Genomic DNA, 72089 nt, shown 5'->3' with positions numbered 1-72089 from the left:
CAGATCGGAAAACAAAAGCTTATTTTCAAACGCGCTTACAAACTTTGCAACGGTTCTTAGGTGAATTTGAGCAAAATCATCAACGTTTACTAATACTTCGATGTCCAAGTACGCATAGTTATGTGTCCAGCGAAGTGGCCTTTCGCTTTCATGAAGACTATACAACGGCATTCAGCATCATATCAGAGGCCTACGAAAATGTATGTCCAAGAGCACCACCGGTACAGCAGAATCCGGAGCCAGCAAATCCATCCGTATCATCAGTGCAATTGCCCAAGCTACCTGTACCGACATTTACAGGCAAGTTTGTGGATTGGCCGGCATTTCACGATGCATTTGTTCAACTCATCCATAACAACCAGAAACTGTCCGACGTCCAAAGGTTTCATTTCCTGAAGCAAGCTCTTCCCTCGGATCGCGACGAGGATATTCAGCAGATGGCGCTTGCGGGAAATAACTATGCAACAGCTTGGAGTCTCGTCCTCAAGCGATACGACAACAAACGGCTGCAGTTTATGTACCATATGAACGGTTTGTATGACTTGCCACAGTTGACAAAGGAGCAGTCTGCTGATATAAAAAATATGCTTAATGTTGCGACGGTTTGTCTTAATGCTTTCAAGAATCTAGATGTTCAGCATTGGATGGCTCATCATCTCACTTCCAGACTGCCAAGCACGACACTGCAAGCTTGGGAGCTCCATCTCGGTAGCTCTGCCGAACTTGCCACCTTTTCTCAGCTACAATCATTTCTCAACGACCGTCTCGTCAGCATCGATGTGTTCGAAAACCGAGGCCACTCCACGACGCGGACACCTGTGCCGCAGCCTGTCAATCAAAGGCACCCGAAGAAGTCAGTTGGCAACGTAACATACAAGGGCAACAGTTTCCACGCCAAGACTGCGGTTGCCGAACACACTCGCTGCCCTCACTGTAGCGACAGTCACAATCTTCGGCATTGCCCGGACCTTTTGTCCAAGGACTGCTTTGCAAGGAAAGCCATCGTCGATCATGCAAAGGCATGCCTCAACTGTCTGAGCCGTTCCCATGCACTTTCAAAATGTACCAGTAAAAGGAACTGCACGCAGTGTGGTCAAAGACACCATACACTGCTGCACTTCCCAACTCCTGCTCAGGTGGCAACACAGCCTCACGCAGCCTCCCATAGCGCTCGTTCCGGTAACTCCTGGCAGTATACAACGAGCGACTCATCTGGCAGGGCTACACCTACGCAACTCTACGCTAGGACCCCACTTCCTACTCAGAGCACTGCACAGCCTCTCCCAGTTGTTCCCAACTCTAGTTCCGGTGGTCATCCACAGTCTGCAGCGACCGACTCGTCTGTGAGAACACACTCTGCGCAACTAGTCTCCGCTACGGCAACGCATCACGGACCCAGCACTGTCCTTCTGGCCACTGCCCTGGTCACAATCCACAACCCCCACACTGGTCAATCAGCGGTGGTACGTGCGTTAGTGGATTCAGGCTCGGAAGGAACCCTCATTACAGAGCACACAGTGCAGGCTCTCAACCTCAAGCGGCATCCAATTTCGGCAGAAATTGCTGGAGTTGGGACCACCTCCAAGAACAGGTGTACCTACACTACAGAATTGGCATTAAGTTCTTGTACTTCGCAGTTTTGTACTACCATTGATACTGCGTTTATACTTAAAACGCTTACATCGCAATTACTTTCAAAATCCATCAAATTGCAGCAATGTCCTCATTTGAACGGAATAGAACTCGCCGATCCCAGGTTCTACAAATCACAACGGATTTATCTTCTGCTGGGAGCGGACGTAATCCCACAGATCCTGCTTTCAGATATCCGCAGAGGAAAGGAGAACCAACCAATTGCACAGCACACCCAGCTGGGCTGGATAGTCTTTGGTCGAGCCACTTCCACACGCTCACACGCTGTCACCATTAGATGTCACCACAACAGGCTAGAGAATCTCGTCCAGAAATTCTTCGAAATGGAGCATCTCGGTTCTGCAAAACAGCTCACACCAGAAGAGCGATGGTGCGAGGAGCATTTTAAACGAACTCACATCCGTCAACGAAACGGCAAGTATTTGGTACGGTTACCACTTAAGCGTTTGTTTGACCCTTCGCAGGTGCTAGGCAAATCACGTCAAATCGCGATTAATCGATTCCAAATGCTTCAACGAAAATTCCAAAGGCAGCCGGAGCTGCAAGCCAAATATTCGGAAGTCATGAAGGAGTACTTTCAACTAGGCCAGGTGACCAAAGTAACAACCAAGGAGCAGCAGCATTGCATCATTAGCAAGGAGAATGGAATCGAGTCCACATGTTGCACCTTGCCTCATCACGCAGTATTTAAAGAGGAAAGTGTCACTACTAAGGTTAGAGTAGTATATGACGCCTCCTGTAAAACTCCTTCCACTCGCGAAGGAGCATTAGAAATTCAAAATCAATTGATCGGAACCTTACGATCAGCAGGAATGGAGCTTCGAAAGTGGTCTGCGAATGACGCTTCTCTGCTACAAGAAATACCTCCAGACCATTTATCTCATAAGACATTATTAGAGTTTGAGTACCAAGATCCCGTTAAAACCTTAGGCCTCTATTGGCATCCACATCAAGACTATTTTGGGTTCAAGATAAATTTTGAAATCAGTCACGCACATACTAAACGTTCTTTACTTTCCACAGTCGCCCGACTGTACGACCCATTAGGTTTCATCACGCCCTGTGTCATGACCGCGAAGGCGATACTCAAGGACTCATGGATGGCCCGCATCAAACGCAACGATGGCAGCCTAGCACAACTGGACTGGGATGAACCGCTGCCAACCGAACTGCTTGATAGATGGCAGGGATTCATACAGAACTTGCCATATGTCGAGCAAATTCAAGTACCACGATGGCTGCGCTTCAACATCCACGAGCTTGCGTCATTACAGCTACATGTTTTCTGCGATGGATCATCACTGGCGTATGCAGCATGTGCATATATTCGTGCAGAGCTACCAAACGGAATGATTCAAACTCATTTGCTAGCTGCACGCAGTCGAGTCACACCCACGAAACCGATCACAATTCCACGAGTCGAACTTTCGGGTGCGCTGCTGGCAGTTAAACTGGCAAAATGGATCCGGGACCAACTTCGCACTGCAGGACCACCTATGGCAACCTTCTATTGGTCAGATGCTACTATCGTTTTGTTTTGGATAAATGGAGATCCCCACCGATGGCAAACCTTTGTGTCAAATCGCGTTGGACAGATTTTGGAGCATAGTACATCAACTCAGTGGAGACATGTACCTACTGCGGTAAACCCAGCGGACTGCGCAACTCGTGGCTTAACACCACAAGAGTTAGCAGTACATCCATTATGGTGGTCTGGACCATCATGGCTACAGCAGCCGGAATGCCAATGGCCGGCAAACGGAGTTCCCAGTCAGGACATCGACAGGACTATAATCGAGGAGAAACCGTCAGCTTTGTTCCAAAATGCTGTGCAAGTCTCGGAGGCTCCAGAAGCCTTCATCCAAAACTCGTCCTCATACGACAGGTTAATATCAGTCATGGCATATGTTCTACGGTTTATACATAACATTCAAGCCAAAGGGGACAAACTGTCTGGACCACTGAGTGTGCAGGAGCTCGACAACGCTTTAATTCATCTCGTTCGCAGCATTCAACAGGAGGTCTACGCGACAGAGATATTGAGGTTGAAGGGAAACAAGGCACTATCGGGCACACACAAGCTGTGTCAATTATCCCCATTTCTAGATGACCAACAAATTCTACGAGTCAGAGGTCGACTGCGAAATGCAATGCACCTTCCGATAAGCCAGCGACAACCAATGATCATTCCCAATCATCATCATTTTACCGATCTCGTCGTGCGTAATGCCCACCGTCTCGCACTCCACGGCGGCACCGAATTAACGCTGGCCACTATTCGACACAAATTCTGGATAGTCAACGGAAAACAAACTGTCAAACGCATTCTTCGACAATGCGTCCGATGTTTTCGTCACCGACCGAAACCAGCAGCACAATTGATGGCCGATCTTCCCCTACATAGAGTCAATCCGCCAACTCGTGCATTCATCGCCACCGGAGTGGACTATACAGGCGCGTTCGAAATTCAAGCATCCAGATTCCGTGGACACACAAACTACAAGGCGTATATCGCAGTTTTCATCTGTTTGGCTACAAAGGCAATTCATCTTGAAGCGGTCACGGGCTTAACCACCGAACACTTTCTCATGGCCCTACAACGTTTCATCGCGCGTCGGGGCTACTGTCAACACATGTATAGCGACTGCGGCACGAACTTCATTGGTGCCGACCGGGCTCTCCAAACCTGGCAAATATATTTGAAACGAGAGCTACCCACAACTGTAATACCTGCTTTAGCGGCCCGAAACGTCCAATGGCATTTTAATCCACCGCATAGTCCTAATTTCGGAGGCCTTTGGGAGGCAAATGTAAAGTCTGTCAAAACACATCTCTATCGAGCCTTTTCAGGATATAAAATGACCTACGAACAACTTGCTACCGTGCTAACACAAATTGAAGCCTGTTTAAATTCCAGGCCATTATGTCCACTAAGCGCGGAGCCGGAGGACCTAGCTGTCCTCACCCCGGCACATTTTCTTATTGGAGATTCATTATTAGCACCGCCGGATGTAACGACAAGGGATGTTCCACTCACAGTCCAATTTCTGGAAGGACAGAAAATGATCCGGCAATTTTGGAAACGTTGGAGTTCGGATTGGCTATCACATCTTCAAGCCCGTCCAAAGTGGCGACCTGAAACCGACAATCTACAAGTCAGCGATCTAGTAATTGTCAAGGATGACCGACTGCCACCCAACGAGTGGAAACTGGGAAGGATAATAGAAGTTCACCCTGGAGCTGACAGTTTAGTCAGAGTCGCAACTGTTAAAACAGCATCAGGCGTATACAAACGATCGGTCTCTAAACTATGTCGGCTACCGTTGCCACAGACCTCAGAATAATCCTACCATCGTTGCTAGCTCTATTCGACCATACATGTACCATAACGAACACTTTATTTATTCACAGAGCATTCACATGTGACATCCTTTGGTTTCTAATACTGGTCCCAGTATTGGGGGCGGCATGGACGGTTTTCTAAGGGTTAAACTACAAAGAGAGTGAGAGCGCTCTAACTGCGATTGCCCACTCGGAGAACGGCGTCGTTTCATGCTAGGGCGGCGTAACCTCGTTTCCGATCACCATGAAGAGTTTTCGTTTGCGTTTCGACGAAATCACAACGACAATTAGCAGTTGCAGCCGGCCGCGCTTAAACCCGTATTACCCATTACATACATACATACTCTATACGCGATTAAGATTAAAGTTTAAGTTGATTGAAGTCCAAATGAATAAATCTCGAATTGTCTATATCGTGTTGTACATTATTAAACGCAAAGATTCCCCAGAGCATTTCTGCTCAACATTGAAATCTCGTATCGAGGATTTCACAACAACTACAGTTACTAATTAATAGAAAGGTGTGTAAGGATTAATAATTTAATAAGAGGAAGAGAATTAGTGGTGGATATAATATGGTAGAGGGAATTATAATCCGAGCATAAGACCCTAAACGGTTCATGCAAGGAATAATTCGATCTACAAAGTGGAAGGAACAACGGTATAAAATTTCTAGTCAGTCTAATAGGAATCGTGAAGTTTATGCGGCTGAACAGATCAGGGCTGTCTATGTCACCCCTGATCAAGTTGTGCATAAATATCACACCAAGCATTTTTCTACGGTTAACTAAGGATGGGAGGTTTACTAATAGTAGTCTACTAGAGTAAGATGGGAGTCTTACACCCGCATCCCAGTTAAGGCCCCGCAGAGCAAAGAGTAAAAAGTTTTTCTGTACTGATTCTATACGGTCCTGGTGTACTTTGTACTGAGGGCACCATACACAGGAGCCGTATTCTAAGATCGGACGAACAAGCGAGGTATAGAGAGTCTTTGTTATATAGGGGTCGTCAAATTCCTTTGACCACCTCTTTATAAACCCAAGCACGCCCATGGCCTTATTTACCATGGTAGAAATGTGTTCGGAAAACTTTAACTTGGGGTCTAACATAACACCCAGATCATCCACCAGGGTAATTCTCTCAAGAGAACCACCAAATAGGGTGTAGGGAGCAAACAAAGGGCTAGAGCGATGAAATGTCATAACTTTGCATTTCGAGGCATTAAGGTGTAACAAGTTTGCACAACACCATGACTGAAAGTTATTGAGATCGGATTGCAAGCGAGAATGAAATGAAATATCCTTGTACTGGACACAGAGTTTAACATCATCCGCATACATAAGTACTCGAGAGCATGTTAATACTGAAGGTAAGTCATTAATAAAGAGTGTGAAGAGTAAGGGGCCTAGATGGCTGCCTTGTGGTACTCCCGAAGAAACCTTTACTGGTAAAGAGAGGGAGTTTTTGAAGAGGACTCTTTGAGACCTGGAAAAAAGACAGCTAGAAATCCATCTCAGGAGATTGGGCGGAAACCCAAAAGGTCAAGTTTATGTGCTAGAAGGGAATGGTTCACAGAGTCGAATGCTTTACTGAAGTCGGTGCAAATAAAATCCGTCTGTAAGTTACCTTGAAAGCCTTTAATAATGAAAGAGGTAAACTCTAACAAGTTCGTGGTGGTTGATCGCCGCCTTATAAATCCATGCTGAGTTGGAGATATAAGTGACTTGCAGAGATGTTGCAAGTGCGGAGTTAAAACCTTCTCAAACATTTTAGGAACAGCGGATAACTTTGCTATACCTCTATAATTTTTTGCATCAGACTTGCTACCTTTTTTTATGGAGAGGAATTATAAACGATTCCTTCCAGATCGGGGGGAAGCAAGAAGAATCAATGGACAGGTTGAATAGTTTAAGCAAAGGTCCACACAGAGCCTCGGCGCAGTACCTGAGTACACAACCTGGAACCCCGTCTGGACCCGGTGAAAACACCGGCTTAACTAGTCGAAGATCATGAAGTAGGGAACATTCATTTAACAAGGGACTGAAAATGCCGTTCGACCTCGGTAAACCGTATGGGTACGGATGACCAGAGTAGCTTTCCTCAGAATAGGTGGTTTGGAAGAATTGGGCAAAAAGATCGGCAATTGCCTGATCATTATTTGCCGACGTATTACAAAATGATAGCGAGGATGGGTGTGCGGACGTTCTACGCTTACTGTTAACGAAGCTGTAAAACTGTTTAGGGTCCTGAGAAAAACGTATCCTGCATCGATATAGGTAGTTCTTATAGCATTGAGCATTAAGAACTGAAAAGTTTGACCGAGCTAATACATAGCGAGAGTGAGAAGTAGGAGAACCCACTTCTTGAAATTTTGTATAAAGTCTTGATTTTAAGTTTTTTAGACTGGATAACTCTTTGGTAAACCAAGGGGGTTTTCCAGATCTAGTCGGACAAGAAAGCGGGACACAAGAATCGAAAAATGTGCCAAGAGCATTGTAAAAAATGTTTGTGCCTTTTATGACATCAGTGCACAAGTACAAAGCGGACCAATCAAAATCCCTAATGAGGTTATTAAGCTTCGCAAACTCGGCTTTACGAAAGAAGCGGACACGTTCGGACAGCCTACTCGTCCAATCCAATACACTTGGTCCTATATCTAGCGACACCTCGAAAGTAGGGTGGTAGGCGTCTTCAGGTATAGTGAGCGGAAGGGCTCGGGTTAACAACACTATGGTCGGATCCGATACAAAGCACAGATCAAGCAATCGACCCAAGGAATTTTTCACATGGTTGACTTGAGACAGGGATAGGTCAAGCAAGCCGTCAACAAAGTCATGTCGTGACATGGGCACTAGGATACTAGACTCGTTTACCGAAGACCAAACAGTTCCTGGCAAGTTGAAGTCACCAAGAACTATCATACGATCTTTATCAGATAGCGAGGAAGAAACAGCGGCTAAAGCGGACAAGTGCTGCTCATAAATTGAAATATCCGAAGAAGGTGGGATATACGAGCAAGAAATGTCTAGACTTTTCTTTTAAGGTCTTAACAGTTGGTTTTGCCAATTGCAAAATATGAGTTTGAGGATCTCAGAACCTATAAGAGCCAGAGCAACCAAATTTGGTATCCACACTCCTGTGATATCGGACCTTGACCGTTTTGTGTCAAAATTTCGCCACACCCCCTTTCGCCCCCGCAAAGGACGAAAATCTGGGGCATCCACAAATCTCAGAGTCTATTAAAGTTAGAGCAACCAAATTTGGTATCCGCACTCCTGTTAGATCTCACTATAAAACGTAAATCTCCAAATTTCGAACCACCCCTTTCCGCGCCCACAAAGAACGAAAATCTGTTGCATCCACAATATTGCAGATTCGGGAAAACTAAAAACGCAGAATCATAGATAATGACTATATCTATCAGATTGCTGAATCTGGATCAGATCGGATCATTTTTAAAGCCAAAAGCAAGAAATCAATTTGCAGTGGCTACGCAGCGCCCGACGTCACGCTCAGACTGATTTTCTGTCTCTCTCGCACGCACTCTTTGTCGTGTCGTTCAATATTAGCGTCGTCTGCCGGAGGAGAGCCATACTGACTAAGTATCGGGTATAAATGTAGAGTTGCGGTGTACGCAGCAACTCACAACGTTCCCCCTCGTTTTTATATTATATTTTATTATATTATATTTGGACGTTGACAAGCAATGGTTGCATCTTACAAGAGGCGATGCAATTACTGCACTGTCAAGTGGCCCGTGTGATATCAGCAGAAGGTTGTTACGCGCGGATCCCAGGCTAAATGCAGCCCTCCTACCGGCAAACCAACCGAGGGGCGCTGCCCCATGACGCGCGACGCATTACCCGAAGCGAACTCGAACATGCAGTAAAGATAGCTGCTAGACTAATATACGAGGAAAATTAGCACTAAACTTACTAAGAGATATAAGCATGCATTCAAAATACAAATATTAATTCCACTACAATTACTAATTACTAGAAAGGTGTGTGAGGATTAATAATTTAATGAGAGGAAGAGAATTAGTTGTGGATATAACATGGTAGGGGGAATTATAATCCGAGCATAAGACCCTAAACGGTTCATGCAAGGAATAATTCGATCTACAAAGTGGAAGGAACAACGGTATAAAATTTCTAGTAAGTCTAATAGGAATCGTGAAGTTTATGCGGCTCAACAGATCAGGGCTGTCTATGTCACCCCTGATCAAGTTGTGCACAACCATCGCGGGGGTGTTTATGTGGTTTTAAAGTCCCCGAGAATCGAGGTGTTTTAAGCATAGGCCAGCAGATCCTGTGGCGTCCTCTTGGAGGCGTCTTCCAGTGAAGCCGGCACTGGGGCGCCCAGGTATTTCCTCCTTGCTCTTGAGAGAGCCGGACAGTTGCAGATGAGATGTTCCAGGGTTTCGATTGCCACAGGATCATCACATTTCCTACAACTGTCTCTGTTGGTGATGCCTAGCTTTGTTGCATGTGCAGCAGCCAGACAGTGACCTGTTAGTATTACCACTAACAATCTGCCGTCCATTCGTGGTAGGTGCAGTAGATAGTGGGTTTCTCATTGCGTTCCTTGCACATGATTTTGGAGGCTCTGCACGTGGTGGTGCTGCTCCACCTACTTTCGGTTTGTGATCTAGCCTGCTTCTCTAGATCGCTTTGCAGCGTTCTAGGGGAGACAGGCACACGCGGACGCCTGCATGAATCTAATTGCCGCTTGGCTGTCAACGAATAGATTGACCGCATCGTGTGCTCGCTGTAGAAGCTTAGCTACCTCTGCTGCTTTCCTGATGGCGAAAACTTCCGCCTGGAATATGCTGCATCGGTCCGGTAGCTTATACGATAGCCCTATCTCTGGGTCTGTGCAGTATAAGCCCGCTCCGTCCATCTTGGAGCCGTCCGTATATATGTTGAGTTGGTCGCACCACCGAGATGTAGATCCAGTGCATTACAGAAGGTAACAGGCCCCATGTGCTGCTGAGCATCTTCTTGGATACATAAAGCGCAATGGTGGCCTTCTTCACCCTTTCCACTACATTGGGCCTCCATGCCAGCTTGCTGTCCAGTACTGTGCCTAGGTATTTCACCTGCGCTTTTGTGGTCAGCCTAGTGTGGTCAATTTTCGGGGGGTCCATATTGGTACCTTTTACCTCTTGGTAAAGAGGATGAGGTCCGTCTTGTCCGCGTTGATACTGAGTCCTACCTCTTCCGCCCACTCACGTATCTCCCTGAGTGTACGTTCCATTAAGGAGCTGAGGGTGTATGGACATACACCAGTAATAAGAATGCTAATGTCATCTGCATAATCAGATCTATTTTTGTTATCTTTGGGGCCCTCCATTCAAATCTCTTGATGAGGTCGTCGACCACCAGATTCCACAGTAGTGGCGACAGGACTCCACACTGAGGTGTTCCTCTGTGCGCACCTTTTAGGCATGCTGAGTATATTGCAGGGAGCCATGGGGTGATAACCTCTTTGGTCAACTGCATCATGGCTAGGAATATCCCGTCCAGTCCTGGTGCTTTTATGCCCGCAAAGGAATCTGTGGCCCAGTGGATTCCCTTAGTGGTTAACAGACCTGTTGAGGGGTGCTGTTCCTCGGTTGCTGTTCCTGATGCTCTTTGGCGTCAGTGACCTCGGTGCATCCAGGGAAATGCGCCCCCATTAGTGCTGTTAGGGCTTCTGCCCTATGTCAACTGTCCGTTATCTATTTTAAGTTGTGGGCTGCTTTGAAAGCAGCTGCCGGAGCCTAGCGGTTTCGGGCACTTTCTCGATGTTGGAGCAGAAGTTTCTCCACGAGTTCCTTTGTGCCTTACGTATTTTCTTTTTGTAGCTCCTAAGTAGGATTTTATATTCCTCATTATATTCCGTTCGCTTGTTTGGCAATCTTGAAGAATTCCTTGAGGTTGTTCCTTTGGAGAGAGAGATCTCGGTTCAACCAGAGTGGCTTGGACTTCTTCTTCGTTCTCGAGGGGTTTGCACGATGCGTTGTAGGCGTTCAGTAACTCGTTGGATAGGGGGTTTAGGGACTTCTCTAAATCCTCCGCGGATTTCACTTAGCCCTGATTCGCGAGCTTCGAAGTAACTGTGTTTTTAAACTTTTCCCAGTTTGTGTTCCGGGGGTTTCTATAGACTGTTATCTTCGAAGAGTATTCGAATTCGCACTTGAACTAATAAGGACTTATTGTCTGAGATGGATGGCCTTTCGAGGACTCTCCAGTCAGATAGGTTAGGTTAGGTTAACCCGGACGGCCCTCAGCGGGGCCACGCATAGGCCAATATGGCCCCTAGTTATCCGGATGGGGGGGTGTATGAACCGTCGCGGGAGCGTTAATGTGGTTTTAAAAGTCCCCGAGAATCGAGGTATTTTTAGCATAGGCCAGCAGTTCCTGTGGCGTCCTTTTGGAGGCATCTTCCAGTGATGCCAACACTGGGGCGCCCAGGTATCTCCTCCTTGCCCTTGAGAGAGCCGGACAGTTGCAGATGAGATGTTCCAGGGTTTCGATAGCCCCAGGTTCCTCACATTTCCTACAACTGTCTCTGTTGGTGATGCCTAGCTTTGCTGCATGTGCAGCAGCCAGACAGTGACCTGTTAGTATTCCCACTAGCAATCTACAGTCCTTTCGTGGTAGGTGCAGTAGGTAGTGGCTAAGTTTCTCGTTGCGCTCCTTGCACATTATCTTCGAGGTTCTGCAGGTGGTGGTACTCCTCCACCTGCTATCAGTCTGTGCTCTAGTCTGCTTCTCTAGATCGCCTTGCAGCGTTCTGAGGGAGACAGGCACGTTCTCGATTCTCCTATTCTCCAGCCCGACGCCTTCCTTAGCTAGTACGTCCGCCGCTTCGTTTCCTTCGATGCCCTGGTGGCTGGGAACCCAATAGATCCGCACTGTCTTTGTCGTGCTTAGGATGTCTAATGCCTCCCTGCTCGCCAAGACACTTCTGGAACTGACCGCGGACGACTGCATGGATCTTATCGCCGCTTGGCTGTCGACGAATAGGTTGACCGCATCGTGTGCTCGTTCTGTGAGGAGAGCGACCTCCGCTGCTTTCCCGGTGGCAAAAACTTCTGCCTGGAATATGCTGCATTGGTCCGGTAGCTTATACGACAGCCTTATCTCAGGGTCTGTACAGTATAGGCCCGCTCCTACTCCTCCGTCCATCTTGGAGCCGTCTGTGTATATATTGAGGTGCTCAGTTTGGTCCCTTCCAATTTTCCAGTCTTCAGGTCCCAAAGATGTAGTTGTTTTGACGTCAAGGCAAGTTTGGGGGGTCATGTAATCAGTTGATCTGGTCATTTCCCTGCCGATTGAACTATGCCCGTATCCTTGTGGCGATAGATTTCCTGATGCTATGACGCGTTGTGCTGCCTTTCCCGCAATCAGGCGACCGTGAATGTCCAGGGGGTCGATTCCGAGTACAGTTTCGAGTGCTTTTGTTGGGGTTGACCTCAGCGCCCCTGTAATACAGATCCGAGCCTGTCGCTGAGTCTTTTCCATAAGCTTATGGTATGTCTTCTTTTTAGTAGCCTGCCACCACACTAAGGCTCCATACAGCAGAGTTGGTCGCACCACCGAGATGTAGATCCAGTGCATTAGAGCAGGTGACAGGCCCCATGTGCTGCTGAGCATCTTCTTGGATGCATAAAGCGCAATGGTAGCCTTCTTCACCCTTTCCACTACATTGGGCCTCCATGCCAGCTTGCTGTCCAGTACTGTGCCTAGGTATTTCACCAGTGACTTTGGAGTCAGCCTAGTTTGGTCAATTTTCGGGGGGGTCCATATCGGTACCTTGTACCTCTTGGTAAAGAGGATGAGGTCCGTCTTGTCCGCGTTGATACTGAGTCCTACCTCTTCCGCCCACTCACGTATCTCCCTGAGTGTACGTTCCATTAGGGAGCTGAGCGTCGATGGACATACACCCGTAATAAGTATGCTTATGTCGTCTGCATAAGCTGTTATCTTTGGGGCCTTCCTTTCAAATCTCTTGATGAGGTCGTCGACCACCAGATTCCACAGTAGTGGCGACAGGACTCCACCCTGAGGTGTGCCTCTGTGTGCCCCCTTTACCATGGAAGCAGTGCCCCACTCCGATTGCACCCGTCTACAACTTAGGAGGTTTTTGATCCAGACGTTGATTGCAGGGTGTACGTTATTCGCTTCTAGGCGACTTGTTATTGCGGTTGTGGCCACGTTGTTGAATGCTCCTGAGATGTCCACAAATGCTCCCAAAGCATACTTTTTGTTGTGAAGGGCGCTCTCGATGGTGGCTACTAGCGAGTGTAGTGCCGTCTCCACTGATTTCCCTTTTAGTGTAGGCGTGTTGGTTTGTTGACATCAGTCCCTCTACCTCATTCCTGATGTGCAAATCCAACAGCTTTTCTAGTGTTTTTAGTATAAAGGAGGTAAGGCTTATCGGTCTGTAATCCTTGGGACTCACATGGCTGCACTTTCCTGCCTTAGGGAGGAAGACAACTCTCGAGGTTCTCCATTGGATGGAGATATAGCCCGTACTTAGGCATGCTGAGTATATTGCGAAGAGCCATGGGGTAATAGCCTCTTTGGTCAACTGCATCATGGCTGGGAATATCCCGTCCAGTCCTGGTGCTTTTATGGCAGCGAAGGAGTCTATGGCCCAGTGGATTCTCTTAGTGGTTAACAGACCTATTGGAGGGTGCTGTTCCTCGGTTTCTAGGTCCTGATGCTCCTTGGCGTCAGTGGCCTCGGTGCATCCAGGGAAGTGCGCCTCCATTAGTGCTGTTAGGGCTTCTTTACTGCAATCTGTCCACTGTCCGTTGTCTAGTTTTAGTTGGCTCTGTACTGTGGGCTGCTTTGAAAGCAGCTTCCGAAGCCTAGCGGTTTCGGGCACTTTCTCGATGTTGGAGCAGAAGTTTCTCCACGAGTTCCTTTGTGCCTTACGTATTTCCTTCTTGTAGCTCCTAAGTTGGATTTTATATTCCTCATTGACAATCTCTTCGTTCGCTTTTTTGGCGATCTTGAAGAATTCCTTGAGGTTGTTCCTTTAGAGAGAGAGAGATCTCGGTTCCACCAGAGTGGCTTGGACCTCCTCTTCGTTCTCGAGGGTTTGCACGATGCATGGTAGGCGTTCAGTAACACGTTGGATAGGGTCTTTAGGGACTTCTCTATATCCTCCGCGGATTTCACTGAGCCCGGATTCGCGAGCTTCGAAGAAACTGTCTTTTTAAACTTTGCCCAGTTTGTGTTCCGGGGGTTTCTATAGACTGTTGTCTTCGAAGGGTGTTTGAATTCGCACTTGAACTGAATGTACTTATGGTCTGAGAAGGATGGTCTTTCGAGGACCCTCCAGCTAGATTCCGTAGTACTGTTTCCCGTTGCAAGTGTTAGGTCTAGCACGTTGGATGAGGTCGGACCTACGAAGGTGTGCTCCTCCCCAACGTTTACTATATATAGATTAGTTGCTAGTATAAAGTCTAAGAGTGGCTCACCTCTGTCATTGATGTCGGTGCTTCCCCACACATTGTGGTGGGCATTGGCGTCCGTTCCGATGACGAGTTGATAGTTTTTGGTGCCGGCTTCTGTCACCAGGCTCCTGAGTTCGTCGGGTGGTGCGGGTCTGTCGTGAGCCATGTAGCAAAAAGCCACCAGAAGGCGCTTTTCCTCACTTTCCAGCATCACAACCGTCAGGTCATCCGTGCTGTAATGAGACATAAGGTAAGCATGGATTCCCTTTCGTACGAATACGACGGTTCTGTTCCTGCTTACCGATGTTGAGTAGAACAGGTTATGATTTGAGGACTTTAGTCCGGCCACTGAATTGCCTGTCGCAATCCAGGGCTCCTGGACTAGAGCTATGTCGGCGAGCCCTTGTTCCATGGCGATGAGGAGCTCCGCCGACGCTACCTTGCTTTAATGCAAGTTGAGCTGCAGCACACTCAGCATGGGTGGCTGGCTCACTTGCACCTGACGGGTTGACTACCAGCGTCAGGTCACCGTCTTCCTCTTCTTCGTCTTCAAGCGCAAGACCCTGGGCGGCCTGCACGATGGACTCGAGACCTAAGTCCTTTTCCACCTCGCCTGCCTGCAGGGTATGCGCGTCCTTGTCCTCAGGGTGGCGCTTTTTGAGGCGCAGGTAGACGCTACCCATGCCCCACGCCATCTTCCCGAACTTGGGGTATAGCAGATCCTCTGCTTCCTTGTTTATTTGGAGGATCACACATTGGCCCCCCTCGTTGGGTAGTGGGCTACCAATGTGTAGGATCCTCCAATCGGCCGTTGGCACGTCCGCGTTTTGCCGCTGAAGGAGCTTCAGCGCTCGGTCCCCCTGGATTGTGATGGGGAAGAGTACCTTCGCCTTAGGCTTGGACGGGATAAGCTCCCGGTCCACAACCTCCAGCTTGGCCCCCTCCCACATCGCCTCCAGTTGGCAGACCGTACGCGTCAGCCACCTTAGGGTTGGATCATCATTGCACTTCAGGATCTTAACCCCATTTAGCCACCCAGCACCATCGAACGTGGGCATTGGGGCCGCGGGGTCTTCCTCCATATGTGCAAACAGTGCGTCGACGAGACGCGCGTGCACCAGCTTCCACTGTGCCCTCATCTGTGGCATCTGAGCATAATGTAGCCGCCCCTCCTCTACTCTCTGCTCGGCCCAGGCTAGCTTGACCTTCTCCTCCTGGGAGATGTCTGCTTTACCTTGCAGCCGGCTTTTGATGTTGAGGGCCGCTTTGTATTGCGCTTTGGCCTTCATCCCCTCCTTGGAACGCTTCGGCCCTTCCCTACGCAGGGAGCTGGTGCCTGGTTCCGGCGAGCGGAGAAGGCTCTCTTCAACCGTCCTGCTTAGAGAGAGCACGCTCTCCAGATCCGTGTCTGTATCGACTACGGCGTCTGAGCGGCTCAACTTGCAGGCTACGGAGTGAGTTGTTTCTGTTGTTGTTGTTGTGGCAGTAGCTTTACAACTGACCTGGCCTGCTCCCGCCAAGTCTGAGGTGTGACCGCTGGCGACACGCAGAGAGGACTGCTCCTCCCCGTGCCCGCCGGTGGTAGCAGTCACGCTACCAAAGTACTCTTTCCCGGGAGGAGAGTTAGGTCTATCACGTTTGACGAGGTGAGACCTAAGAAGGTGTGTTCCTCCCCCATACGTCTGATACATCTAAGTTAGTGGAGCTATCAGCCTGGAGCCGGCTCAGTAACTTGAGGCCGCCTTGTACTGAGCTTTTGCATTCATCCCCTCCCTGGAACGCTTCGGCCCTTTCCTACGCAGGGAGCTGGTACCTGGTTCTGGCGAGTGGGGAAGGCTTTCCTCTTCTGTCTTGCTAATGGATAGCACGCTCTCCGGGTCCGAGTCTGTGTCGACAGCGGCACCCACGCAGCTTATCCTGCATCGCGTGGTTTTTGTGGCAGTTGTATTACAACTGACATGGCCTGCTCCCGCCGTGCCCGAGGTATGACCGCTAGTGACACGCAGAGAGGATTGCTCCTCCCCGTGCCCGCTGGTGGTAGCATTCACGCATTTCCACCGACGTTTGGGTTGACATCCCAACCCGTGTTTGCTCTCTTTCAGCCTCCGGAAGGCCGGAAGGTCCATACCGGTTAATATATTTCGGGGGGACCATCCCTAGCGTTTTATGCCTGGCCCCCGACTTTAGATCGGGAAGACGCTGGACCATTGCCTTAGCTAGACACTGCTGTTTGAACACAGAGCGTTTTCCGCATTAATGTTTATTCACGGATGGGGGTGTTTTAGCTTTTAGTAAACGAATAAAATGAGATATATGCGTTAGCCGTGAAGGAAAAGTCGATGAATGAGTTTTAGCAATAGGAAATAACTATTTATTACAAATCTCAGTGATTGAGCACTGTGCATAAGAGAGACTCTACTGTGGTGAATTTGTTACAATGATTGGGAGAGTAACTATACAATGTGAGCGTAAGCTATCTATTTTACGAGGGTCATTCGGGTAGATTGTTTCGTGAAGAGAGTTTGACCGAACCTCCCGGCCCCGTTGAAAGGACTGCTTTCAAACCACCGGAAGAATTGCCAACTTGTGTATTGGCCTGCAACATGTTCCATTTGCAGTGCGGAGATGCACAACCCGCACAAGCCCTTCCTTCCTAAGCACAGTAGACTGCACTCGGCCTAGTCTCCATCATCCTCATGGATGATGACCAACGTGGCCTCGGTGAGGTTCGTTGAGGGTGCTGTCCACTTCGTGCGTCAATAGTCAGCAGACCAAAACCAAAAACCGTTGCTTGACGGCCGTGATCGCATCATAGCGGTCCATATTTGGCAGCTTGATATTCTCGAGGAACCCCTCAAGTAGTGATCGCAATGATTCGCCAACCAAGAGATGACTAGCCGTGAGAGTGCCATAGTCATTTGGGTCTGACGACAGCGGCGATAACGGGCGCGAGTTGAGAATCGATTCTATTTCGACGACGACGGTGCTCAACTCTTCAAAGGTGTTGGCCAGCGTACGATTTAACAGCCCCTTTGCACTCTTGACTGCCGCTTCCCAAATGCCTCCGAAATGAGGTGCCCTGAGGGGAATAAAATGGAAATGAATAAAATCAGATGCGCAAAATTTATAAATTTCATTTTGGGTCTACTTTAAGAACATAACCTTTTTTAGTTCATGCAGCTGATTCGATGCCCTTACAAAGTTAGTGGCATTATCGCAGAAGATGTCTGCCGGCAGCTTGCGACGACCTCCCATCCGTTTCAATGCATTTAAGAACGCCTTTGTTGACAAGTCAGAGACTACTTCGATGTGAACGGCCTTGGTGAGAAGGCAAACGAACGCGGTTGTGTATGATTTAGTAGGTCCCTTTCCTCTAATACGTAAATACACAGGAGCGGACAATTCGACGTGCCAACTCTCTGGCGTTAACGATCCAATACTCCAAACGAATGAGAGCGACTAAGGCTTTAGGTCCAGCGTGAGAGTTCCGAAGATGCAAATGTCGAATACAGCTCCATACAAATTTGAACTGACTATGCAGCAGCAACGGATGTTTTTGATCGTTTGGCAGGTCTGAGTATTCCAATCGTCCACCAACCTTGATAAGATCAAATCCGTTCACGACTTCTAAAAAGAGGGTAAGAAAATTTAAGGTGTTTTTTAATGATTTTTGCTTCTGAAGTCAATGTCCTCTGCAAAATGAGTTTGTTGAATGTTCCAAACAGGACAATGTGAAGAAAAACAAAGTTCATCTGGAGTCGGTGAGGTTGTGGTAAACGTCCATTGCTTCCGACATCTCCTTATATACCTAACCATCCAAGCAATGAGACGAAGACTGTGAGTGTACGAGCTGATGTTATCGACGATGTTGAGGATATTATTTGTCTCCTATACGGCAGCGAACAAACTCTTCCGTTTCTCCGAGTTAACCACGTCCATGTCAACATGAAGTTTTCCACCAGTGGCTGGCCAGTTTAGTGAATCCTCGACTAGAAACGTAGGTCCCGAAAACCATGGAGACTTAATCAACTCGCTCACGTTACAGCCTCGTGACAGAATATCAGCAGGGTTTTGATGTGCTGGCACATAGCGCCATTTTACATCAGAAGTTAAATCCTGAATATCAGAATGGAGAGATGACCGCAGTCGGTGGTCCGACCGGAGGAAGCAAACGGAAGCAAGAGAATTCTTAATTATATGATCGAAGTTTTATTGTTCTGATATTGTTCCTTGGCCATCGGCCAGCTCACCCGCGGATCCGGCGCCTGTGTTCCTGCAGCTCGTCCATTCTTCTCCTTTTCTTGGGCGCCCGGCCATTCAACACTTTTTTTTCTTTATTCACTGTCCGCGGCGTTCTGTCTTCGCTCGCTTCCGAAAATCGACTCCTGCTCTCGCCACGGTCGCTCGACGCTCTCACCACGCCTGGCGCTCGTTTTCGGGACTTTCTCGAAAGAGATCCGCTCTGTTGCCGGCTGAGCATGGTTCTCTCTCCTCGTTGTTCCCTTTGCGGCTATTCCGTTTGAGCTATCCGTTTGGCGGGATTTCGGCTATGCAAAAATATACTAGCTTATTTACAAACATAGAATATAATCTTGACTGCTACAAATCTCGCTCCATTTTCAGATTAGTTGATTAATAACTAATTCTTGTTACGATGTGAGGCTCCCAGTATGGGTCCTCACAAGTCTATATCGCCGCATCATCACCACTATTTCATAACCATAGCAAATTTGGTCTTTCGAGCCGGATTTCCAGGTTTGAGTTTATTTTGTATATATATTGTATACATAGGCTCAGTCGACAGGAAGAGTAGTCTGTCCAAGTGCCAAAAGTTGCATTATTTGAAATCCTATCTGGATGGTGAAGCGTTGTCTCTGGTAAAACATATTCCCATATCGGATGCTAATTACCAGGACGCATGGGAAAGGATCGGAAATCGCTATAACAAAAAGTCACTGATTGCTCGTTCATTCATTCAAAGCATTCTTTCGTTGCCAACCGCAAAGGGTTCAAACATCGCCGAGGTGCGTAAAATGGTCGACACCGCCGACGAATGTATACGTGGTCTACATGCGCTGAGCTGCGACAGCCGCGATGTGTGGCTAATTCATATCTTGCTCTCAAAGCTAGACCCTGAATGCAAGGAAGCTTGGGCCACCTCCAGTGAATCGTGTAAGGAAAATGTGACCATAAATAACCTGTTCGGCTTTGTCTTCGCCCGTTGCGATGCACTTGAGTCTTGTCAAGATCCAAAGCTAATCCATGATACACACACGGTGCTGAATAAACGTCGTGCAGTTTTTCATCATGTTGACGGGCCAAATACGCCTGTTCGTGATTGAGTATATTGTCACGAGCAACACAGTCACAAGGGATGGTAATTTGTGCTTCAATTGTCTAAGCCGATCTCATCAAGTCCAGGAGTGTAATTCCACAAAGTTGAGGCACCACACTCTTGTTCATCCAGAGGATATACGCTCTGTCACGGCTTCCGCTGATGTCAATACATCCGCTGACTCAACCGCCCGCTCGTCCAGTTTCCCTGCTGATGCTGATCCTGCCGTGGTCAGCCATCATACATTGGAGAGGAAATTCGTGGCCAAGAGTCAAGCCATATTGCTAACGATTTTGGCACCTATAGTCGACTCCTGGGGCAACGAGACAACCTGCAGGATACTGCTGGATACTGGTTCAACTATAACGATGGTCCCCGAATCATTTATTCAACGAATTGGATTGCCGCGCAAGCATGCTCGTATACCAGTGGTTGGTCTAGGCGCAAATCTTGTTGGGGTTACTAGAAGTCGCGCCACATTCACGCTGCTCTCCCGCACAAGCTGAGCCTCAGTGGTGGTAACAGGTCTGATTATGAACACTTTAACCTCATCGATTCCAGCCCAAAGGATCGAGTCTAACACACCGATGTGGAAAGGATTCGTGATCTACCCTTAGCGGACCCTACATTCGGTGAACCAGGCAAAATCGACGTGATTTTAGGAGCTGATCAGCTTTGGAACATTTACACTGGACAACGCAAAGAGTTTGGTTCTGAATATCCTATTGCACTTCTTACTAATTTTGGTTGGATCATTACAGTCAGCTGCCGTCAACCAAGTGACGCTACCATTGATGCTAGTGATCCCGCTGAGCAACACTTCGTTCATACGCACACCCGCAGAAACGATGGCGTGTACATCGTCCAATACCCGTTCAAGGAATCTGTCCCTCCGATGGGATCCACACTGCCACAAGCACTACACCGCTTTTCTCCTCTCGAACGGAAGTTTCGAAAATTTCCTGCGCTCAAACAACAGTATGCCGACTTTATGGAGGATTATATACAACGAGGACACATGGACGTGATTCCTTCTACTACCGTCAAAAACGCTCCCGCCAAATACAATTACTTAGCACACCACGCTGTATTGAAACCAGGTAGCACCACCACGCAATGCCGAGTTGTATTCGATGGTTCTGGGGAGGTCTGCAATGGATCTTCACTTAATTCACGACTTCACATCGGACCACCTATTCAAAGGGATTTACTTGGAGTATGTCTACGTTTCTGTTAGCATCGCTATGTGTTTTGTACGGACATTGAGAAAATGTTTAGAGGCATCCTGGTTTCAGAATATCACACGCATTACCAACGGATTGTCTGGCGAAAGGAGGAGACTGCTACACTCGATCATTATCGACTGCTGACCGTGAAGTATTGTTTAGCGTCTTCACCGTTCTTGGCTGTTCGAGTTCTCAAGCAGATCGCGCAAGATGATGCCGATTTGTATCCGAAGGCTGCTGCTGTGCTTGTACGAGACGCGTACGTGGATGATGTTCGGTCAAACTCCTTTAAGGAACAAGTATTCAAATGACCCTCGTAAAATAGAGAGCCTACGCTCACTTTTTGTATTTACTCTCACCATAATTGTACAAAATTCACCACTGCATTCTCTCTCTTATGCCCAGTACTCAAGCACTAAGATTTGTAATAAATAGTTATTCCCTAATACTCAACTGGATCGATCGACTTTTCTCTTTCTTGTATAGACTTTGATTCGTTTGCAGAAAAAACTAACACACCCCCATCCGTGAATTAACATTAATGCGGAAAACGCTCCGTGTACAAACATTTTGGCGCCCAACGTGGGGCCTGTGTGTTATGTTAATTTTTCTGTGAACAATTAAACTAATCGCAATCTACAAAGGCAACAATTACAACATTCGCTCGTCTCGCAGCTGCAATCGAAAGTTCCGAAAACCGTATCAGAATTGTTCGTCTAGATCGCGGGATCGTTGTCCTCGCCTTGCTCTCGCCGTTCTCGCTTAATTTTATCATTCGCTTGTCACCCACAACGCATTCAACGGCGCTTGCATTCTCGGTTCGTTCGCTTTGCAGCTACCTGCTTTGGTCCATCGATCAACGCATTCTTTCTATTGGAATTCCACCGCTTCACTTTCGTTTTGCTTTCGTTGCCGCTGCTGGAACTTTTGCTTTTGCTTTCACCGTTGGATTTGTGCTCTAGCTGCTGCTGCTTGCTGCGTTTTTTGTTGTTGGTATTTTTGGAAGCTCTAGTTCTGTGTCAGCGTAATTACACTACACAACAAAATGACGACGCTCGAAGACTTAAAACGCCAACGGAGCAATATAAAACGAAATATAACTCGGATCAAATCTGTGGTAGATGCTAAATCGGAAACCCCGATATGCAATGATGAGCTTCGCTATCGGTTGAACATCTTAGAAACGTATTTCAAGAATGTTTTAAATGTCCAAGCTAATATTGAAGACCTTAGTCCGAATGATGAAGGACGGGCAGATTTGGAGGATACATACATAGCAATCAAGCTAGCCATAAAGGAAAAAATGGGAGGAGATCTGAACGCCAGCATTGTTGCGCTGGACTACCACCCACCGCCAGTGAAGTCATCGTTACCAAGGTTGTCGCTACCCACTTTCGACGGAACATATGCAAACTATAAGAATTTCATTCACTCGTTCGAGAAAACTGTTGTGCGTGAGTCTGGATTGTCCAATATAGAAAAGTTTAATTATTTGCTGACCTGCCTCACGGGGCCGGCATTAGATACAATTCAGGCATTCAAGGTTACAAGCGAAAACTATCCGAAGGCCCTAGCAAAACTCAAAAGCCGTTTTGATAATCCTACTCTTATATTTGTAGAAGGTATTGAGGCATTGTTTGCACTACAACCTGTGGAAAGGTCAAACAGTCAGCAGCTTCACAGCCTAGTGGATAAGGCATCCGCTATATTAAGCTCGCTGGAGTTCATCGGCAAACCTGAGAACATTGTTCACGCTATGGTTATATATATTATAATGGAAAAGTGTGATCAGCAAACTCGGAACAAGTGGAAGGAATCGCAGGACTACAAAACTCTGCCAACCTGGCTAGCATGCACACAGCTTTTGGAACGCCACTGTCAGTTTCTCCATTCGTCTGGAAACTCGGCTGCTACTTCGTCACAACGAAAGGCTGAATCCAATAAGTCAAATCGTCATTCTAATCACCAAATAAACTCGTCGTTTGCTATCACTAATCCGTCTTGTACACTTTGTTCTAGTTCTGGCCATAAGATCTCTAATTGCGCTCAGTTCAAGGCTATGAACAACAACCAACGGTACGACAATGCAAAACGCCTCGGTCTCTGCATCAATTGTCTTGGAAATGGTCATAGAGTGGCGCAATGTTCATCGACTCATCGTTGCCGATCCTGTAATCGGAATCATCATTCATCTTTGCATCACTCTCAGCCGCAACAGCCACCCCAATCATCAGCAGGACAATCTTCAACTACTGAACCGGTACTCCAACCAGCGCAACCCTCCTGGCAAACAGCTCATCAAGCTGCTTCACATTCTCATATGGAGATCGCAGCAGATGATCAAATTTTGTTGGCAACAGCTATGGTTTTGGTAAAGGATGCCACAGGTGAATACAAACTCGGTAGAGCGTTGCTTGATTCATGCTCTCAGGTTAATTTTGTAACCGAAACCTTTGCACAAAAGCTTCGCCTTCGTCGTGAAAAACACCACATTGGAATTCGCAGTATAGGAGACTCCCTTACTAGTTTGAAGGCTCGTACGACTACCTCTATTAAGTCACGTACTTCCGGCTATCAGCTCACTCTCCAGCTTGGAATCACATCCCATATTGCCTACCAGCCAGATAGTGAGATCGACATATCGAATTGGAACCTACCAGCTAACACTCCATTGGCTGACGAATCGTTCTATAGGACTAAACGTATTGATTTGTTACTGGGGACCGAAGCCTTCTATGGAGCTCTAGCTGTTGGCCAGATTCGCATTGGTCCAAATCTTCCCACTTTGCAGAAGACTCTTTTTGGTTGGGTTGTTGCTGGGAGGTACCAGCGGCAATATAACAGACAGCCACCATTGTGCTTGGCGACTGTAGAAGAGTCGATCGACAAGAATTTGCAGCAATTATGGAAAGTGGACTCATTTGTCGATCCAAGCGCTAGAATGCTCCCAAATCATCGTCGCTGTGAGGACCATTTCAGGGACACAACACATCAGGATGCCAGTGGGCGGATTGTCGTTCGCTTGCCATTTCAAGAAGATCCAAGTTGTCTTGGAAGTTCCTTCGATACAGCTCGAACTCGATTTTTTGCCATTGAGAGACGTCTCGCTCGTCTACCGGAAATTCGCTCGCAGTATATCTCGTTCATGCAGGAATATGAAAGTCTCGGCCATATGTCCCTCGTACTGAATCCTAACTTGGAAGAACCGCATTATTATATACCCCACCATTTCGTTCTGAAACCAAGCAGTACCTCGACGAAGCTCAGAGTTGTCTTTGACGACTCTTGCCGTACAACATCTCAAAGGTCACTTAACGATCTACTTTTAGTCGGCCCTACCATTCAGGATGAGTTGTACTTGCAATTGCTGCGGTTCCGCATGCATAGGTTCGGCATCACAGCCGACGTCACAAAAATGTACAGGCAGGTACTTGTGAGTGAGAAGGATAGAAAATTCCAGTACATTTTGTGGCGAGCATCTCCGAATACGGATCTTCAAACCTACCAACTCAATACAGTGACATATGGGACTGCGTCTGCCCCATTTCTCGCAGCTCGTAGTTTGCATTACTTGGCTGAGGATTGTAAGGATGCATGGCCATTAGGGGCTGCTGCTGTTAAAACTGCATTTTATGTTGATGACCTTTTGATACACTCTTCAAACTAAAAACTGAAATCACATCAACTCTCGCTCGTGGTCAGTTTCCATTATGCAAGTGGCATTCAAATCATCCAGGCGTGATGGAAGACGAATCTACCAAGGAATTAAACATTTCAGAAAACTCAGTCAGCAGCACACTCGGCTTAACTTGGCATCAACGAAGAGATGCATTTAGTTTCACATTTAATCCAAAGGAAGTCTATCCCACTACCACAAAACGAACAATTTTGTCTACTGCGTCGTCGCTATTCGATCCAATCGGTCTGCTATCACCGTTAGTCATTGTCTCTAAGATCATTCTTCAGGAGTTGTGGCTTTTGAAACTCGACTGGGACGAGTCTGTCCCCCAGAATTTAAGCCACGCATGGAGCAAGTGTTTGGAATCGCTGAATTCACTGTCGTCACTAGCGGTACCTCGTTTTTGTTTGCAGCCTGATACTAGGAGCATTCAAATACATGGATTTTGCGACGCATCGATTCGGGCATACGGCTGCTGTGTTTATGTGCGCACGGAGAATTCGCTTGGACAGGTCACAGTGAAATTGTTCACTTCTAAGTCTAGAGTAGCACCAGTGAAGAAACAGTCTCTTCCGAAGCTTGAACTATGCGGCGCACATCTACTTTCTCAGTTGTATAACAAAGTCAAGGCCATATTCAGTAAACACACTATCACATCTTATTTTTGGAGCGACTCACAGCTCGTATTGCATTGGTTGCAACAACACTCGAAATCGAGTGTCCGATATTCAGGATTTAACGTCTGATGGAAAATGGCGCTATGTGCCAACACATCAAAACCCTGCTGATATTCTGTCGCGAGGCTGTAACGTGAGCGAGTTGATTAAGTCTCCATGGTTTTCGGGTCCTACGTTTCTAGTCGAAGATTCACTAAGCTGGCCCGCCACTGGTGGAAAACTTGATATTGACATGGACGTGGTTAACTCGGAGAATCGGAAAAGTTTGTTTGCTGCCGTACACGAGACAAATAATATCCTCAACATCGTCGATAATATCAGCTCGTACACTCACAGTCTGCGTCTCATTGCTTGGATGATTAGGTTCATAAGGAGATGTCGGAAGCAATCGACGTTTACCACAACCTCACCGACGCCAGATGAACTTCGTTTTGCTTCACATTGCCTTATTTGGAACATTCAACAAACTCATTTTGTAGAGGACATCCGTTTACTTCAGAAGCAAAAACCATTAAAAAGCAGCTTAAAGTATCTTACTCCCTTTTTAGAAGTCGTGAACGGATTCGAACTTATCAAGGTTGGTGGACGTTTGGAATACTCAGACCTACAAGACGGTCAAAAACATCCGTTGCTGCTGCCTAGTCAGTCCAAATTTGTATGGAACTATATTCGCCATTTGCATCTTCGGAACTATCACGCTGGACCTAAAGCCCTAGTCGCTCTCATTCGTTTGGAGTATTGGATCGTTAACGCCAGAGACTTGGCACGTAGAATTGTTCGCTCCTGTGTACACTGCGTTCGCTACAGACCGAAGCTGCTACAACAACTCATGGGCTCATTACCGCCTACGCGACTCGCTCCGGCTCGACCCTTTGAACGCTGTGGAGTTGACTTTTGTGGACCCATCAACACATATCTACGCATTCGAGGAAAGGGACCTACAAAAGCATTCATAGCCGTGTTCGTTTGCCTTCTCACCAAGGCCGTTCACATCGAAGTAGTCTCTGATTTGTCAACAAAGGCGTTCTTAAACGCATTGAACCGGATGGGAGGTCGTCGCAAGCTGCCGACAGACATCTTCTGCGATAATGCCACTAACTTTGTAGGGGCATCGAATCAACTGCAGGAACTAAAAAAGTTTATGTTTTTAAAGCAGACCCAAGATGCAATCTATAAATTTTGCGCATCTGACTTTATTAATTTCCATTTTATTCCCCCCAGGGCACCTCATTTCGGAGGCCTTTGGGAAGCGGCAGTCAAGAGTGCAAAGGGGCTGTTAAATCGTACGCTGGCCAACACCAGGTTCACCTTCGAAGAGTTGAGCACTGTCGTCGTCGAGATAGAATCGATCCTCAACTCGCGCCCGCTATCGCCGCTTTCGTCAGACCCAAATGACTATAGCACTCTCACGGCTGGTCATCTCTTGGTTGGCGAATCATTGCGATCACTACCTGAAAGGTCCCTCGAGAATATCAAGCTTTCAAGTATGGACCGCTACGATGCGATTACGGCCGTCAAGCAACGGTTTTGGAAGCAATGGTCTGCTGACTATGTCAACGAATTACGATCGCGCACGAAGTGGACAGCACCCTCAACGAACCTCACCGAGGGCACGTTGGTCATCATCCATGAGGACAACCTGCCACCGCTACGCTGGAAACTAGGCCGAGTGCAGTCTACTGTGCTTGGGAAGGATGGACTTGTACGGGTGGTGCACCTCCGCACTGCAAATGGAACATGTTGCAGGCCAATACACAAGTTGGCAATTCTTCCGGTGGTTTGAAAGCAGTCCTTTCAACGGGGCCGGGATGTTCGGTCAAACTCCTTTAAGGAACAAGTATTCAAATGACCCTCGTAAAATAGAGAGCCTACGCTCACTTTTTGTATTTACTCACCATAATTGTACTAAATTCACCACTGTATTCTCTCTCTTATGCCCAGTACTCAAGCACTAAGATTTGTAATAAATAGTTATTCCCTAATACTCAACTGGATCGATCGACTTTTCTCTTTCTTGTATAGACTTTGATTCGTTTGCAGAAAAAACTAACACACCCCCATCCGTGAATTAACATTAATGCGGAAAACGCTCCGTGTACAAACATTTTGGCGCCCAACGTGGGGCATGTGTGTTATGTTAATTCTTCTGTGAACAATTAAACTAATCGCAATCTACAAAGGCAACAATTACAACATTCGCTCGTCTCGCAGCTGCAATCGAAAGTTCCGAAAACCGTATCAGAATTGTTCGTCTAGATCGCGGGATCGTTGTCCTCGCCTTGCTCTCGCCGTTCTCGCTTAATTTTATCATTCGCTTGTCACCCACAACGCATTCAACGGCGCTTGCATTCTCGGTTCGTTCGCTTTGCAGCTACCTGCTTTGGTCCATCGATCAACGCATTCTTTCTATTGGAATTCCACCGCTTCACTTTCGTTTTGCTTTCGTTGCCGCTGCTGGAACTTTTGCTTTTGCTTTCACCGTTGGTTTTGTGCTCTAGCTGCTGCTGCTTGCTGCGTTTTTTTGTTGTTGTTATTTTTGGAAGCTCTAGTTCTGTGTCAGCGTAATTACACTACACAACAAAATGATGACGCTCGAAGACTTAAAACGCCAACGGAGCAATATAAAACGAAATATAACTCGGATCAAATCTGTGGTAGATGCTAAATCGGAAACCCCGATATGCAATGATGAGCTTCGCTATCGGTTGAACATCTTAGAAACGTATTTCAAGAATGTTTTAAATGTCCAAGCTAATATTGAAGACCTTAGTCCGAATGATGAAGGACGGGCAGATTTGGAGGATACATACATAGCAATCAAGCTAGCCATAAGGGAAAAAATGGGAGGAGATCTGAACGCCAGCATTGTTGCGCCGGACTACCACCCACCGCCAGTGAAGTCATCGTTACCAAGGTTGTCGCTACCCACTTTCGACGGAACATATGCAAACTATAAGAATTTTATTCACTCGTTCGAGCAAATTGTTGTGCGTGAGTCTGGATTGTCTAATATAGAAAAGTTTAATTATTTGCTGACCTGCCTCACGGGGCCGGCATTAGATACAATTCAGGCATTCCAGGTTACAAGCGAAAACTATCCGAAGGCCCTAGCAAAACTCAAAGGCCGTTTTGATAATCCTACTCTTATATTTTTAGAAGGTATTGAGGCATTGTTTGCACTACAACCTGTGGAAAGGTCAAACAGTCAGCAGCTTCACAGCCTAGTGGATAAGGCATCCGCTATATTAAGCTCGCTGGAGTCCATCGGCAAACCTGAGAATATTGTTCACGCTATGGTTATATATATTATAATGGAAAAGTGTGATCAGCAAACTCGGAACAAGTGGAAGGAATCGCAGGACTACAAAACTCTGCCAACCTGGCTAGCATGCACACAGCTTTTGGAACGCCACTGTCAGTTTCTCCATTCGTCTGGAAACTCGGCTGCTACTTCGTCACAACGAAAGGCTGAATCCAATAAGTCAAATCGTCATTCTAATCACCAAATAAACTCGTCGTTTGCTATCACTAATCCGTCTTGTACACTTTGTTCTAGTTCTGGCCATAAGATCTCTAATTGCGCTCAGTTCAAGGCTATGAACAACAACCAACGGTACGACAATGCAAAACGCCTCGGTCTCTGCATCAATTGACTTGGAAATGGTCATAGAGTGGCGCAATGTTCATCGACTCATCGTTGCCGATCCTGTAATCGGAATCATCATTCATCTTTGCATCACTCTCAGCCGCAACAGCCACCCCAATCATCAGCAGGACAATCTTCAACTACTGAACCGGTACTCCAACCAGCGCAACCCTCCTGGCAAACAGCTCATCAAGCTGCTTCACATTCTCATATGGAGATCGCAGCAGATGATCAAATTTTGTTGGCAACAGCTATGGTTTTGGTAAAGGATGCCACAGGTGAATACAAACTCGGTAGAGCGTTGCTTGATTCATGCTCTCAGGTTAATTTTGTAACCGAAACCTTTGCACAAAAGCTTCGCCTTCGTCGTGAAAAACACCACATTGGAATTCGCAGTATAGGAGACTCCCTTACTAGTTTGAAGGCTCGTACGACTACCTCTATTAAGTCACGTACTTCCGGCTATCAGCTCACTCTCCAGCTTGGAATCACATCCCATATTGCCTACCAGCCAGATAGTGAGATCGACATATCGAATTGGAACCTACCAGCTAACACTCCATTGGCTGACGAATCGTTCTATAGGACTAAACGTATTGATTTGTTACTGGGGACCGAAGCCTTCTATGGAGCTCTAGCTGTTGGCCAGATTCGCATTGGTCCAAATCTTCCCACTTTGCAGAAGACTCTTTTTGGTTGGGTTGTTGCTGGGAGGTACCAGCGGCAATATAACAGACAGCCACCATTGTGCTTGGCGACTGTAGAAGAGTCGATCGACAAGAATTTGCAGCAATTATGGAAAGTGGACTCATTTGTCGATCCAAGCGCTAGAATGCTCCCAAATCATCGTCGCTGTGAGGACCATTTCAGGGACACAACACATCAGGATGCCAGTGGGCGGATTGTCGTTCGCTTGCCATTTCAAGAAGATCCAAGTTGTCTTGGAAGTTCCTTCGATACAGCTCGAACTCGATTTTTTGCCATTGAGAGACGTCTCGCTCGTCTACCGGAAATTCGCTCGCAGTATATCTCGTTCATGCAGGAATATGAAAGTCTCGGCCATATGTCCCTCGTACTGAATCCTAACTTGGAAGAACCGCATTATTATATACCCCACCATTTCGTTCTGAAACCAAGCAGTACCTCGACGAAGCTCAGAGTTGTCTTTGACGACTCTTGCCGTACAACATCTCAAAGGTCACTTAACGATCTACTTTTAGTCGGCCCTACCATTCAGGATGAGTTGTACTTGCAATTGCTGCGGTTCCGCATGCATAGGTTCGGCATCACAGCCGACGTCACAAAAATGTACAGGCAGGTACTTGTGAGTGAGAAGGATAGAAAATTCCAGTACATTTTGTGGCGAGCATCTCCGAATACGGATCTTCAAACCTACCAACTCAATACAGTGACATATGGGACTGCGTCTGCCCCATTTCTCGCAGCTCGTAGTTTGCATTACTTGGCTGAGGATTGTAAGGATGCATGGCCATTAGGGGCTGCTGCTGTTAAAACTGCATTTTATGTTGATGACCTTTTGTGTGGGGCTGGTGATATAGATACACTCTTCAAACTAAAAACTGAAATCACATCAACTCTCGCTCGTGGTCAGTTTCCATTATGCAAGTGGCATTCAAATCATCCAGGCGTGATGGAAGACGAATCTACCAAGGAATTAAACATTTCAGAAAACTCAGTCAGCAGCACACTCGGCTTAACTTGGCATCAACGAAGAGATGCATTTAGTTTCACATTTAATCCAAAGGAAGTCTATCCCACTACCACAAAACGAACAATTTTGTCTACTGCGTCGTCGCTATTCGATCCAATCGGTCTGCTATCACCGTTAGTCATTGTCTCTAAGATCATTCTTCAGGAGTTGTGGCTTTTGAAACTCGACTGGGACGAGTCTGTCCCCCAGAATTTAAGCCACGCATGGAGCAAGTGTTTGGAATCGCTGAATTCACTGTCGTCACTAGCGGTACCTCGTTTTTGTTTGCAGCCTGATACTAGGAGCATTCAAATACATGGATTTTGCGACGCATCGATTCGGGCATACGGCTGCTGTGTTTATGTGCGCACGGAGAATTCGCTTGGACAGGTCACAGTGAAATTGTTCACTTCTAAGTCTAGAGTAGCACCAGTGAAGAAACAGTCTCTTCCGAAGCTTGAACTATGCGGCGCACATCTACTTTCTCAGTTGTATAACAAAGTCAAGGCCATATTCAGTAAACACACTATCACATCTTATTTTTGGAGCGACTCACAGCTCGTATTGCATTGGTTGCAACAACACTCAGTCACCTTATCGACCTTTGTTGGAAATCGAGTGTCCGATATTCAGGATTTAACGTCTGATGGAAAATGGCGCTATGTGCCAACACATCAAAACCCTGCTGATATTCTGTCGCGAGGCTGTAACGTGAGCGAGTTGATTAAGTCTCCATGGTTTTCGGGTCCTACGTTTCTAGTCGAAGATTCACTAAGCTGGCCCGCCACTGGTGGAAAACTTGATATTGACATGGACGTGGTTAACTCGGAGAATCGGAAAAGTTTGTTTGCTGCCGTACACGAGACAAATAATATCCTCAACATCGTCGATAATATCAGCTCGTACACTCACAGTCTGCGTCTCATTGCTTGGATGATTAGGTTCATAAGGAGATGTCGGAAGCAATCGACGTTTACCACAACCTCACCGACGCCAGATGAACTTCGTTTTGCTTCACATTGCCTTATTTGGAACATTCAACAAACTCATTTTGTAGAGGACATCCGTTTACTTCAGAAGCAAAAACCATTAAAAAGCAGCTTAAAGTTTCTTACTCCCTTTTTAGAAGTCGTGAACGGATTCGAACTTATCAAGGTTGGTGGACGTTTGGAATACTCAGACCTACAAGACGGTCAAAAACATCCGTTGCTGCTGCCTAGTCAGTCCAAATTTGTATGGAACTATATTCGCCATTTGCACCTTCGGAACTATCACGCTGGACCTAAAGCCCTAGTCGCTCTCATTCGTTTGGAGTATTGGATCGTTAACGCCAGAGACTTGGCACGTAGAATTGTTCGCTCCTGTGTACACTGCGTTCGCTACAGACCGAAGCTGCTACAACAACTCATGGGCTCATTACCGCCTACGCGACTCGCTCCGGCTCGACCCTTTGAACGCTGTGGAGTTGACTTTTGTGGACCCATCAACACATATCTACGCATTCGAGGAAAGGGACCTACAAAAGCATTCATAGCCGTGTTCGTTTGCCTTCTCACCAAGGCCGTTCACATCGAAGTAGTCTCTGATTTGTCAACAAAGGCGTTCTTAAACGCATTGAAACGGATGGGAGGTCGTCGCAAGCTGCCGACAGACATCTTCTGCGATAATGCCACTAACTTTGTAGGGGCATCGAATCAACTGCAGGAACTAAAAAAGTTTATGTTTTTAAAGCAGACCCAAGATGCAATCTATAAATTTTGCGCATCTGACTTTATTAATTTCCATTTTATTCCCCCCAGGGCACCTCATTTCGGAGGCCTTTGGGAAGCGGCAGTCAAGAGTGCAAAGGGGCTGTTAAATCGTACGCTGGCCAACACCAGGTTCACCTTCGAAGAGTTGAGCACTGTCGTCGTCGAGATAGATTCGATCCTCAACTCGCGCCCGCTATCGCCGCTTTCGTCAGACCCAAATGACTATAGCACTCTCACGGCTGGTCATCTCTTGGTTGGCGAATCATTGCGATCACTACCTGAAAGGTCCCTCGAGAATATCAAGCTTTCAAGTATGGACCGCTACGATGCGATTACGGCCGTCAAGCAACGGTTTTGGAAGCAATGGTCTGCTGACTATGTCAACGAATTACGATCGCGCACGAAGTGGACAGCACCCTCAACGAACCTCACCGAGGGCACGTTGGTCATCATCCATGAGGACAACCTGCCACCGCTACGCTGGAAACTAGGCCGAGTGCAGTCTACTGTGCTTGGGAAGGATGGACTTGTACGGGTGGTGCACCTCCGCACTGCAAATGGAACATGTTGCAGGCCAATACACAAGTTGGCAATTCTTCCGGTGGTTTGAAAGCAGTCCTTTCAACGGGGCCGGGATGTTCGGTCAAACTCCTTTAAGGAACAAGTATTCAAATGACCCTCGTAAAATAGAGAGCCTACGCTCACTTTTTGTATTTACTCACCATAATTGTACTAAATTCACCACTGTATTCTCTCTCTTATGCCCAGTACTCAAGCACTAAGATTTGTAATAAATAGTTATTCCCTAATACTCAACTGGATCGATCGACTTTTCTCTTTCTTGTATAGACTTTGATTCGTTTGCAGAAAAAACTAACACACCCCCATCCGTGAATTAACATTAATGCGGAAAACGCTCCGTGTACAAACACCTGGCTTTATCGCAGGGCATCCCTCGGTGGTAGCAGAAATTTTCACAAAAATTATTCTTGGCGCGACCGACGCGATGATATTATGCAAATTGATTGCTGATTGACACACACACCACGACGCGGGCAACGAATATGTTTGCATATACTGCAATTTCTTGTGTCACTGTCACTTATTGTTGTTGCCTATAATTAACTTTACAGTCCACCCGGGGGCGCCATGAAAAACTAGAAGAATTTTTCTAACGAAATTAACCGAAACCTTTGGGTGGCTGTAATTTAATTATTTATTCGGCGGGGCGAAAATGGATACGCTCGATCTATTTCAATGTTAGCGAACAACTATATTTCCTTCACAATTCAAATCTCTTACTCTAGCTAACCTACGGTGGCAAAGCGGGGCGAATTCGCCAAGAGCGAGAGAGCGAGCTTTTGTTGCGCTCCCGCTTTGCCCTAGCCTAACTTATACTAGACTTCATAATTAAGATCAAATAACTAATAATCGCCGCCATGGATGGAAGGTCACGCAACACTGTGCCTGCTGCCCCTTAAAGATGCTGTTGAAAGTCAGGCTTCCAACGGGGGGAGTATGTCGGGTCAAGCAGCTTAAATATTTTAAATTATTGCCAGTGGTGCGGCCCAAAGGAAATGCATTTTGGGTGTTGTCGTTTCCAATGCCCCCACTGCAAAGATCATTTGCTACCGCATATGCGCATGCAGCGGAATTCTTTCGTCTCCTTATATCGCAATCTCTCGTACTCGGCTTAACAGCGTCCCCGAGCAGCTCTAACGCTCTCGGGCTATCTTACGCTCTCGCTCACGTCTAAGCTTGCTGCATAGGGCCCGGCAATTTGGCCCGTCAGCCCTTGCATGGGCAGTCTTGAGCTAATCGTTGCAGCTATTGGAGTAACATGCTCGCATCAATCGATCGCCCCATATGTACATACGCGATAAGTTGGCTTACATGTGCAAATAAATTGTGCATTTTATAAACCCTCTCGACTTTCATTAAATTAAATATTGGCAACAGTTATTAAAAACGCCTAATAGCTTAACACAATGCTTGAAAAGATAATCGATGGGGGCAAATAGGCTGTAGTAATGAGGATCTTCCCACGCACTGTTGAAACCATGACCACTGCAAGAAGAATCAGCCCCAATTGCACAGCACAATTGGTAGTCGGAAATATCCCTCCGAACGACTACAGCTGCTCCTCCTCTTGTTTAATGGGTGGTTGGCTCTGTTACATTTTGTCTCATATGTTCTAGGAAATCATGTCCTTGAGCGAATTTCGAGTTCAAATGACCTCGGAGTCCTTTTTGATCATAAGATGTGTTTCAACACCCATATAGCTGCAACTGTAAATAAAGCTAAGGGTGTTTTAGCGTTCATCAAGCGTTGGTCCAAGGAGTTTGACGACCCGTACGTTACGAAACAACTGTACATCTCGTTAGTACGTCCTATATTGGAGTATTGTTCTTGTGTGTGGAGCCCGCAGTATAAAGAGCAGCAGGCTGTTATTGAATCCGTGCAAAAGCAATTTTTAATTTTTGCCCTTCGGAACTTTAACTGGGACTCGGGTAGAATCTTGCCACCCTACCGGTCTAGGCTAAATCTTATTGACCTGCCATCGTTGCACCATCGCAGAATATGCAATGGTGTAATGTTCGTGCACAAGCTCCTTCTTGGGACTGTTGACTCCCAAACTCTCTTGGGTCAGATTGACTTGGCCGTTCCATCTAGACCTACCCGTACTTTTAGGCCGTCTACCCATATGTAGGTCTAATTATGCTGATCATGAACCTTTTAGGGTTTTATGCCATAATTATAACTCCCTCTGTCAAACCCTATCCCTTGAACTGTCTCTTAAACTAATTGCATGCAATATTTATAATCATTTAAATTTAGCTAACTTTTAACTTACCTTTTTCCGCCTTTAGTAACTAAGCACCATTATTAACAGATAATTTGTTAATTTAATAAATAAATAAATACACATGTATCCGTGGAGTGTGTAGTTTTTCCCTGGGTAAAGGTAGGTTTCATCCACTAACATGATGTCAATGTTATAACGCTGTAAAAATAAAGCCAGCTCATTAGTGTTATGAGCCAGGCTACGGGCGTTCCAGAATGCGATCCTTAGGTCCAACAGCATTATGGTTTTCAGAGAGATTGCGAGGGTAGGAGTGTATCTGTGATACGCAGTTGGTCAAGGGATTCCAGGATACCTGCTACTGCCGTTGTGAGGCCCGCTTCTAACCTCTTCAGTTCAATAAGAACCTGAGCTATGGAGTTCGCATCCATCTGTGGTTCTGTAGGAGAACCTTGGGCGTTGGAGGACCAAGTTGGTGGTCTGCGTTTTATTTTTAAGCTGAGGGAACTGGGTTTTGTAGTCCTGCTGTGCCGAGTAGTGCCGGCGAGTATCAACGTAGGCCCGTTTGTTTAGGCGGAAAGCATCCGCGAAAGATATTCCCCGCTGTACTGCCATCGAGGGTACATGTCTCACCTTTCCAGCACCTTGGTTTTGCGGAGAGACATTCACGGCGGATTGGCGATTTTTAAGCATCATGATGTAGATCTTGCAGGATCTATCATATGCTGCATGCTTTCCGCTGCAGTTTAAGCATGTGAGGTCGTCCTCGGTCATGGCGTTGCATTTTGGGTTACCTGTCCAGTGGTCCTCGGCGCATCTGCCACACACTGGCCGCTTTAGACAATAGTTTTTCGTGTGGTTGAATTCAAAGCAACGGAAGCACTGCCTCACGCTGTTGTTTTTGCGGGGCAGCTCCATTTGCACCCGTTGTCTGCTGACTCTAGCAATCATGAGAGCTTACTTGTTGTTAGAGGCCTAGGCGAGGTCAATAAACCAGACGTTTTGGTTGGGTGGTTCCTGCCTGACTCCATCAGCGCTGATGGAAGGGCTCCTCCTGGACTTCGGGTCGTACAGGTTGACCACTCCCAACTTCTCAAATGCCTGGTTGATGGTATCCTTGGGTGTAGATGATGCAAGTTTTTTTGCCACTGAAGTTTCTGTCCTCGGAGAGGCAGAAATGGGTGTACTGCACCCGAAGTGAATTAAAGATCCTAATTATCTTTCTATGTGTGTCAGCGTCCTTTACATAAATACGGAGGTCCCCTGAGGGTGCCGTGCGGAGTTCGTAGTCTCCTTTGGGATCGGGGGGCTCAGGGAATCCTCGACGGCAGTAATGTCCAGCACCCCAGGGATGGTTATTGGCCTAGGCTTTCGTGGTTTTTTGGGAGTTGTCTCAGCCTGAGTTGCTTGAGCAGCTATTAAGGTGCACGGGACATCATCAGCAGAAGGGTTATGTTGAATCCTACGCATCTCCCTCGCCGCAGTTTAGGCAACAGTTGAGAGATCCTGTTCACGCAATGGGGCAAACCGATTGCCTTGAAGAGGCGCAGGATGAGGGGCGGGGTAACTTGGCGAAGTTTTCCGTTTTTGTGTGAATCGTTTAAAAGGTCAGATCCACGACGTTTCTTTTTTTTCCGCTATTTGCCATTTCCGAGATGATGGGTTACACGAGGGTTTGGGAAAACTCATTTCCCTGTTCCAGGGAGGAAGTGCTTGAGCCTGGACTTCTTAGTAGTTAGCATGGAGATAGAAGCAGATCTTGCCTTGGATTTAGGCATTGGTTTCAACGAAAGTGCGAGCGCTATCCTTGTTGCTGTACCTGGACTACAATAAGAGGCTGATGTTGTGGTTGACGTGATAGCTGTCGTGACGGTCGAGGTGGTAGTGGTTGCTGGTCCAAACCCTGGCAATAGACCATTAGACTACCAGAAGTAGGGTCACGGATACGTGGAGGAGAGTCCAAAGAACTGATGTTGTACAATCAACAATGGTTTGACAGATATTGCAGATTTTCCCAAATCCAAATCTATTCAAAAACGAAGATAGGTTTGTCTGTCTAGGCAGTCTGTAAAATAATTAAGAAATAAAATGTCCCTCAGTAAGTTTAACAAAAAGATTTATGGCCATTATTCTAAATCATACAAAATACTAAATAAAGTTTTCATGAATATGGGAACAAAATATTAACATTAATTTTAATAAATAAATAGGTATGCCTATGCTTCCAATTTTTTTGATAAATAAATATATGTATTTCAATGTCAAAACTAAAAGTAATCATCTATTTAATTGTCATTAATTTGTAGATGAAGACGATTCGACAAACACATGGTATACTTATGATAGGGTTCGCCGATTTCTCGTAGAACCACCGCCACCCAGCCGCAGAAAAATAAGTCACTTTTTAACCATTTTTCTCATTTTGGGGGATTGGCTCTGATAAATGTTATAATGTTGTATGAGGGTATACAATTACTATTATTTTATAAACATAAATAAGAGTCATGTGTGTCGTAAGCCAATTCCTGTAAGGATCAGACTTAATGTTAGATCGGCAAGCAGCCTCGAGCCATTGGAACTTATTTCAGCGTTATTATGGAAAAGGTGATTTAGACAAGTACTAGCTGGCTTAACAAATGTAGTAAAGTTGGGAAAACGTATAATTTCCGATGGCTGAAAATATATATTATAGTATTTAATTTAAAAAAATATAGAATCACTAACTTACAATTGATATGGAATCGTTAGAAACACGACAAAAAGTCATATGTTTACCAGTTATAAGTTCTTGTTCGACGCGTTTAGTAAAAAGTGGCTCAGACCATGGTAATTGATTTAAATGGGACAGAAATGTGCGATCATGAAACTCAACAGGATCAGATATAACCAGTTTGTCTGTAAGTCAAAAGTAAAATTAAGTGATTGCATACTAACACGTCGATACAACTTACTCAACAAAGACTCTTCGAACAAGAGATCCTCGACGGTCATATTTGAGTGATTTTTCCTGGTTTTCAGGGAAGCTCTTTTGGGTATATAATCTAAGAAATTCCCATTGTAAAGGAATAAATTTTCAACGTCCGTCATGTTTAGAGAATAGAACTGGGAAACACCAAACATCTCGAAAAATTCTCGAACTGGCGTCATACTATAACAACCAGCCAACTCAATCTTCGGATAATAAGTAATGAAGGAAAGACACATTTCTTGTTTCGTTGAGTAACCTCCAAATGTGGGGCGTTTCCGCTGGATTGTCTCATAAGCACAGTCCGTGATAATGTAGTCTCCAGGCAGTACGACTGTTTCATTGGCTAGTTGATGAACTTGCTGATATCTGTAATCGTAGTTATCATCCTCTATAATGCGGCTTAATTCTTTTCCATCCCGAACATGACGAAGGCTCATTTTCCGACCGGCCTGATGCGAATGAATCATTCCAGATATAATTTTAATGCCATTCTTAGGAAACATCTAAATACTATATTGTTAGATCTCATCAATCAACCAAATCATTTTTTTTGTGCTTACCACGTTAGAACATGAAGGTCCACAAATGCCAACACTGCGATACAATTTCTGTCCAGGTGGAATTAGTTGAGTGTCGGATATAGAAATGCCGCTGATCATTATGCCGGCATCGTTTGGTCGCAGATGGTTCGTATAATGTATACGAAACCCGGAATTATCTACGGCTAAAATTACTGCTTATATATATTATTCTTCTTTGTTGACCCTACTACTTACATTTTTTTCCGTTAGGATTGTCATAATGTATTTCTAGCATGTAATACTTCACACCCAATGAGCCTCCCATTGGTATGCCGACATGAGAAGGTAAAAACTGTCCTGTGGATCCACCAGTGGACCAAACTGCAACTGGCGTCGAGCAAGAATCCCAATCCCGTGGTGTCAATAGATTACTGTTGCACACTGTCCCAGAACTTCTCACCCAAACATCCCAAGAGGCCGGATCCGATCCAGGATAGAATTTCGTTTGACATTCAAATAGTGTCATCTGATGAACAATATTTTTATGCTCTAACCTATTAAATAATAAAAAACATTACTGATTAAAAATTAACATTTGGCAAACAAGTTTGTTACCCAGAACGAGACAAAAGAGCTTCAAAGCCAATAATATGTTGTTTGTCAGTTAGCTTGGGGAGTCGCACAATTTTACACCAGTATAGAGTGTCCATTGATGGTTCGATCGTTACATTATTTACTATTACGTCCCATTTGTTTGACGATGAGTTTTCCGCTGTTGCTCCGTATGTGAGGACGCTATGTTTTTGGAACATCGGAGAAAGTAAATGCAATGATTTTTCGCCTCGATTGCGACCATGTCCTTTTAAGCTGCCATAAACCGGGTCAGTATCACCAAAAGACCAAATAACTTTAAAAGTATCGCCCTATATGTGTTTAAGAATTTGTATATGATTGTTCACAATCTATGATCATAATATACGTACGGTTAATGGCATATCATATGGATCGCATGTGTCTATTTTACGAGAGAATCGAACATGGGTATGAGTAGCATTTTGATAACCACTGACGACGTGGTAATTTTGGGTATCATCTTGCACTGGAGCTCCGTTTGGAGAATAAATTGATCCATGACAGTCCTAAAATATTGGTTGTGCCAGACCCATTAAAGTTGAGTAAAGGCGAATGATAGTATGTATGTATTTTTTTTTTATAAAACTAGAATTTTCAAATCTTTTACGCACAAAAGGCAGTTACTTTTTTAATGTACATACATACATACATATACAAATATGTATAAACTATATGTACTATATGTATAAATATGTCCCAGAACCTGGATTGGGATCGTTATCCAAACACACGTACATATGTATGTATTTATATGTTTTTATATGAGATTTAATATTTAAATCAATATACAGTTCAAATTATGAAACTTACTAAAGCATTTGCTTGGCCTGTGCGATCATCAACCCACAATAGCACTATGTCCGCTCTTGACATTTGTCCATCTTTTGAGAACCCGAGTCCAATAAAACCACGGGTGTTAACGTTAACTTCAAAGTTAATAGCTTTCTCGTTTAGATTTATCCACCACTGAAGCCAATATAAGCCATTGGAGTCCATCATCACATGACGCTTCCAGTTCTGATGATGCACTGAACCACCACCGTCGACCACATTGTATATTCTCTTGTCATTATGATCTGCTTCAGAAAAACATTGACACAGTTGTACGCAAAGGATCCAGAATGAAATGAAGACTAGTAACATCATAATAATGTTAAATAATTCTTGTTTCGGATTAGCTGGCCCAAATCATTCAATTTCGTTCGTGAACTCCAATGACAAAATGAATTTGCGTGCTAGATATGTTGAGAGCGATTACTTTTTTCACTCAGATAATGAATTCGTGAGTGTTCACTGGCAAAAGTATACATTTAATCTTTGTTTATGAAAAACCAAATCACATCTATTAACATACATATGTTTGCTTTGCTAACACTTTTGGCGCCAATCTTTATAATTCTGAAAATCGATCATGCTCAAATACCAACAAAAAATACCAAACAATTATTCCTGTTTTTCACTGTATGACCACTAACCATTCAGTATATAGATGTGCCCGTTCACACAACGAACATGTCGCACATCGAACACGGAAAAATGAATCCCAAAGGTCTTCGGATTTGGCGTTCAGCTACCGCCGCGTCATAAAGAGCGATCCAGACTACCGGATGGTGGATACCATTCATTTCGGGGATTGTCCGTAAGGTTTTGCCGTTCCAAAAGTTTCCCAGCTAGTTCCCCATCCATTTTGGATGTTTCTACGCGATACTTATAGGCTATTCACACTGACGACCATCCACCATCCACCATCCATTTCGGGGATGGTCCGTAAGGTTTTGCCATTCTGAAAATTTCCCAGTTAGTCCACCATCCATTTTGGATGTTCCTAAACCGCACGTTTCTATGCGATAGTTAGCCGATGGGTTTCAAATGCAACTCTGAATAATTGTCATTTACAACGAAAAAAATGGTATTCACTGCGAAAACGTAAAAAATGATTGTGACAAAATTAACAAATAACAACAACAATCATGGTCAATAGCTCGGATGCATTCAAGGCTGGCGATGAGATTGAATGCGGCATGGCCGAGTCTGCCAGGCTGAAGTTGCAAGTGTGTGGCGAATAAATGGCAGACGGCTTTATTTTATGCATAATATATTCTTTAATAATGAGATTTTTCGGATATTATCGAGTTGGATCTGGACGGATCATGTAGCTCCAGCACCTTTTCTGGCAACAAGGGCCCCCGCCAAAGCGAACCAAAAAAGACGACACTTCTTGGATGGCAGAGATCGCCAGAGAGCGACTCGAAGAGCAGAAGGAACTTTACAGGAAGAAGGAAGAAAATGGAATGAGAAAGGAAAAGATGGCCAAGGACCTCATCAAGACGCAAAAAAATCCAGAATGATTTATTGGAAGTGCTGAGAAATAAAAGTAAATAAGTTTATAATTTGCTTTACGGTCTAAACAATATTTTGCGATTACGGATCGTATCTGTTCTGCTGACTGATTAAAATCACCAGAGCATTTGCTGCTATCGGGCTGTTTGCATATTTTGCTGTCGAACCACGGCCGAAATAATTCTTACATCTTCATAATCCATTATTAGAAAAAAATGAATAGATCTTTCGCCTAAATTTAATGTACTTGTTATTGGCATTAGCTGTTTCTGACGGATGATGGATGGCGGATGGTGGCAGTGTGAATTATAGTTTCACATCTGTCAAAAAATCCCATCATTCCCCCGGGATGGGCTCAGTGTGCAGAGCCTATAAGCCGCACGTTTCTACGCCATATTTAGCCGATGGTTTTCAAATGCAACTCTGAATAATTGTCATTCACAATGAAAAAATGGTATTCACTGCGAAAACGTTAAAAATGATTGTGACCAAATTAACAAAAAAAACAACAACAATCACGGCACAAAACAGATGAAACAAGTTGAAAGTTGGAAAATAACTATAAAATGGATGAAGAAGGAGCAGCAAATTCCAGTGGTAAGCTTAATAGATACATTTGCTATTCATTAAATTGATTATAATATATAATAATAATACACAGTGCAGCATATAAGAGAACAGCAGGCGGCAGGCTGAAATGGGGTGCCACTCTAGAGAACCTGCTAATAGACATTTGGCAGGAAAAAATAGAATATTTGCGTGGAACACGAATAAAATTAGTATGTGATAGTATGCTCTTTTCGTTTTTTAGAGTTCTGGCTTTCTGTTTTCTGTTGTCTCCAGCATATTTTAATGTATGAATACGCATTCTTACGTACTTTGAATGTGTATTATTATATTGCTGGTCGCTAGAACAAAAACTTGAATTTGTTTTTTGTTTGAGTCTTCAGATTATTTAGAAACTGACCTGACCGAATCAAAATAAATAAAGAATGGGCAGGTTGGTGGAGGGGTGCGATAATCTCGGGTGCGGGAAATTAAATAAAAACTGTTAATTCTTTAATTTATACCACAAAATTTATACTACAGGTAACAACTGGGTAAAAAATGTATCATTGGAGGAGACTGTAATGCAGAGCACAGGATTTGGGGTAATCACAGAAGAGACCGCAGAGGGTTGGCGCTGCATGAATACCTAGCCAATGGGTAGACTCAATTTCTGGTAACAGGAAGCCCCACCTACTACACACCGTTTCAGAGAGCCATGCCCTCTTGCCTAGAATTCTTCATATATCGATCTATCCCAAGCAATCAGCTTACCATCCGTGAAGAGCATGACCTCAGCTCTGACCACCTGCCTCTCATTGCTACATTATCAACAACTCCGCAGAAAATCCCAGCCATGACGAGGCTGTTGAAACCCAACTCAAACATTTCCCTGTTCAAGGAAATTAACATTTAAGGACCGCTCAGGATGTAGATGCTGCAGTCGACACTCTTGTGACCAAAGTCTGTGACGCTTCTGCAGCTGCTACCAGCTGCGGCCCTCAAGGCAGTCGAACTTCATAGACTGGAAACCACAGAGGCGGCACTTTAAGTGAGATCGACGGGCTTCATCTGCTCAAGAAACGACTCAGGCGCCAGTACTTACGCACCAATGACCTGCAGGTTGACAGAGTGTTCAGGAGAGTGGCTAACTGGGTAAGGAAGAAATTGGCGTACACTCAAACTACACCCTTTGGAAGCTGACAGAACGCTATAAGCGGAAATCTACACCTCGCTTTCCGGTAAGAACGGCTGACGGCTGACAGAGTGGAGGCTTTTGCGATGAATCTGGAAGAAACACACCACATTATTCCGGTCGACATCTAGTAGAAGAGCAATGATACTCAATAAAAGGCTAAACGAGACCCACCAGATGGAGCTCCCTGTGGCGCCAATCTCGGAGGACATAAGGAAACTCAAGTGCAAGAAAGACCCTGGCGACGATAGGAAGGACAATGTTGAGGCAAAGGCGCTACCAAACAGAGCGATTCTGTATCTGTTGCTAATCTTTCACGCGTCGCTAAGATTAGCATACTTTCCCAAAGCCTGAAGATGTGCCCACATAATCATGTTGCCAAATCCAGGAAAACCACTGATAGACCTTAACAACTATAGACCAAAAAGTCTCTTGTCAACTTTTGGCAAAATGTTTGCGCGCGGCATCCTACGAGGGGTACTGGTTAAAACAGCCATGCCAAACTATCAATTTGGGTTCAGGGCTCAGCACGGCACACCCGAACAACTGCACAGGGTAGTGGAACACATACTAGACGGCTTCCAAAACAAGCAGTACACTGTAGCTGCTTACTTGGATATTTCGCAGGAGGTCCACCAAGTGTGGCACGAGGGACTTCTCGCTAAAATCAAAGTGATGCTCAACCATACGCTGTATGAAGTTATTAAAAGCTTTCTGACGGAGGACCTTCCGTGTAGTTCAGGATGGTGTCGCTTCTTTGACCAAGACCATCAAGGCAGGAGTACCGCAAGGCAGCGTGCTTGGGCCGACATTTTACTGCTTCACCCAAGACATGCCAAATCCCTCTACAGTCCGAAGGCAACCAGGGCAGATCCTTAAGGAGGGAACATTTGCTGACGACACAGCACTACTCTCGAGGGCTATCTGTGTCTTTGATACCACAGACAATCTACAGCAATACCTCAAGCTATTTGAAACCTGGGCCTTCCAATGAAAGACCTCCACCCTGATACGTGTGCAGTGGTTCGAGCAATGCCAGAATCGGGGCGCCCAGGTATTTCCTTCTTTCCCTTGAGAGAGCCGGACAGTTGCAGATGAGATGTTCCTGGGTTTCGATTACCCCAGGTTCATCACATTTCCTACAACTGTCTCTGTTGGTGATGCCAAGCTTTGTTGCATGTGCAGCAGCCAGACAGTGACCTGTTAGTTCTCCCACTAACAATCTGCCGTCCTTTCGTGATAGGTGCAGTAGATAGTGGCTGGGTTTCTCATTGCGTTCCTTGCACATGATTTTCGAGGCTCTGCAGGTGGTGGTGCTCCTCCACCTATTTTCGGTTTGTGATCTAGCCTGCTTCTCTAGATTGCTTTGCAGCGTTCTAGGGGAGACAGACACGTTCCTTGTGGCGAAATTTTTCTTGATGCGATTAGGCGCTGTGCAATCAGGCGAGCGTGAATATCTAGGAGGTCGATTCCAAGTACAGTTTCGAGGGCTTTTGTTGACCTCAACGCCCAGTAATACAGAGCAGTGCCTGTCGCTGAGTCTTTTCCATAAGCTTATGGTATGTCTTCGTTTCGGAAAGTTGCCACCACACAAAGGCTCCATACAGCAGAGTCGGTCGCACCACCGAGATGTAAATCCAGTGCATTAGAGCAGGTGACAGGCCCTATTTGCTGCTGAGCATCTTCTCTCCACTTAATTGGGTCTCCATGTCACCTTGCTGTCCAGTACTGCGCCTAGGTACTTGACCTGTGTTTTTGTGTTCAGCCTAGTGTGGTCAATTTTGGGGGGGGGGGCGGGTCCTTCCACTTTGTAGAACGAATTATTCCTTGCATGAATCGCTTAGGGTCTTATGCTCGGATTATAATTCCCTCTACCATATTATATCCACCGCTAATTCTCTTCCTCTTATTAAATTATTAATCCTTACACACCTTTCTATTAATTAGTAACTGTAGTGGTATTTGTATTTTGATTGCATGCTTAGTTTCTTAGTAAGTTTAGTACTAATTTTCCTCGAATGTTAGTCTAATAGCTATCTTTCTTGCATGTTCGCGTTTGGTTCGGCTACGCACCGCGCGTCATGCGGCAGCGCCCCTCGGTCGGTTGGGCGGGAGGAGGGCTGCGATTTGCCTGGGATCCGCGCGTAACAGCCTTCTGCTGGTGTCACACGGGCCACTTGACGGTGCAGTAACTGCATCGCCTCTTGAAAGATGCAGTCATTGCATGTCAACGTCCAAAGATAGCCCGTACTTAGACATGCTGAGTATATTGCTGAGAGCCATGGGGTGATCCTCTTTGGTCATCTGCATCTGGCTAGGAATATTTAGTCCAGTCCTGGTGCTTTTATGCCCGCGAAGGAATCTGTGGCCCAGTGGATTCTCTTAGTGGTTAACAGACCTGTTGAGGGGTGCTGTTCCTCGGTTGCTGTTCCTGATGCTCTTTGGCGTCAGTGACCTCGGTGCATCCAGGGAAATGCGCCCCCATTAGTGCTGTTAGGGCTTCTGCCCTATGTCAACTGTTATCTATTTTTAGTTGTGGGCTGCTTTGAAAGCAGCTGCCGGAGCCTAGCGGTTTCGGGCATTTTCTCGATGTTGGAGCAGAAGTTTCTGCAAGAGCTCCTTTGTGCCTTACGTATTTTCTTCTTGTAGCTCCTAAGTAGGATTTTATATTCCTCATTATATTCCGTTCGCTTGTTTGGCAATCTTGAAGAATTCCTTGAGGTTGTTCCTTTGGAGAGAGAGATCTCGGTTCAACCAGAGTGGCTTGGACTTCTTCTTCGTTCTCGAGGGGTTTGCACAATGCGTGGTAGGCGTTCAGTAACTCGTTGGATAGGGTCTTTAGGGACTTCTCTAAATCCTCCGCGGATTTCACTTAGCGCTGATTCGCGAGCTTCGAAGTAACTGTGTTTTTAAACTTTACCCAGTTTGTGTTCCGGGGGTTTCTATAGACTGTTATCTTCGAAGAGTGTTCGAATTCGCACTTGAACTAATAAGGACTTATTGTCTGAGATGGATGGCCTTTCGAGGACTCTCCAGTCAGATACCAAAGTAATCTTTCCCGGGAGGAGAGTTAGGTCTATCACGTTTGACGAGGTGAGACCTAAGAAGGTGTGTTCCTCCCCCATACGTCTGATACGTCTAAGTGAGTGGAGCTATCAGCCTGGAGCCGGCTCAGTAACTTGAGGCCGCCTTGTACTGAGCTTTTGCATTCATCCCCTCCCTGGAACGCTTCGGCCCTGGTACCTGGTTCCGGCGAGCGGAGAAGGCTTTCCTCTTCTGCCTTGCTAATGGATAGCACGCTCTCCGGGTCCGAGTCTGTGTCGACAGCGGCACCCACGCAGCTTATCCTGCATCGCGTGGTTTTTGTGGCAGTTGTATTACAACTGACATGGCCTGCTCCCGCCGTGCCCGAGGTATGACCGCTGGTGACACGCAGAGAGGATTGCTCCTCCCTGTGCCCGCTGGTGGTAGCATTCACGCATTTCCACCGACATTTGGGTTGACATCCCAACCCGTGTTTGCTCTCTTTCAGCCTCCGGAAGGCCGGAAGGTCCATACCGGTTAATATATTTCGGGGGGACCATCCCTAGCGTTTTATGCCTGGCCCCCGACTTTAGATCGGGAAGACGCTGGACCATTGTCTTAGCTAGACACTGCTGTTTGAACACAGAGCGTTTTCCGCATTAATGTTTATTCACGGATGGGGGTGTGTTAGCTTTTAGTAAACAAATAAAATGAGATATATGCGTTAGCCGTGAAGGAAAAGTCGATGAATGAGTTTTAGCGTTAGGAAATAACTATTTATTACAAATCTCAGTGATTGAGCACTGTGCATAAGAGAGACTCTACTGTGGTGAATTTGTTACAATGATTGGGAGAGTTTTTATACAATGTGAGCGTAAGCTATCTATTTTACGAGGGTCATTCGGGTAGATTGTTTCGTGAAAAGAGTTTGACCGAACCTCCCGGCCCCGTTGAAAGGACTGCTTTCAAACCACCGGAAGAATTGCCAACTTGTGCATTGGCCTGCAACATGTTCCATTTGCAGTGCGGAGATGCACAACCCGCACAAGCCCTTCCTTCCTAAGCACAGTAGACTGCACTCGGCCTAGTCTCCATCATCCTCATGGATGATGACCAACGTGCCCTCGGTGAGGTTCGTTGAGGGTGCTGTCCACTTCGTGCGTCAATAGTCAGCAGACCATTGCTTCCAAAACCGTTGCTTGACGGCCGTGATCGCATCATAGCGGTCCATATTTGGCAGCTTGATATTCTCGAGGAACCCCTCAAGTAGTGATCGCAATGATTCGCCAACCAAGAGATGACTAGCCGTGAGAGTGCCATAGTCATTTGGGTCTGACGACAGCGGCGATAACGGGCGCGAGTTGAGAATCGATTCTATTTCGACGACGACGGTGCTCAACTCTTCAAAGGTGAACCTGGTGTTGGCCAGCGTACGATTTAACAGCCCCTTTGCACTCTTGACTGCCGCTTCCCAAATGCCTCCGAAATGAGGTGCCCTGAGGGGAATAAAATGGAAATGAATAAAATCAGATGCGCAAAATTTATAAATTTCATTTTGGGTCTACTTTAAGAACATAACCTTTTTTAGTTCATGCAGCTGATTCGATGCCCTTACAAAGTTGGTGGCATTATCGCAGAAGATGTCTGCCGGCAGCTTGCGACGACCTCCCATCCGTTTCAATGCATTTAAGAACGCCTTTGTTGACAAGTCAGAGACTACTTCGATGTGAACGGCCTTGATGAGAAGGCAAACGATCGCGGTTGTGTATGATTTAGTAGGTCCCTTTCCTCTAATACGTAAATACACAGGAGCGGACAATTCGACGTGCCAACTCTCTGGCGTTACCGATCCAATACTCCAAACGAATGAGAGCGACTAAGGCTTTAGGTCCAGCGTGAGAGTTCCGAAGATGCAAATGTCGAATACAGTTCCATACAAATTTGAACTGACTATGCAGCAGCAACGGATGTTTTTGATCGTTTGGCAGGTCTGAGTATTCCAATCGTCCACCAACCTTGATAAGATCAAATCCGTTCACGACTTCTAAAAAGAGGGTAAGAAAATTTAAGGTGTTTTTTTATGATTTTTGCTTCTGAAGTCAATGTCCTCTGCAAAATGAGTTTGTTGAATGTTCCAAACAGGACAATGTGAAGAAAAACAAAGTTCATCTGGAGTCGGTGAGGTTGTGGTAAACGTCCATTGCTTCCGACATCTCCTTATATACCTAACCATCCAAGCAATGAGACGAAGACTGTGAGTGTACGAGCTGATGTTATCGACGATGTTGAGGATATTATTTGTCTCCTATACGGCAGCGAACAAACTCTTCCGTTTCTCCGAGTTAACCACGTCCATGTCAACATGAAGTTTTCCACCAGTGGCTGGCCAGTTTAGCGAATCCTTGACTAGAAACGTAGGTCCCGAAAACCATGGAGACTCGCTCACGTTACAGCCTCGTGACAGAATATCAGCAGGGTTTTGATGTGCTGGCACATAGCGCCATTTTACATCAGAAGTTAAATCCTGAATATCAGACACTCTATAACCAACAAAAGTCGACAAGGTGACTGAGTGTTGTTGCAGCCAATGTAATACGAGCTGTGAGTCGCTCCAAAATTAAGATGTAATAGTGTTGTTGAGAAATGAGCCTCGTAGTTTTAATTCAATGTTCATGTATATTACAACTGCCTTATTCATACGATCATGGATCGCCGAGCCGTCGTCAGCGACGGGGCCTTCGGGAGAAATTATGTTGTCTTTGGAGAGGGGAGCGGGCGTTGAGCCGGGCGGCGCGAAACTCACCAGATGCGCTGCACACCCCGACTCCAGCAGGGTAAAACTCCTGTACCAAGGTCGAGGTGAGCAGCGGGTCCGGTGAGGAAAAGGAAAAAAAGAGGGGGGGGGGGGGGGTGCCTCCGACGAAACGCATACCGCTTCTCACTCCAGCAGGGTAAAACCCCTGTTGGCAAAGTCAGAGCGGGAGCGTAGGGGCCAAAAACGGTTAGGAAAAAGGAATGGTGGTGGGGGGGGAGAGAGATGACCGCAGTCGGTGGTCCGACCGGAGGAAGCAAACGGAAGCAAGAGAATTCTTAATTATATGATCGAAGTTTTATTGTTCTGATATTGTTCCTTGGCCATCGGCCAGCTCACCCGCGGATCCGGCGCCTGTGTTCCTGCAGCTCGTCCATTCTTCTCCTTTTCTTGGGCGCCCGGCCATTCAACACTTTTTTTTCTTTATTCACTGTCCGCGGCGTTCTGTCTTCGCTCGCTTCCGAAAATCGACTCCTGCTGTCGCCACGGTCGCTCGACGCTCTCACCACGCCTGGCGCTCGTTTTCGGGACTTTCTCGAAAGAGATCCGCTCTGTTGCCGGCTGAGCATGGTTCTCTCTCCTCGTTGTTCCCTTTGCGGCTATTCCGTTTGAGCTATCCGTTTGGCGGGATTTCGGCTATGCAAAAATATACTAGCTTATTTACAAACATAGAATATAATCTTGACTGCTACAAATCTCGCTCCATTTTCAGATTAGTTGATTAATAACTAATTCTTGTTACGATGTGAGGCTCCCAGTATGGGTCCTCACAAGTCTATATCGCCGCATCATCACCACTATTTCATAACCATAGCAAATTTGGTCTTTCGAGCCGGATTTCCGGGTTTGAGTTTGTTTTGTATATATATTGTATACATAGGCTCAGTCGACAGGAAGAGTAGTCTGTCCAAGTGCCAAAAGTTGCATTATTTGAAATCCTATCTGGATGGTGAAGCGTTGTCTCTGGTAAAACATATTCCCATATCGGATGCTAATTACCAGGACGCATGGGAAAGGATCGGAAATCGCTATAACAAAAAGTCACTGATTGCTCGTTCATTCATTCAAAACATTCTTTCGTTGCCAACCGCAAAGGGTTCAAACATCGCCGAGGTGCGTAAAATGGTCGACACCGCCGACGAATGTATACGTGGTCTACATGTGCTGAGCTGCGACAGCCGCGATGTGTGGCTGATTCATATCTTGCTCTCAAAGCTAGACCCTGAATGCAAGGAAGCTTGGGCCACCTCCAGTGAATCGTGTAAGGAAAATGTGACCATAAATAACCTGTTCGGCTTTGTTTTCGCCCGTTGCGATGCACTTGAGTCTTGTCAAGATCCAAAGCTAATCCATGATACACACACGGTGCTGAATAAACGTCGTGCGTTTCTCATCATGTTGACGGGCCAAATACGCCTGTTCGTGATTGAGTATATTGTCACGAGCAACACAGTCACAAGGGATGGTTATTTGTGCTTCAATTGTCTAAGCCGATCTCATCAAGTCCAGGAGTGTAATTCCACAAAGTTGAGGCACCACACTCTTGTTCATCCAGAGGATATACGCTCTGTCACGGCTTCCACTGATGTCAATACATCCGCTCAACCGCCCGCTCGTCCAGTTTCCCTGCTGATGCTGATCCTGCCGTGGTCAGCCATCATACATTGGAGAGGAAATTCGTGGCCAAGAGTCAAGCCATATTGCTAACGATTTTGGCACCTATAGTCGACTCCTGGGGCAACGAGACAACCTGCAGGATACTGCTGGATACTGGTTCAACTATAACGATGGTCCCCGAATCATTTATTCAACGAATTGGATTGCCGCGCAAGCATGCTCGTATACCAGTGGTTGGTCTAGGCGCAAATCTTGTTGGGGTTACTAGAAGTCGCGCCACATTCACGCTGCTCTCCCGCACAAGCTGAGCCTCAGTGGTGGTAACAGGTCTGATTATGAACACTTTAACCTCATCGATTCCAGCCCAAAGGATCGAGTCTAACACACCGATGTGGAAAGGATTCGTGATCTAGGCAAAATCGACGTGATTTTAGGAGCTGATCAGCTTTGGAACATTTACACTGGACAACGCAAAGAGTTTGGTTCTGAATATCCTATTGCACTTCATACTAATTTTGGTTGGATCATTACAGTCAGCTGCCGTCTCAGTAGTGATGCTCACAACCACGCACTAGCACATCACGCCCACGAGGATCTGGACACCTTGGTTCGATCGTTCATGGACATGGAACGAGTTCAACCAAGTGACGCTACCATTGATGCTAGTGATCCCGCTGAGCAACCCTTCGTTCATACGCATACCCGCAGAAACGATGGCGTGTACATCGTCCAATACCCGTTCAAGGAATCTGCCCCTCCGATGGGATCCACACTGCCACAAGCGCTACGCCGCTTTTCTCCTCTCAAACGGAAGTTTCGAAAATTTCCTGCGCTCAAACAACAGTATGTCGACTTTATGAAGGATTATGTACAACGAGGACACATGGAGGTGATTCCTTCTACTACCGTCAAAAACGCTCCCGCCAACTACAATTACTTAGCACACCACGCAGTATTGAAACCAGATAGCACCACCACGCAATGCCGAGTTGTATTCGATGGCTCTGGGGAGGACTGCAATGGATCTTCACTTAATTCACGACTTCACATCGGACCACCTATTCAAAGGGATTTACTTGGAGTATGTCTACGTTTCCGTTAGCATCGCTATGTGTTTTGTACGGACATTGAGAAAATGTTTAGAGGCATCCTGGTTTCAGAAGATCACACGCATTACCAACGGATTGTCTGGCGAAAGGAGGAGACTGCTACACTCGATCATTATCGACTGCTGACCGTGAAGTATTGTTTAGCGTCTTCACCGTTCTTGGCTGTTCGAGTTCTCAAGCAGATCGCGCAAGATGATGCCGAAGGCTGCTGCTGTGCTTGTAAGAGACGCGTACGTGGATGATATTCCTACTGGCTGCGATAATATCGACGATCTCATTGCACTCAAAGATGAATTAATTTTACTATTGAGCCAAGCTCAATTTAAACTTCGAAAATGGAGTTCAAACTGATGGTCACTACTCAATTCGCTGCCAAAGGACATTTGTGAGTATCCACTTGAAGCCCTAGAGGGAGATAGCCCAACTCAATATGTCAAGGTTTTTGGAATACGCTGGGACCCGGCTGTGGACGAGCTTTCCTTCAAGTTGACCATTCCTGACGCCACAAGGGTTCTGACAAAACGGATTTTGCTGTCTGAGCTTGCCAAGATCTACGATCCACTGGGGTTGCTTGCCCCCACAACTGTATTTCTAAAGGTTCTCTTTCAAGATAGTTGGCTAAGCTCGGTCGAATGGAACGAACCACTACCCGCGCAGCTATGCGAACGGTGGCAACAGTTTGTAGCTGAAGTTTATTTACTGGAACGCTGTCGCATACCTCACTACCTCTCCTCGCCACGTCAAGCAACGGAGCTGCATGGATTCGCCGATGCTTCATCTCATGCATACGCCGCTGTCATCTACAGTCGCGTGAGATTCAATAATGACTATGCTGTAACACTGATCGCCGCAAAAACCCGTGTTGCACCCATCAAACCTATCTCCATCTCACGGCTCGAATTGATATCTTCTGTCTAAATTTATATCTCTGGTTAAGCAAGCTCTAATTATTCCTATTTCCAGTACGTCGTGTTGGTCAGACTCCGAAATTGTACTACATTGGCTCTCATCACCCCCACGGACTTGGAACACTTATGTTTGTATGTTTTCGTTGACGAAATGAAAAGTAAACGGCTTTTTATACAACAAAACGAACCTTAATTGCAAAAGGAAAAAAATAGATCACTTATTGATGCATTAACATAAACTTGACACCTATGTATATCAGGGTAATTTAACTTGTGCTTTCTGTATAAATAATTTTATTTGTACCCAACCTCAAATTTGGTTCGGAGAAAATGGCCACGGCAACAAAAAATTTCGTTTTGGTGTAAACAGCTGACGCATTACGATTTGGTTATCGGAACGTTGCTAAGTAATACATTTTTGCGCATTTAACAGAACATCTCGGTGAGCACAGCTGTTTCCCGCCCAATTTAATTCGGACTTCAAAATGTAAGTGCAGAAAATTAAATTTTTTTTCAAAATTACCGCTTTGTTCTTTATATCCAGGGGAAAGCATAAATCATCTCTTCAAGATGAAATCCTAGCGGGTTTCGTGAAAGACAACCCGGGCTTGGCAAAAGGAAAGGCGACCGAGTTTTTGTCGATGCCAAGTAGGCAGAGCTTTGCGGCGCTCTCAATGCTGTTGGGCCGCCAATCATGGACGCATTGGGTTGGAAAAAGGTACGTGTTGCACAACAAAAGGTAGCACACTACTATATTCAATTCTACAATTTCAGGTTTGGGCAGATTGGAAAACAAACATCCGCAAGAAGCTGGCCAAGAACAAATTATAAACTCGAGCTACAGGTGGCCCTACGCACAGCAATAGCTTGGGGAATTGGAGGAGGAAGTGGCAAAGCTTTCTGGCCTCTATGAAATGGTGGAAGGAGTAGGTGGGCCAGCGTATGGCCCACTTAACACTGGGGTTAATTGCGTGATGGAAGACCCCATTGAGGAGGAACCCTCAGAGAAGGACGAACCCATGCCGAAGCGCCGTCGAACTAGATCAGCGCAGACCATGGACCTCAACGATCTCTGCGCTGCTCAGCTGAATGAAATGTCGACAATTTCCAACAAAATTTCGAAACATTTCGAAAGAATGGAAGCGTTAGAGAAGGAGAAGCTCTAGGTCCAAAAGGCGCTTGTAGACAAATTTAGCCAAATTTTGGAAAAATTTTCGAAATAATTAGTTTCCCACTATTAGTTTACTGTGAAACTTAGCTTTATTAGGTATAAAGAATATCGAATGATACAAAGAAGAAAAAATATGAAAAATTTTGAATTTTAATAAGGAATGGCCTGAGCTATTCCTTCGCGTATAGATGATCCATTATTTTCAGTGTCGTCGAATTCATTTTCAGTGTCTAGAGGGTCGTCAAATCGAATATCCTCCTCGATTAAGTCATTACGTCTTCTACAAATATTGTGCAGGGCACAGCATACATTTATAATTTGGCAACAAAATATTGGTGGGTAATTTAAAATGCATTGCAAGCAACGGAAACGGCTTTTAACGACTCCAATGGTGCGTTCGATAATATTTCGTGCTCCAGTATGCTTTATGTGGAATCTGTGTTGATAGGTGGCTATCTCCGCGCTCCTATAAGGAGTCAGAACAAAATTCTCTAGAGCGTAGCCCGAATCAGCCAAAACAAACCCATTAATGGTCGTGGATAAATATTCCCTAGCAGGGGAGTGATTCCAAATGAAGGAGTCATGGCAGGAACCAGGGTGCGTGGCATCAATAGCAATTATCTCCATGTTGTAGTTACACACCACCATGGCATTCATGCTATAAAATCCTTTCCTATTATAGAACACGGAGTGGTTTTGTACAGGCTTTAGTATTCTGATGTGAGTTCCATCCACACAGGCTGGTGCCTCGAGGCAGTTTAAAGTTCCGATAGAAATATTCATATGATTGTTGCAATTGATGATTGTTCATCTGCAACGAAATGAACTCAACACATCCAAAATCATTTTGAAAGTTTTTTTGTCGATCCGAAATGACTTCACAAATCTGAAAGCTTGACCATTAGCAATTGAATTTTCAATTTGAATGCTGTTACTCACAGTTCGTCAGACATGTTAAATACACAAGTGTTGCATCTAAGATGTCTAGATATTCTTAGATCACGTAATTTCTGCAATCGTTTTGCCTCAAAACAAGCAATTGAAAAAATAAAAGGCATTTTAATCACGCTGTATTTTTACAAAGCAGCCAGTTCGGCTGTTTTTGTTTGCCAGAAACGATGAAAAATGAAATATATCGATAACAAAAATATGTGAAAACTGGAGCACCTTAAAACGAAAACGAAACGTTTTGGCTGAAAACGTAATCAGAAAAAGTAAATGAAAAACGGAGCCTGCCTGATAGCGCCATTTTCCATCAGAAGTTAAATCCTGAATATCGGACACTCTATTTCCAACAAACGTCGATAAGGTGACTGAGTGTTGCTGCAGCCAATGCAATACGAGCTGTGAGTCACTCCAAAAATAAGATGTGAAAGTGTGTTTACTGAATATGGCCTTGATCTTGTTATGCAACTAAGAAAGTAGATGTGCACCGCATAGTTCAAGCTTCGGCGGAGACTGTTTCTTCACTGATGCTACTCTTGACTTAGAAGTGAACAATTTCACTGTGATCTCTCCAAGCGAATTCTCCGTGCGCACATAAAAACAAATGCATCACTTCGTTGATGCCAAGTTACGCCGAGTGTGCTGCTGACTGAGATTTCTGAAATGATTGTTTCCTTAGTAGATTCATCTTCCATCACGCCTGGATGATTTGAATGCCACTTGCATAATGGAAACTGACCACAAGCGAGAGTTGATGTGACTTCAGTTTTTAGTTTGAGGAGTCATCAGACCCACACAAAAGGTCATCAACATAAAAGGCAGTTTTAACATCAGCAGCTCCTAAGGGCCATGCATTTTTACAATCCTCAGCCAAGTAATGCAAACTACGAGTTGCGAGATATGGGCAGACGAAGTCCCATATATGTTTGAAGATCCGTATTTGGAGATGCTCGCCACAAAATTTACTGGAATTTTCTATCCTTCTCACCCACAAGTACCTGCCAGTTCATTTTTGTAACGTCAGCCGTGATGCCAAACCTATGCATGCGAAACCGCAGCAATTGCAAGTACAACTCATCCTGGATGGTAGGGACGACTAAGAGTAGATCGTTAAGTGACCTTTGAGATGTCGTACGGCAATACGCGTCAAAGACAACTCTGAGCTTCGTCGAGGTACTGCCTGGTTTGAAAACGAAGTGGTGGGGTATATAATAATGCGGTTCCTCCAAGTTAGGATTCGGTACGAGGGACATATGGCCGAGACTGTTATATTCCTGCATAAACGAGATATACTGCGAGCGAATTTCCGGTAGACGAGTGAGACGTCTCTCAATGGCAAAAAATCGAGTTTGAGCTGTATCAAAGGAACTTCCAAGACAACTTGGATCTTCTTTGAGCGGCAAGCGAACGACAATTCGCCCACTGGCATCCTGATGTGTTGCGTCCCTAAAATGGTCCTCACAGCGACGATGGTTTGGAAGAATTGTAGCGCTTGGATCGACAATTGAGTCCACTTTCCATAATTGCTGCAAGTTTTTGTCGATCGACTCTTCTACAGTCGCCAAGAACAATGGTGGCTGTCTGTTATGTTGGCGCTGGTACCTCCCAACAACAACCTAACCAAAAAGAGTCTTCTGCAAAGTGGGAAGATTTGGACCAATGCGAATCTGGCCAACAGCTAGAGCTCCATAGAAGACTTTGGTTTCCAGTAGCAGATCAATACGTTTAGTCCTATAGAATGATTCGTCAGCCAATGTAGTGTTGGCAGGTAGGTTCCAATTCGATATGTCGATCTCAGTCTCTGGCTGGTAGGCAATATGGGATGTGATTCCAAACTGGAGAGTGAGCTGATAGCCGGAAGTACGTGACTTAATAGAGGTAGTCGTACGAGCCTTCAAACTAGTAAGGGAGTCTCCTATACTACGAATTCCTATGTGGTGTCTTTCACGACGAAGGCAAAGTTTTTGTGCAAAGGTTTCGGTTACAAAATTAACCTGAGAACATGAATCAAGCAACGCTCTACCGAGTTTGTATTCACCTGAGGCATCCTTTACCAACACCATAGCTGTTACCAACAAAATTTGATCATCTGCTACGATCTCCATATGAGAGTGTGAAGCATGAACATTGTGACACTCTATGATCGCTTCCAAGACAATTGATGCAGAGACCGAGGCGTTTTGCATTGTCGTACCGTTGGTTTCTGTTCATAGCCTTGAGCTGAGGGCAGTTAGTGATTTTATGGCCTGAACTAGAACAAAGTGTACAAGACGGATTAGTGACAGCAAACGACGAGTTTATTTGGTGATTAGAATGACGATTTGACCAAAGAACCAGCCGTGTTTCCAGACGAATATAGAAACTGACAGTGGCGTACCAAAAGCTATGTGCATGTTAGCCAGGTTGGCAGAGTTTTGTAGCCCTGCGATTCCTTCCACTTGTTCCGAAATTGCTGATCACACTTTTCCATTACAATAAATATAACCACAGAGTGAACAATATTCTCAGGTTTGCTGATGGACTCCAACGAGCTCAAGATAGCGGATGCCTTATAGACTAGGCTGCGAAGCTGTTGACTGTTTGACTTTTCCACAGGTTGTAGTGCAAACAATGCCTCAATACCTTCTAAAAATATAAGAGTAGGATTATCAAAACGGCTAATGATTATTTCTAGGGCCCTCGGATAGTTTTCGCTTGTAACCTGAAATGCCTGAATTGTATCCAGTGCCGGCCCCGTGAGACAGGTCAGCAAATAAATAAAATTTTCTATATTTGACAATCCAGACTCGCTATCTTGGACGTTGACATGCAATGACTGCATCTTTCAAGAGGCGATGCAGCTACTGCACCGTCAAGTGGCCCGTGTGAAACCAGCAGAAGGCTGTTACGCGCGGATCCCAGGCAAAACGCAGCCCTCCTCCCGACCAACCGACCGAGGGGCGCTGCCGCATAACGCGCGGCGCGTAGCCAAGCCGAACGCGAGCATGCAGGAAAAATAGCTGTTAGACTAACATTCGAAGAAAATGAGCACTAAACTTACTAAGAAACTTTTCATGCAATCAAAATACAAATACCACTAAAATTACTAATTACTAGAAAGGTGTGTAAGGATTAGTAATTTAATAAGAGGAAGAGAATTAGTGGTGGATATAATATGGTAGAGGGAATTATAATCCGAGCATAAGACCCTAAACGGTTCATGCAAGGAATAATTCGATCTACAAAGTGGAAGGTACAACGGTATAAAATTTCTAGTAAGTCTAATAGGAATCGTGAAGTTTATGCGGCTCAACAGATCAGGGCTGTCTATGTCACCCCTGATCAAGTTGTGCATAAAAATCACACCAAGCATTTTTCTACGGTTAACTAAGGATGGGAGGTTTAATAATAGTAGTCTACTAGAGTAAGATGGGAGTCTTACACCCGCATCCCAGTTAAGGCCCCGCAGAGCAAAGAGTAAAAAGTTTTTCTGTACTGATTCTATACGGTCCTGGTGTACTTTGTACTGAGGGCACCATACACAGGAGCCGTATTCTAAGATCGGACGAACAAGCGAGGTATAGAGAGTCTTTGTTATATAGGGGTCGTCAAATTCCTTTGACCACCTCTTTATAAACCCAAGCACGCCCATGGCCTTATTTACCATGGTAGAAATGTGTTCGGAAAACTTTAACTTGGGGTCTAACATAACACCCAGATCATCCACCAGGGTAATTCTCTCAAGAGAACCACCAAATAGGGTGTAGGGAGCCAACAAAGGGCTAGAACGATGAAATGTCATAACTTTGCATTTCGAGGCATTAAGGTGTAACAAGTTTGCACAACACCATGACTGAAAGTTATTGAGATCGGATTGCAAGCGAGAATGAAATGAAATGTCCTTGTACTGGACACAGAGTTTAACATCATCCGCATACATAAGTACTCGAGAGTATGTTAATACTGAAGGTAAGTCATTAATAAAGATTGTGAAGAGTAAGGGGCCTAGATGGCTGCCTTGTGGTACTCCCGAAGAAACCTTTACTGGTAAAGAGAGGGAGTTTTTGAAGAGGACTCTTTGAGACCTAGAACAAAGATAGCTAGAAATCCATCTCAGGAGTTTGGGCGGAAACCCTAAAAGGTCAAGTTTATGCGCTAAAAGGGAATGGTTTACAGAGTCGAATGCTTTACTAAAGTCGGTGTAAATAACATCCGTCAGTAAGTTACATTGAAAGCCTTTAATAATGAAAGAGGTAAACTCTAACAAGTTCGTGGTGGTTGATCGCCGCCTTATAAATCCATGCTGAGTTGGAGATATAAGTGACTTGCAGAGATGTTGCAAGTGCGGAGTTAAAACCATCTCAAACATTTTAGGAATAGCGGATAACTTTGCTATACCTCTATAATTTTTTGCATCAGACTTGCTACCTTTTTTTATGGAGAGGAATTATAAACGATTCCTTCCAGATCGGGGGGAAGCAAGAAGAATCAATGGACAGGTTGAATAGTTTAAGCAAAGGTCCACACAGAGCCTCGGCGCAGTACCTGAGTACACAACCTGGAACCCCGTCTGGACCCGGTGAAAACACCGGCTTAACTAGTCGAAGATCATGAAGTAGGGAACATTCATTTAACAAGGGACTGAAAATGCCGTTCGACCTCGGTAAACCGTATGGGTACGGATGACCAGAGTAGCTTTCCTCAGAATAGGTGGTTTGGAAGAATTGGGCAAAAAGATCGGCAATTGCCTGAGCATTATTTGCCGACGTATTACAAAATGATAGCGAGGATGGGTGTGCGGACGTTCTACGCTTACTGTTTACGAAGCTGTAAAACTGTTTAGGGTCCTGAGAAAAACGTATCCTGCATCGAGATAGGTAGTTCTTATAGCATTGAGCATTAAGAACTGAAAAGTTTGACCGAGCTATTACATAGCGAGAGTGAGAAGTAGGAGAACCCACTTCTTGAAATTTTGTATAAAGTCTTGATTTTAAGTTTTTTAGACTGGATAACTCTTTGGTAAACCAAGGGGGTTTTCCAGATCTAATTGGACAAGAAAGCGGGACACAAGAATCAAAAAATGTGCCAAGAGCATTCTAAAAAATGTTTGTGCCCTTTATGACATCAGTGCACAAGTACAAAGCGGACCAATCAAAATCCCTAATGAGGTTATTAAGCTTCGCAAACTCGGCTTTACGAAAGCAGAGGACACGTTCAGGTAGTCTACTCGACCGATCCAATACAGTTGGTCCTATATCTAGCGACATCTCGAAAGAAGGGTGGTAGGCGTCTTCAGGTATAGTGAGCGGAAGGGCTCGGGTTAACAACACTATGGTCGGATCCGATACAAGCAATCGACCCAAGGAATTTTTCACATGATTGACTTGAGACAGGGATAGGTCAAGCAAGCCGTCAACAAAGTCATGTCGTGACATGGGCACAAGGATACTAGATTCGTTTACCGAAGACCAAACAGTTCCTGGCAAGTTGAAGTCACCAAGAACTTTCATACGATCTGTATCAGATAGCGAGGAAGAAACAGCATAATAATTCTAGGTCCACATTGGTTACAACGAACCAAACCGTAGAATGCTGCGCGCTGTGCAACGATGGTGCTCACGAGGTCCAGCACTGTTGAAGTTTAAAACGCTGTCCCCCACTAATCGCCATAAAAAAGCCAAGCGGCTTTCCTTGTGTATAAATTGTCTCAGAACAGGGCATCGATTACTTCAGTGCACCTCGAGCAACTGTCGTACCTGCGGGGGTAGACACCATACCCTCCTTCATTTTGGTAGCCCTGAAGATACTCCATCTCAGTCTGCACTGTCTGAGTCTACGCCGTCTGAGCATACCACTGCGCCCTCTACTTCAGCGGCTACCTCGTCTGCCCTTATTGCCCAAGATCTCAGGAATGGTGTTGTTTTACTTGCCACGGCCACGGTCTTCGTCAAAAATCGCTCCGGAGTTTTAGTTCACTGCCTAGCGTTGCTGGATTCCGGCTCCCAGTTGCATCTAATAACTTCTCGTTACGCGAAACAGCTTCAGCTTCGAAAAATGAAATCATCGACTGCAGTCTCGGGAATAGGCGACTCTAGCATCGTCACGGATGGATTTTCGGTCAACGTTAGCCTGCACTCTCGCTTATCGGATTACTCAACTATCATCACTGCCATTGTAGCCTCTAGCATAATCGATCGACAGCCAAGCTTTGGAATTGACAATCAAAACTGGAACATTCCATCGAACATACCACTAGCAGATCCGGAGTTTCATAAGCCGCAGTGCGTCGATCTGTTAATTGGCGCAAGTCCGTTTTTCGAACTCTTGTGTGTTGGTCAGGTCAAGCTACTGCCAGTATTGCCTTCAATTCAGAAAACGCACTTAGGATGGGTTGTGTCTGGAGGTTGTTCCCGTTTAAAAGGTTCCTCTTTGATGGTCTCTTGCGCTCGGGCCGTAGCTGCTGAGGATAATAGTTCAGAGGATCGTCTTGAGGTGCTTCTTCGGAGGTTTTGGGAGGGAGAAAATTGCATCGAACCAATAGTAAAGTCTACTAAAGAAGAGCTAGATTGTGAAGCACACTTTGTGCAGCATTTCCGTCGATTATGAAGGCGATTATTGTGTTCGGCTGCCAGCAAAATAAAATTTATTTCTTCTTGGAGAATCTTACAATCAAGCGCTTCGTAGATTCCTGACCCTTGAGAGAAGGTTAGATCGTCGCCCTTATGTTAAATCTCATTATGCAGCATTTATAAAGGAGTACCATGACTTAGGCCATATGTCTCAGGTTCCAGCCCAGTCAATCAGCAACTGCCGATATTTTTTGCCTAATCATTGCGTCATGAAGGAAGATAGCTATAGACCAAGCTTCGCGTCGTTTTTGATAGATCCGCTTCAACTTCATCTGGATATTCCCTGAACGACGTTTTAATGGCTGGTGCCGCAATCCAACCCAAACTGTTTCATATTCTTGCTCGATTTCGGTCATACGCCGTTGCGATTAAGGGAGATATCTGTAAGATGTATCTTGCAGTGCATTCTGTGGAGAAACTCCAGGGAAGAGGACTTGCGTGTGTTTCAATTGGACACCGTTACTTATGGGACGAAGCCTGCCTCCTATTTATCTGTGCGAGCGATGCATTAGTTGGCAATGGACGAGCAGATGGCGTTTCCAGTTGGAGCTGAAATCCTTCGCCCTGACTTCTACGTGGATGACTTGATATCTGGAGTCAGCTCTCAGGAAGAGGCTATCCGAGCAAACTACTGGAATTTTGTCTAGAGGTCAGTTCAGCTTGAGGAAATGGTGTTTGATCGTGCCTACTGTGCTGGGTGTTCGCTCTGTTCCCACAGCTTAAAACCCAGCCGACATTCTGTCTCGACGGGCTCATCCGAATGAGCTGAATGAGTCACCTCTTTGGGCTCAGGGTCCTCCATTTCTTTGCGGCTCCTTAGATGACTGGCCACCCAGTGCTACCTGATAAGCCAGCCCTTGAACTTCGCCGGAAGGCTCTTCTGGTTAAATCGCCCTACAGAATGAGCAGAATGAGTCGTCGGAGTGTGACTACTACATGCTCGTGGTAAAGCAAGAGCAAGTCGAGAAGTTGTTCGGCAAATTTGAGATATTTCACGGCGAGCTGGAGGAATTGGATCGAAGCGAAATTCACAGTGGATTGTGTGAAATTTTTGAGTCACTTGCCAGCTCGCTGAAGGCGGCGATTATGAGGGAAATGGCTAAGAGTAGCGGCCGCATTCCGCTTCATTCTACCTTGGCTGGAGGAAACCCTACGGTTGAGTTTGCCAGCTCGCAATTTCTACCTCACCGTAGACAGGTACCATCCCTGCCTCCTATACAATTGCCGACGTTTAGCGGCGGGACGGACGGACTTTTATTCAATGTTTGCCACCATCATCGACAGCCATCCGGATTTAACAAACATAGAAAAGCTCAAGCATTTGCGTTCCTGTCTGCGGGATTCGGCATTGGAGACGGTTCGGTCGCTAGAAATCTCGGATGGCAATTATGCTGTGGCATTAGATTTGTTGGAAAACAGATTCAATAATCGGCGATTGGTCTTTCAGGCACACATCAATGAGATCTTGGCGCTCCAGGCTGTGGAACCTGGGTCAGTGGTCATGCTTCGGGAGTTTTCAGACAAGTTCAATTCACATATGCGCGCGCTCCAGGGTTTGGGCACCACTGAGCAGATCGCAGGATACATCGTCGTGCAGGAACTTCTCCGAAAACTGGAACCAGCGAGCCAAGAGAAGTGGGAGGAGCGATTCAACGATCCAGCATTCGCAAACTTAATTCCGTCGTGGGAATCTATGGCCTCGTTCTTTGAGCAGCGATGCAGATCATTGGAGACGATGGACTTTTCTATGGCAAGCTATGCGTCGAGCAGTCAGGTGGGCAGAAGTAGAAAGCATAATCTTTGGACGTTGACATGCAATGACTGCATCTTTCAAGAGGCGATGCAGTTACTGCACCGTCAAGTGGCCCGTGTGAAACCAGCAGAAGGCTGTTACGCGCGGATCCCAGGCAAAACGCAGCCCTTCTCCCGCCCAACCGACCGAGGGGCGCTGCCGCATAACGCGCGGCGCGTAGCCAAGCCGAACGCGAGCATGCAGGAAAAATAGCTGTTAGACTAACATTCGAAGAAAATGAGCACTAAACTTACTAAGAAACTTTTCATTCAATCAAAATACAAATACCACTAAAATTACTAATTAGTAGAAAGGTGTGTAAGGATTAGTAAGAGAGGAAGAGAATTAGTGGTGGATATAATATGGTAGAGGGAATTATAATCCGAGCATAAGACCCTAAACGGTTCATGCAAGGAATAATTCGATCTACAAAGTGGAGGGAACAACGGTATAAAATTTCTAGTCAGTCTAATAGGAATCGTGAAGTTTATGCGGCTCAACAGATCAGGGCTGTCTATGTCACCCCTGATCAAGTTGTGCATAAAAATCACACCAAGCATTTTTCTACGGTTAACTAAGGATGGGAGGTTTAATAATAGTAGTCTACTAGAGTAAGATGGGAGTCTTACACCCGCATCCCAGTTAAGGCCGAGCAGAGCAAAGAGTAAAAAGTTTTTCTGTACTGATTCTATACGGTCCTGGTGTACTTTGTACTGAGGGCACCATACACAGGAGCCGTATTCTGAGATCGGACGAACAAGCGAGGTATAGAGAGTCTTTTTTATATAGGGTTCGTCAAATTCCTTTAAGCCAAGCACGCCCATGGCCTTATTTACCATGGTAGAAATGTGCTCAGAAAACTTTAACTTGGAGTCTAACATAACACCAAGATCATCCACCAGGGTAATTCACATAGGGTATAGGGAGCCAACAAGGGGCTAGAACGATGAAATGTCATAACTTTGCATTTCGAGGCATTAAGGTTTAACAAGTTTGCATAACACCATGACTGAAAGCTATTGAGATCGGATTGCAAGCGAGAATGAAATGAAATATCCTTATACTGGACACAGAGCTTAAAATCATCCGCATACATAAGTACTCGAGAGTATGTTAATATCGAAGGCAAGTCATTAATAAAGAGTGTGAAGAGTAAGGGTAGGCCCCTTACTCTTGACACTCTTTATTAATGACTAGATGGCTGCCCTGTGGTAGTCCCGAAGAAACCTTTACTGGTGAAGAGAGGGAGTTTTTGAAGAGGACTCTTTGAGACCTAGAACAAAGATAGCTAGAAATCCATCTCAGGAGTTTGGGCGGAAACCCTAAAAGGTCAAGTTTATGCGCTAGAAGGGAATGGTTCACAGAGTCGAATGCTTTACTGAAGTCGGTGCAAATAAAATCCGTCTGTAAGTTACCTTGAAAGCCTTTAATAATGAAAGAGGTAAACTCTAACAAGTTCGTGGTGGTTGATCGCCGCCTTATAAATCCATGCTGAGTTGGAGATATAAGTGACTTGCAGAGATGTTGCAAGTGCGGAGTTAAAATCTTCTCAAACATTTTAGGAATAGCGGATAACTTTGCTATACATCTATAGTTTTTTGAATCAGACTTGATACCTTTTTTATGGAGAGGAATTATAAACGATTCCTTTCAGATCGGGGGGAAGCAAGAAGAATCAATGCACAGCCTCGGCGCAGTACCTGAGCCTCTTGGGCTCAGTCTCCATTTCTTTGCGGCTCCTTAGATGACTGGCCACCCAGTGCTACCTAATAAGCCAGCCCTTGAACTTCGCCGGAAGGCTCTTCTGGTTAAATCGCCCTACATGGACATTGTTGCTGCATTGCCCAAGTATGCGAATTCATTTGCTTCCTTGCAACACGTTTTCGGATACATTCACAAGTTCTGCAACCGAATTCGGCGCCCCGGACTCACTGTCTCAGATATTGAACATGGAACCTGGTATTGCTACGACTAGTCCAGCGTACTCAGCTATGGGAGGACATGAAGTCACTGCGGGCAAGGGGAGCAGTCTCCTCATCGAGCTCAATCGCATCGCTATTGCCATTCATGGATCAGTTTGGACTTCTCAGGGTAGATGGTCGACTGAAAAACTCTTCATTGGATTTTGATGGCCGTCATCCAATCATCTTGCCCAGCAGCCATCCACTGACTCTTGCCATAATCTCCCATTTTCATGAGTTGAATCTGCACGCTGGTTCTCGAGCTTTGCTTGGACTAATTCGATCCCAATATTGGCTCACAATAAACAAGTGCGTAAGATGCTTTTGACTGAAGCCCAGGGTATTGGAGCACATTATGGCTGATCTTCCGAAGCACCGGCTCGATGGTTCTCATGCCTTTGAGATCACAGGCGTGCACTTTTGTGGGCCGTTTTTCTACAAACCTGAGGCACGCATTTGCTTCATTTGCTTCGCTACCAATGCTGTTCATCTGGAGCTGATAAAGAACCTATCGACAGTTGCATTTCTTCATGGACTAAAGCGCTTCATATGTACCAGACGGAAGCCGGGGCAAATTTGGTCAGACAACGCAACCAATTTTGTTGGCGCTAGGAATGAGCTGATGGAGTTAAAGCGCCTGGTCCTCAGCGATGACCATCAGAAGGCGCTGCTGGATTTTTGCTTGGTCGAGGCTATAGACTGGCATTTCATTCCTCCGCGCTCCCCTCATTTTGGTGGTCTATGGGAGGCTGCAGTGAAGACGGCCAAGTACCACTTCTACCGTGCGATAGGCAACTCGGTTCTTGGATTTGACAAGCTGCGGACGCTGTTGTGACACATCACGGCAGTGATTAATTCAAGACCTTTAGTTTCAATTTCAGAGAGCCCTGCCGATCTAGATGTTCTAACTCCAGCGCATTTCTTGAATGGTAGCCCTCCTGCTTCGTTCGCTGAGCCTGACGTCACGCAGCTAAACTTCGATCGCCTGGACGGCTGGTAGCGCGTTTCGTACCTGCAGCAGCTCTTTTGGTCCCGGTGGAGGGAGGAGGACTGATAACGTCACTGCAGCAGCGCTCAAAGTGGCGCACTGCGAAGCCTAGTTTAGCAGTCGCAGATTTGGTTCTTGTCAAGGATGAGAATCTTCCTCCCATGAAGTGGGCACTGGCGAGAGTGGTCGAGCTTTTGCCTGGACGAGATGGCGTTGCCCGAGTTGCTGTGCTGAAGACGTCATCTGGAATCACCAAGCGCGCCGTCAACAAGCTGTGCCTGCTGCCCCTTAAAGATGCTGTTGAAAGTCAAGCTTCCAACGGGGGGAGTATGTCGGGTCAAGCAGCATAAATTCTTTAAATTATAGCCAGTGGTGTAGTCTAACGTAAATTAACATTACTGTTTGATATTTGCAGTGCCCACTGTATAAAATCGTTGCTTGCCGCAATGCTTACGCACAGCAGCGGCCGTTCTTTAGACTCTCTGTCCGCCTTCTTCATTCCTGCCGTTATCTCGCGCTCTATCTATCGTTTCGTTTTCGGCTTAGCTTCAGTCCGAGCTATGGGATTAGCTGCAGCTATAGCGCTCTCCTTCTATCTCTCTCGTTTTACGCTCGTCTGCATTAGGGAACGGGCAAGTCGGCCTGCCTGCCCTTAATCAGTCTGGAGTTCACCTTCGTAGCCATCAGAATCGCACCATATCAGTGTTTCACACATATACCCACATAAATACAACTAACAAACATACTTTCGCTTTCGTATATCAATAAATTGCAACATGCATATGTATGTACATACGAATACATCGGTCTACATACAAAAATAAATTATGCCTCTTATTTAAACGCGCTCAACTTTTTATTTAAATCAAACTTAGAACAGCTATTAAAAACGGTTAATAGCTTAACAGAGTGAATGAAATTCTTATAGTTTGCATGAGTTCCGTCAAAAGTGGGCAGCGACAACCTTGGTAACGATGACATCACTAGCGGTGGGTGGTAGTCCGGCGAAACAAAGCTTGCGTCCAGATCTCCTCCCATTTTTTTCTTTATGGCTAGCTTGATTGCTATGTATGTAGTAGTTTAAGTTGCTTGATGGCAACGAGTAACATTTATTTGATAAGTATGTTGGACTTAAAATTATAACAGCTCCAAGTTTTACAAGTATGTTTGTGAATAATTATATGCGTGTACGTCTGATGCGTGGCTGAACTGACAACTGACTATCTCTCTCTCTTGCTATCGGCTCTCTCAGAGCCGATTACTGCTCTATCCCGACGACACGACGAAAACACGACCGCTTCGTGTCTCTCTCTTTCCTTCGTTTCCTACATTCGGCTGTCCTGACGGACCATTCGCCTCGGATGGGTCTAGCCAAGGTTTCATATATTCTGAAACTGTAGAGGTCTTATAGGGACCCTCAGTATCCCCAATCTTCTCGACTTCGTACCTTCCATGATTCTTTACCCTAACCACCTTATACGGCCCTAGATACTTTCCTTTTAGCTTTAATCCAGTACCATACTGAGTACGCTTGATAGCTACTAGCTCATTAACCTCATACTGTCTATCTAGTTTCCTTTTTAAGTCAAAACTCTTCTTGTTTTCCTGCTGTAACCGTGCAATGTTTTCAACTACTTCCTTTCTAATTTTTTCGCGGTCCTTGTTCAACTCTTCGATAAGTGATTCTTCCAATATTTCTTTTATTTTTGGATCCATTCCTATACGCATGTCTAGCCCAGTCAATATCTTGAAAGGTGTTACCTTGGTACTTCGCGGCTCAACACTGTTGATCATTTGCTGTACTTTTCCTAGATGCTTATACCAACTACCGGAATTACCCTGACACAATTTCGACAACATAGGCACCACTATCTTGTGCATCCTTTCGACTTGACCATTCCCACGTGGAACGCCTGTGGCAATCATTAAATGCTGTATTTTCTCTCTCTCACAATATTCACGAAACAAATTGGACATAAACGCTGCACCCCTATCCGTCACTATTCTGTTCGGATTACCAAAACTAGTCCCCTGAATTTCCAAACACTTAACGACCTCTTCAACACCTGTACTACGTGTAGAATATAACCAAACAAACTTAGAAAATCCATCAACGACAACCAGTATATAATTGTACTGTTTTTTAGTCATTTCCATTGGTCCAACGTGATCAATGTGATACGTTTGTAACGGCCTATCACCCTTGTCTATTGGTTGCAAATAACCCTCACGTTTTCCTGTCTTTTCATTGACAATGATACACTCGACACAACTATTTATTACGCGCCATACTTTGTCTTTTAACTTCGGAATATAATACGACTTTTCAATGATATCTTGTGTCTTTTTAACTGAAAAATGTCCTTGCTTATGTGCTATTGATATAATCTCATTTTCCAACTGAGCTGGTACTACGATAAGCTCCTTATCCGGATCCTTAAACAAAATCTGATTCTGAATATAATAATCCTCATATTCCTTGTCCTCCACAATACTTTTAACAGCCTTAACCCAATCGTCGGTTAGCTGAGCTTCTTTCAAACGATGAGCTATACTTTCGGTCACCATAAAACAAGATACACGACTCAACGCGTCAACGTGCCTCATCTTCGTTCCTGAGCGATGTTCTATAACATAATTAAAATCTTGTAGGTACATGGCCCAACGTGCTACTCTCAAAGGAACGTCTTTCTTTTTGATCGTCATTGTAAATGCATTACAATCTGTGACAATTTTGAACTTTATACCCAAAACGTATACACGCCATTTCGCTAAAGCTTCGATAATTGCCAGAACCTCAAGGTCATAAGCAGGATATTTCTCTTCACATGGCTTAGTCCTACGGCTCATATATTGAACTGGATGGAATTGGCTGTCTTCCAAACTCTTTTGCAGTAACACGGCTCCATACCCCCATTTTGATGCATCAGTATGGATTTCTGTCTCCAACTTCGGGTTGTACATTTCTAAAACAGGTCTACTAATCAATGCTACCTTTAGTTGTTCAAACGCAACCTGATGTATCTCCTTAAATTCAAATTTAACATCCTTCCGCAGCAGATCTGTCAATGGTTTTGCAATAACAGCATAACCCTCAATAAACTTTCGGAAATAAGAAGTCAATCCTATGAAACGCTGCACTGTTTTTTTATCAACTGGCACTGGGAACTTTTCGACTGCCCTCGTCTTCTCATCACTTGGTCTTATCGTGTTCTTTTCTATTATATACCCCAGAAAATTAACCTTTTGTCGTAACAGCTGACACTTTCTCCAATTTATACGTAGCCCATTCATTTCCGCTATCTTCAGTACTTTTCTCAACTTTAACAAACCCTCTTCTATATCTTGACTACAAATAATAACGTCATCCATATAGACTGCTGCTTCATTATTCTTTACCAAATCTCTCAACACAGCCATTATAAATCTGGTAAACACCGCTGGAGAATTTGAAATTCCAAATGGTACATATAAAAATTCGAACTGACCATTCTGAGTCACAAAAGACGTATATTTTTGAGACTCGACTTCTACAGGCACATGGAAAAAACCATTCGTTAAATCCAACGTGGTGAAATACTTTGCACCCTGCAGTTTCTCCAACACTGTATCCATATGTGACATTGGAAAGTTATCGCGAACTATTTTCTCATTCAGCTTTCGGTAATCACAACATAGTCTCTTGCTACCGTTCTTTTTCGGTACCAACACTACTGGTGATGCATACTCCGATGTACTTGGCTTTATAATCTTCTGAGCCAGCCACTCTTCCACTTGCTTGTCCACGATTTCCTGTTCACACAACGGTAATCGTCTCGGATGCTGGAAAACTGGTATCTCATCCACTAATACAATTTTCATTTTTATCGGCGCATCTACATTTCTCTGAGGTTGGTACTTTCCTACCATACCCCTAACCTCTCTAGCATGTACTTCACTGAGATGACCAACATCAATTGAAAACTCCTTCTCAACTTCGTCAATACTTGACATGCAAATGCCTTTATATTCATTAAACAATTCCACGCATGAGGACGATGCTACCTGATCAAGTTTCTTATCTTTATCCTCGCCACAAACTCTACGAACAAATCTTGTTCCTGTCTTAGAAACTTGCATGTCCACATGATCCAGAATAGTCCTTCCTAAAATGGCTTCAAAACCAATATCCTCGTCTGGAATGACATGAAATTCTACCTCCATTCCAATCTCATCGATTTTCACTGGTATCGAAAAGCTACCAAAAGTTACAACTTGACTATCTCCAATACCTGTTAAACATTTCTCCTGGCCGATCAGTTCAAGATTTCCAAATTTCAAAAATACCCTCCTGCGAATTAAACACAAATCTGCTCCAGTATCAATCAAACCTTGGAATACCAAATTCGCGTACTTAATATCCTTTAATTCCAAACCTGATGGAGTGAAAATACCTGACGGCTTATTGACGACTTTCTTATCTCGAATAATGTTCGTATTCGATCTCTTTTCTTGTCTGGTTTCGACCTTGACATTACAGCTTGCAGCACGGTGTCCTGGTTGGCCACATTTGAAACAACAAAAATCATTTTTGGGACAATCTTTCCTCAAATGCGATTTGTCTCCACACTTAAAACATTTCCTAAAATTCTCTGCCATCGACCCTTTCACCGAACTCTCACTTTTATTACTCAGCGGCCAATTCTTACTCATCGGCTTGGATCCGCCTCTAGCTTTCTGGTAAACATCGATCTGAAATTTAAGCTCCTTTAAGTTTCTAGCTTGGTACAGCATTGCCTTACTTGCCCTAGCGTCTGGTATACCATCCACAAAATATTCGATTAAACTCTCATCATCTAGTTTAATTGGCTTGGCTATCTCCATTAACGCATACAAAAACTCATGCAACGACTCTCCTTTTTTCTGCTGGCGCTTTTGCAACATTCTATGTACTTCTACGGACGACAGTTTAACACTAAACTCATCCAACAGAGCTGCCTTCAACGAATTCCAGTTACGAATATCACGCAAACTACGAACGAAAGATTTTGCTGCACCAACTAACAACTGCTTGGCATAAATGAATAATTGTAATTGACTCCATTGAACAGTAGCTGCGCATTCTTCTAATTCCTCTATCCATTGATTGATGTCGGGGTTATTAGAACCAGAAAATTGTGACACACTACCTTCCACGTCTTTTAGCGTAAACCAAGATTTATACTCTGCCTGTCGCGTACCTGGTTGAACTGCTACGGTATCATCCTCTGCTGTTACTACGGACTCATCCTCTGACTCTTCTTCATCCTCAACTGGAAAGCCGTGATGTAATAATAGTCTATCTTGCAAATCGCGCTTTCGTCCCGTCGTCTGCAACGCAAGCTCTCTTAACTTCTCTCGCAAATCTGCGACTCTCAGTGTCATTATCTCTTCAACTTGCATCGTGACGATTTAAATACAAAATAATTGATATTAGCTTATATCTAAGAAAATGTAATTAAATCAACTTAAACAACCTTATTACTGCTGGCCTGTTAACAATTTTCCAGTTAACATCGATTTCGAAAACGCCTTTAAAGTCGTCACTGTTAACGATCGCTTCTCTGTTAACGCTCACCTTACTATGGGTTTACCCTTGTTAACTCTCGCTTCTGCGCAGAACTTTCCAGACTCCAAATTTGACGCACACACACCA

General features: G+C 45.3%; 3 protein-coding genes and 1 long non-coding RNA gene across 6 annotated transcripts; 2 read left to right on the top strand and 2 right to left on the bottom strand.

Moving 5' to 3' along the window:
• The first annotated feature begins 24663 nt into the window (after nt 1–24663).
• LOC117188067 lies at nt 24664–33170 on the top strand. Of its 2 annotated transcripts, none has more exons than XM_033391342.1 (2): nt 24664–25383; nt 31296–33170. In XM_033391342.1, the coding sequence occupies exons 1-2, from the start codon at nt 24752–24754 to the stop codon at nt 33082–33084; spliced, it is 2421 nt and encodes an 806-aa protein (XP_033247233.1). In that variant the 5' UTR covers nt 24664–24751; the 3' UTR covers nt 33085–33170. The 2 variants fall into 2 exon arrangements, with proteins under 2 accessions (XP_033247233.1, XP_033247232.1); XM_033391341.1 differs by lacking the exon at nt 24664–25383 and adding an exon at nt 29022–29290 and having other exon boundaries at nt 29368–33170.
• A 4360-nt stretch (nt 33171–37530) lies between these two features.
• On the bottom strand, nt 37531–40769 carry LOC117188066 (MOXD1 homolog 1). Its single transcript, XM_033391340.1, has 9 exons — nt 40754–40769; nt 40210–40692; nt 39750–39905; nt 39382–39689; nt 39022–39320; nt 38806–38969; nt 38229–38748; nt 38006–38172; nt 37531–37950 (listed from the first exon to the last, which is right to left on the bottom strand). Exons 2-9 carry the CDS (start codon nt 40543–40545, stop codon nt 37780–37782), a joined length of 2121 nt encoding a protein of 706 aa, XP_033247231.1. The 5' UTR covers nt 40546–40692; nt 40754–40769; the 3' UTR covers nt 37531–37779.
• Nucleotides 40770–49416: 8647 nt separating this feature from the next.
• On the top strand, nt 49417–53764 carry LOC117188104. 2 transcript variants are annotated; one of them, XM_033391443.1, is made up of 5 exons: nt 49417–52427; nt 53006–53082; nt 53384–53437; nt 53495–53668; nt 53725–53764. In XM_033391443.1, the coding sequence occupies exon 1, from the start codon at nt 50076–50078 to the stop codon at nt 51021–51023; it is 948 nt and encodes a 315-aa protein (XP_033247334.1). In that variant the 5' UTR covers nt 49417–50075; the 3' UTR covers nt 51024–52427; nt 53006–53082; nt 53384–53437; nt 53495–53668; nt 53725–53764. The 2 variants fall into 2 exon arrangements, with proteins under 2 accessions (XP_033247334.1, XP_033247333.1); XM_033391442.1 differs by having other exon boundaries at nt 49417–53082.
• A 432-nt stretch (nt 53765–54196) lies between these two features.
• LOC117188105 lies at nt 54197–55211 on the bottom strand. The gene is made up of 2 exons (XR_004472466.1): nt 55061–55211; nt 54197–55007 (listed from the first exon to the last, which is right to left on the bottom strand). It is a non-coding gene; the product is annotated as an uncharacterized LOC117188105 (long non-coding RNA).
• Nucleotides 55212–72089: the final 16878 nt, after the last annotated feature.

Source organism: Drosophila miranda, chromosome 3 (genome assembly GCF_003369915.1).
Source record: "Drosophila miranda strain MSH22 chromosome 3, D.miranda_PacBio2.1, whole genome shotgun sequence".
NCBI lineage: Eukaryota > Metazoa > Arthropoda > Insecta > Diptera > Drosophilidae > Drosophila > Drosophila miranda.
Note: the sequence above shows the minus strand (reverse complement) of the source record. Positions and strands in the feature narration are given on the sequence as shown.

Bases quoted from the DNA above. Each gene is read 5' to 3' on its own strand.
- LOC117188066 (XM_033391340.1), bottom strand. From the start codon at position 40,545: ATGATGTTACTAGTCTTCATTTCATTCTGGATCCTTTGCGTACAACTG. The intron at 38,749-38,805 runs GTAAGCACAAAA...TATAGTATTTAG, and splicing joins GACCTTCATGTTCTAACGTG to ATGTTTCCTAAGAATGGCAT. The intron at 38,173-38,228 runs GTAAGTTGTATC...TTTGACTTACAG, and splicing joins GTTCGAAGAGTCTTTGTTGA to ACAAACTGGTTATATCTGAT.
- LOC117188104 (XM_033391443.1), top strand. From the start codon at position 50,076: ATGGGTCCTCACAAGTCTATATCGCCGCATCATCACCACTATTTCATA.